Raw genomic sequence first — 72,089 nt, forward strand, 5'->3', positions numbered from 1 at the left:
CAAAAGGTCCCAGATGCCACGGGCATTTGTGTTTGTCCAATAGTTAGAAATGTACATTTTTTTGGGGTACAGATGTACTTCTTTGCAAAGCAGAAATAGAGACACACATGTAGAGAACAAACTTATGGACACTAAGGGGGGAAGGGAGGGCAGGATGAAGTGGGATATAGGGATTGACGTATATACAATACTATGTATAAAATAGGTAACCAATGAGAACCTACTGTATAGCACAGGGAACTCTACTCAGTGCTCTGTGGTGACCTAAATGAGAAGGAAATCTAAAAAAGTGGGAATATATGTATACATATAGCTGATTCACTTTGCTGTAGAGCAGAAACTAACACAACATTGTAAAGCAACTATACTCCAATAAAAATTTTAAAAATAAATTAAAAAAATAAAAGCAAAAAACAAACAAAAAATATACATTTTCCCCCTTCTCTTTTCTTTCCTTTCCACTTCTTTTATCCCTCCCTTCGTCCCTTCCTTCCTTTTTGCTTTCTTTTTTCTTCTTAATTTTTGTTTGCTTCTTTGATCTAGATTTAGAACACAAGTGGATTTCAGAAGAAAGCAAAGAATTGAGATGGGAGAAATGATGCCTAGGATTAGGCCACATGTTTGAGTTTGTAATATGTTTTCATTCTCTCTTCTCAATTTTGAATATAATCACAATTTGGAAAAAAAATGCTTCACAGCTTGCATACCTGACTCCTCATTCTCTCTTGTTTTTATTATTTCCGAAATGAGCTCATATTTGATATGATTTTAAGGGACTAGTTTTACAGAGCTTATGTTTCCTTATTTAAAGAAGAATTAATCAAGAGTGTTTAACATCATAATTGCCCAGAAGGCCAACTTTAAGCACTTTGGGTTTTTTTTAAATTAATTTTTATTGGATTATAGCTGCTTTCCAGTGATGTGTTAGTTTCTACTGTACAGCAAAATAAATCAGCTGTATGTATACATATATCCCCTCTTTTTTGTATTTCCTTTCCATTTAGGTCACCACAGAGCATTGAGTAGAGCTCCCTGAGCTATACAGTAGGTTCTCATTAGTTATCTATTTTATATGTAGTATCAATAGTGTATATCTGTCAATCCCAATCTCCCACTTCATCCCCCCGCCCTTACCCACCTTGGTCTCCATACGTTTGTTCTCTACATCTGTGTCTCTATTTCTGCTTTGCAAATAAGATCATCTATACCATTTCTCTAGATTCTAAACATATGTGTTAATGTACAATATTTGTTTTTCTCTTTCTGACTTACTTCGCTCTGTAGGACACTCTCTAGGTCCATCCACGTCTCTGTAAATGACCCAATTTCATTCCTTTTTATGGCTGAGTAATATTCCATTGTATATATGTACCACATCTTTTCTACCCATTTCCTCGGTTGATGGACATTTAGGTTGCTTCCATGCCCTGGCTATTGTATATAGTGCTGCAGTGAACATTGGGGTGCATGTGTCTTTTTGAATTATGATTTTTCTCTGGGTATATGCCCAGTAGTGGGATGGCTGGGTCATATGGTAGTTCTATTTTTAGTTTTTTAAGGAACCTCCATACTGTTCTCCATAGTGGCTGTATCAGTTTACATTCTCACCAACAGTGCAAGAGGGTTTCCTTTTCTCCACACCCTCTCTAGCATTTATTGTTTGTAGATTTCTACAAACAAGTATGAAGTGATACCTCATTGTAGTATTGATTTGTATTTCTCTAATAATTAGTGACGTTGAGCATCTTTTCATGTGTTTGTTGGCCATCTGTATGTCTTCTTTGGATAAATGTCTATTGAGATCTTCCACCCATTTTCTGATTGGGTTGTTTGTTTTTTTCATATTGAGCTGCATGAGCTGCTTGTGTATTTTGGAGGTTAATCCTCTGTCAGTTGCTTCATTTGCAAATATTTTCTCCCATTCTGAGGGTTGTCTTTTCATCTTGTTTCTGGTTTCCTTTGCTGTACAAAAGATTTTAAGTTTTCTTAGGTCCCATTTGTTTATTTTTGTTTTTATTTCCATTTCTCTGGGAGGTGGGGCAAAAAAGATCTTGCTGTGATTTATGTCAAAGAGTGTTCTGCCTGTTTTCCTCTAAGAGTTTTATAGTATCTGGCCTTACATTCAGGTCTTTAATGCATTTTGAGTTTATTTTTGTGTATGGTGTTAAGGAGTGTTCTAATTTCATTCTTTTACATGTAGCTGCCACTTTTATTACATTGTTATGGCAATGTGGAATTTCTTTTTCAAATACACATTATTATCTTACACATTATTTTATAAAATAAAAATAATTACTACTGCATTTCAATTAGATTTATTGCCAAATAAGTGAAATACCTTAATTTTTAAGTCATGTGCTCTGTTTTGTGAACTATTTGTGGAAGAGAAGCAATTCTGTATACCACAGAACAATCAAAATATCTAGAACACAGCCTCACTTCATCTGGTTTTCTCTAAGAAGTTGTGTGTAGTAATATTGTTTAAACTAATGAAAGTATTATTTTGCTGGGAAAAAAATAACTTAGCCTCATATGTTCATTTATACAGTGGACACAAAACTTTGAAATGCATCTCTTTCTTATTAAATATTTTTAGTTTCCACATACTTCAAATACTCCAATATTTAAAAAAAACAACTAAATTGACATTTCAGATTTAGTTCAATATATAAAGCTGCCTTCATTCAGCCTGAAAAATATTTTGATTTTTTAAATGACTCACTTATTCTCATAGAAATTTACATTGGGTATATGACCCTCATAAGCTAAGAAAATATGAAATTGCCACAAAATGGCAAATGAATTACAGCATAAAGGTCATTTTTTAAATTTCTGACAGTTCAGAACATTAGAAGGTCAAAAACCAGTGGCACATTGTCCTGTGCTGAAAAACATCTTGATTTAATCAAGGCACTCTGTAGCCTTGTATAATTCAAAATAATTGTAATGTCTGTGAAATCAGACATTCAGACATGTAAGTTACTGTTTTAATAAGAAATGGATCAAGACTTAGAGAAATGTTGCATTTACTTCCTTGTTTTCTTATAAGTAAATGTAACTTTCCAACACAAAGACATTTCTTCCTTCTGTTTATTCTTTAAAGTCAAATTTGCACACTTGATGTATGTTCTCAACACTAATGAAATGTCTGTCCAAATGTATAACAACTCAGAAGTATAACAATTGTAAATTCAAGGATAATTTATCCTTGAAATTTAGGTTTTTACTGTCTTTCATTGAATGGAAATTTGAGATGGTCTTTGTGGGGAATTATTTTGATTAGTATAACCACTAATTCCTCTGAAATACTCTTTTATATGCTTAGGGATTACCTTATTTCAAGTTAGAAAAACACATATTTTTTCTTTGCTCTTTTTTTCATCTACAGAGCAAAAGAATTTCATGGTTCAAAAACATCATTGGCTAGCCAACTTAACAATATTAACTATATCCTAGTAAGTGAAACTCATGAGTAAATTTTTCAAGAAATAGTGTGTTGAAAGACCATGGAAATTGGAGCCAATAAACATAAGTTTGAATTCTAATTTTGCCACATTCTAGCATTGTGAAAACAGAAGATCATTCTCTGAATCTCCCTTTTTTTTAATGTATAAGAGGAAGACAAAAACCTCACTAAAAACTCAAGTATTTTTGTAAGGAATAAGTAAATGTATGTACACGTACACATTAATGAAACCTAAAATGCTATAACATCTATGTTAATATATAGAACAAAAGATAAAGCAGTCCTTGGGAATGTAAATTGGTGCAGCCACTGTGGAAAACAGGATGGAGGTCCTTCAAAATATTAATAATAGAGCTACCATATGATCCAGCTATTCCACTCTTAGGTATATATCTGAAGGAAATGAAATCACTATCTTGAAGAGATATCTGAACTCCCATGTTCATTGCAGCATTATTTACAATAGACAAGACATGGAAATAACCTAAGTGCCTACCAATGGATGCCTAGATAAAGAAAATGTGGTGTGTGCGTGTGCGTGTGTGTGTGTGTGTACACACACAATGGAATATTATTCAACCATAAAAAGAAGGGAATCCTGCCATCTGCAACACCATAGATGGACTTCAAAGGCATTATGCTACATGAAATAAGTCAGAAAAAGAAAAATACTGTATGATCTCACTTATATGTTGAATCTGAAAAACAAACAAACAAAACAAACTCATAGAAACATAAAATAGATTGGTTGTTGCCAGAGTGGGGCAAATGGATGGAAAAAAGAAACGTAAGATAAAGTAGACTTGATTATTTAGAAATTGGGCAAATTAGATGATATTTTACTCTGAGAGCTAAATATAAAATCAACATAGCATAGCTAAGCAAAATTATCAAAATACAGAATGACCCCCATTAGACATGATAGAAACCAAATAGTATAATAAAATTGAAAAAATAAAACTAGGTTAAAACCAATTTATTCAGGAAGGGCGTTGACAGCAAAAGACACTTAAGAAATTCAATTATCAACTCTACGGACTCCCATTTGACTCCACATTGATGGTTTACCATGACCTTTAAGTCCAATTACTATTTAATTAAATTTCATTCTACCATCATTTAATATGCTATGGGAGCCCAGTTTTCTTCCTCAGACCTCCAGGGATTTTTTTTTTTTAGGGAAAAGTGCTATTTCATATATTCGTCTGTAACTCAGTTCTTACTTTTAATCTCCATTTTGTCTCCTGCTGAACAGATTCTTTACCATTATTCTTTATCCCTACCAGACCCTTGTTAACTTCCTCCATCTTCCCATAGAACCGCCCAGTTGAGAATGAGTGCATAACAATATGCAATTTGTGACCAAAACCCCAAGGGTCATGAGTGTGGGTAGCAATTATAGCACAGCACAGAACAGCATAGAACTTCCAAGTTACTCAGCAGCCATATCTAATCACTGGATAACTTCACAATTCATATCTCTTTGAAGAGTCTCAGCTTTGTAAGCTCCTTGTTTCCATTCTTTTTGGTTGTCTCTCCCTAAAACAAAAATCTCCCCACTCTCCATAATGAAGAGCAATTCAGTACCCTACAGATTAACTGCACATCTTCTCTGTTTAGGCAAAATTTACTAGTGTGGTCTATTTTAAAAAGGGGCCAGTGAACACTTCCAGAACTCTACACTGGCTAATTGTTCCTTTCCTAGGGCTGTCTTAACTAGGTAGCAAAAGCCATGTGGCTTAAAACAACAGAGATTTATTCTCTCACAGTTCTGGATGCTAAAAGTGCAAAATTTAGATGTCAGCATGTTGATTCCTCCCAGAATTTCTGAGAGATAATCTATTCCATGCCTCTCTCCTAGCTTCTGGTGGTTGCCAGGGATCCTTGGTGTTTCTTGGCTTATAGACTCATCACTCCAATCTTTGCTTTTGTCTTCACCATGGCCTTTTCCCAATGAATCTGTGTCCAAATTTCCCTCTTATGAAAACATCAGTCATTGGATTTGAGCCCACCCTAATCCAATATTACCCTCTATTTTAACTTGATTATATCTGTAGAGACCCTGTTTCAAAAGAAGGTCACATTCACAGATTTAGGGGTCTGGATTTCAATATATCTTATTGATAGACACAACTCAATCCATAAAATGAGACAAATGGCTTAAGAAGAAACCTTGAAACTAGACTCTTCTCTATGGTTGGCCAGCCCCAATTTTTGGCAGAGCTGCTACCCTCTGATATGAAACATCTGACTTACTCAGTGCTGAATATTTTTATGTTGTGTAGGGGGACAGAGTATGCCGCTCCGAAATATTTCATTTTGGCATAAGGATAATTTTAAGCTGAAGGCAGTTGAGAAGAAACAGATACAAGAAATCTCTCTGTCCTCCCCTATTTGCCTAATAGCAGAACATACATTTACAAAGGTGCCCTCTTCCCCTCTCTACCAGGAAGGACAAAAGTTAATCACTGGAGACAACTTCAGACCTTTATCAGCTTAGTGACAGCACCAGAGGAATTTATATAACAAACTTTACTAACTGGATTTATCTATCATTAGTTTCCTAGCTATTCGCCTTCCCACAATTTGCCAACCTTAGAGACCCAAGGTCTTTTTCCTTTGTTTTTCCTTTGTTGTCACTTCTCTAAAATATGTGTTGTTCTTCTGCTAAGATATATAAGCCCAAGTTTTAACCAAATCTTTGAGTTGCTCATCTTGTGTATTCCCATGTGTTAACATGCATCCCATGCATGTTAATAAATACCTGTTTGTTTTTCTTTTGCTAATCTGTCTTTGGCCAGTCTAATTTACAGGGTCCCAGCTGGAGAACCTAAGATGAGTAGAGGAAGAGATTTGTCTTCTCCTACAACTCCTATAAGTACTGTTGAGCTCTATTCTGGGATGCAGATAAATTACCTGGGAATAGACGAATCCTTTTAGATCTTCCTTTTAAGATTTGTTAGGTGGAAACAGAGCAGTGCTCAGTTTATCACTAATTATTCACCACAATTGAGGCAAGACTTCTAAGTACTCCATGAATCATGAGGTTTTCCAGTTAGGTCAGTGGGAACAGGCACTATTTTCGGCCCCATGTTAGTGCTAACATGCTTACTTCTAGTCTTCTGGGTGATTCTTTCCCTGGCTTTTGGGGAGTTTCCTCACACACACATGTTGATGAGTATTATGGGGGCTTATCTGTGGACCTCTAGATTTCTCTCTCTGGGCAGCCCTTATTCACTAGCATTCTGTGCTATCAACCCTACCTACTTTGGTCTCCCAAGACTCTCACCTTTATCTCCTCAAATCAGGGAGTCTGCTGATCGCTGGTTGGGTCTTCCCCCATGTGCTGCAGCCTTGTGAAGCTTTACCATAGGTTAGGTTTCCAATATTTTGCAGTTATGAACAGTGCTGCAGTGAATAACTTTGTGCTTATGTATTTTTATATTGTTAGAGGTGAATCTTCACAGTAGATATCTAGAAGTGTAATTACTGGATCAAAAAGAAAGCACACATGAAGTTTTGTTGTGTGTTGCCAAAATTTTTCTCTGAAGTTTGTATTGATTTCCATTTTCAGTAGCAATGAATGAATGTGCCTGTTTCTCCTCAGCCTCATGAAGAGAAAATATTGTCATGTTTTAAAATTATTGTCAGTCTGTTGGTTGAGAAGTGGTATTTCGATGTTTTAATTTGCATTCTCTAATTAAGAGTGAGCTTGAACTTATTCTTATAAATTCTCTATTTTTTTGGTAGTTTTATCAATATATTTTGTTTGATTTGAATGTCAGCTTGATATACTGAGAATAAGATATCTATCAGTTATTAAAGTGGAGATATTATTTAGGCAGAGATATACAAGAATGAAATTCAAAGGGAAATGCTAAACTAAAATATGAAATTAAACATAATTAGTTATAAACAGCAAGATTCAATGAGATCATATATAGCTCACAGAAGGTCTTTAGTCAACATCTGTAAATCAATTTATTAATTTGTAGGGAAGCGTTTCAGATGAAAAACAGAAAAAGACTTAAAACTAAGCACTGAAACTGTGCAAAATTCAGAGGTCAGGTAGAGAAGGAGGAGGTCAAATAGAAAATTAAGGAATGATGGACCAGAAATAGCAATACCACAAGAGGGGAGAATTGCCAGTGAGCTAAGTTGTTTCTAGAAGAACTGAGTATAAATTATAGATTTTTTTCTAAGATGGCAAGTAAAACAAAGATACATTGGAATACTTCTTATTAAGGTACACTTTCTTAATGCAAGTCAGTCCTTCATCTGCCTGCTCTAGACAACAAAACGCTATGTACAATAGTGAGTTGGCTATAAAGGAAGAGCTTTTTCTAACCATTATATGACCTGAAATAACTGCTGTAATGTGAAGAGGTCACTAATCAAACTTCAGAGCAGAAGCTTCAGTAGAAGGATTTAATCTTTCATGAAATATAATGCTAAATAAAGAAACCTCATAGTGACCATTTGCAAATAAGGACATCTATGAAGTGTACATGAGATGAATGTCAGGAAGTTGGGCACCTGTTTGGTACATATGCACTGTATAAGTAAAAAGAAAATTAACTACTGCTGGAAATGTCATATTTGAGAATTGTTTTTAAAATGCTACAGACAAAGGCAAATTTAGAGCAAAAAACAAAATGTCATTGGAAATATTTCTAAAATGTATTAAATGCTAAGCTCTTTGAGAACTATGTGTATATATGTGAGTATATTCATAGTCATATTTTTATGCCTGAGTATTTAATTTATTCAGACTTAAAGTATTAGAGAATTGATATAAACCTAATGTTTCCAATAGCAATAGAGATTTGAAGAGGATGCTAAAACAGTACAGAAATTACTTTATTTGGACAAGTTCTTGGTCATTCAGGAAGAATTATGGACTCAGCATTTCAGGAGTACCGATTTTTCCATGATTTTCATATGTTTATTTATTTATTTATTTAAAAAATTTTTTTGGCGGTACATGGGCCTCTCACTGTTGCGGCCTCTCCCGTTGCAGAGCACAGGCTCCGGATGTGCAGGCCCAGCGGCCATGGCTCAGGGGCCCAGCCGCTCCGCGGCATGTGGGATCTTCCCGGACCGGGGCACGAACCCGCGTCCCCTGCATCGGCAGGCGGACTCTCAACCACTGCGCCACCAGGGAAGCCCTCATATGTTTATTTTTTTGTTCAATGTTCAAAAGAAATTATGTTTGGGAGTAAGTTTAAGAACCTTCATAACCTTTTGTTAATGAACCTGCTGTCTCTCTGCATAGATTTGCAAATATTTTTATCAGATTTAATTATTGATGAAAAAGTACTTTCTTTGTAAGAACTGAGCTTCAATGGACCTTCAATTTCTAAAGTAGATTTAACACTCTTTTTTCACTATAGAAAGGGTATATACAAATAATTCAATTTCTTGTTTAATTATTATCTTAATAATTTAGTCTTTGAACAAATGAGGCCAAGTCTGTTAATAATTTGATAAACTATGATTCAAATAGTTGGTACTATAGTTCAGTTTTTTTGGATGGTAAAACTCAAATGTTATGTTTGAACTCTTAATCATATCATGCATATGATTTTGTTTCTTTTTTGTTAGTATCATTTTCATTAGTGACCTTTGCTCTTTGCTTATGATTTATGTTTAATGTACTTACATTATAGAACTTAACTGTGGATATGAGAACAAAATGCTTAATCAGGACATTTCCAATGTATTTACAATTATTTTTATAAGTAAGAAATCCTTTTCAGTCTGTTTGCCTGTTATTATGTACCATGTTGTTTTTCAATGTCTTGCGTGTATGTGTGTGTGTCTATGTAAAGATATCATATTATCAACAGTTAGTGAGAGTGATCTTTATTTACATCCTTACCAAAAATTGGCATTGTTAAACTTTTTTCATGTATTGTTCCTTTAATTTTCCCTTCTAGGAAACACCTATTAATATATATATATATTTTTTTCTATTGGGTTGCATATTTTAAATTTATTGATAAAAGTTATGTAATTTAGGTAAAATTGTTTTTTCATTATGTATATTTTCTTTTTTACTCTTACTTTATGGTGTTTTTGATAAACAGAAGTTGTTCATATAATCAGATTTTTCAACATTTTAAAATTATTTACACATTTTGGGACTATTTCAAGAAATATTTACCTATTTCTAAATAAATGTGTCTGATATTTTTTAAGAATATAAGTTATTTTACATGGGAAGAAACCTTTTTGTAGCCCCATCTTTTACTAATGTTGAGTCTCCTTAGCTGTGCTGTCCAATAACTTATGTGCTAGCTATGTGTGGTGTTGTAAATTTAAATTTAAATTAGTTAAACTTAAATAAAATTAAACATTATATCCTTGGTTTCACGAGGCATATTTCAAGTTCACCCTCACATGGGTAGTGGCTACTATATTGGCGAGCACAACTAGAACACTTCCACATAGAAAGTCCTATTGGACAGTACTGCTAGAGGACATGGGCTTTCTCTCAATTCTCCTTGTCCAAGATTAGTTTCCTTTTTTCCATACATGTATAGCCCTTTAACTAGAGCTTTGAGAATTAGCATCTTAATTTCTAATGCTCTAGTTTCCTGATTTGGATATTTGTCCTTTCTTTAGTATTTGCTTATTTCTTCAATTTAATATCTCTGTTCATCTAAGTAGGTTCTTTGGGATTTTCCTTAACTTACTATGAACTTAGAAATGCATCTTAAAATATGCTTACTGTAATTTATTCAGTATCTATGAGTTTTCAAAGGGCAGTAGACCATTATGATATTGGAATAAAATACAAGATTAACATTTTTATTATTCATATATATTTTCTTTTTTTGTGTGAACTGCCACAATATTGCCCTTTACAAATTACCAATTTCTGGTATTTTTTTTTTTAATGAACTTGAAGGAAATCTGAAGGGAACCATACCTTTGTTATCAGATGTTGTTAGGTGATGTTGCTTTTTTGCTGTTTTTGCTTTGCTTCTCTTTGATGTTTGCTTTTGGTTCTGTAATGACATATATTGTCAAGGAGATTGCTTTATTGTAATTTACATACCTTTTCTTTTCATGCCTTCCATTTTTTGTATAAAATTTAGGAAGGTCTTCTTCATGCCGAAATTGTACCTTCTTCTTATACTGCTGCAGTTTATTTTTGATATTTAAATCTTGAACCCATCAAGAATTAATTCTAGTGTAAGCTATAGATAGTAGCTTTGTATGTTCTCAAGATGCATGGATTTTTCCCAATGCCATTCATCGAACAATTCATTATTTTCACCCGTAATAAAAAAACACTGATGTTTTATGCTAAAGTCCTACATACATGTATGGGAGTCTAATTTAAGACTCTTTATTTTCTCCTCTTTTGTGGTTTCTCTGTCTAATCCTGCACCAGACTAATAGGATTTCCAGAAGTTTACTGATCTTTTTCTTCTTTTTCTTTCTTGTGTTATTTTTAAAGTTTATGTGTAGGAACTTTAGAATTCACTTGTTCAAAAAAAATTACACTGCTGTTTTTATTGGTAACAGATTATGTTTTAAATATTAATTTAGGAAATTTAACATTTTATCTTCTTGAGCCTTTCTAGCCAGAAACAGCATATTGCTTTTTAATCGATTCAAATTTTATTTTTATGTCCCACAAGAGGGTTTTAAAATTTATTCTATGTGAATCTTGAACATTACTTTAAAAATATATCTCTCTATGCTTCATCCCTCCACAGAAAATGAATATATTTTAAAAACAGTTTTTCAGTCGATTTACTTCAGTTTTCCAGGCACACAATATTGTTTTGGGTATATAATGATAGTTTCACCTGTTTCTTACCTCATTTCTCTCTTTTGTCTAATCGCATAAGCTGTTATGTCCAAAACAATGTTAAACAAGAGTGGATATCCTTGCACCGTTTCTAAATTTAACAGGAACACTGGTTTGCACATTAAAATCTATATCCACATTAATACTATAAGTTTTAAATTTATATCTAAATATGTGTTTAAACTTATATCTATATTTTCTAATGTCAAATAAATATCCGTGATTTTAAACTTATTATGTACTGTTTAAGGCAAATGTGGATGTTAAATTTTTCTTTTAAAAATGTTAAAATATCTTTCAACATTTAAGAAGTGATTATAAGTATTTTATATTTGAATCTATATTACTATGCAGATTACATTATTATAGTCCTTCAGTATTGAATTATACCAGAATCTAGTAAGACTCTAATTAATAATGGATTATTATTATTTTGTTATGTTCCTGTATTCTGTTTGCTAATATTTAATTTAGTATTTAGGGAAATTGCCTTTTTTTTGCTTATCTTTTACCTATGTTTGCATTTGTTAAAGATTATCTTGAGCAATGCAAATAGAATAGTTTTACATTACTTAAATAATTGATAGAATTCCGTGACTTTCCTGAAGAATCTATTTATGATTAATGCTTTAACTTGAATGTGTTTGTGTGTCTGGAGACAGGAGGTAAGAAGTTATTCTTTGACAGGTTTCTCTATTTCTTCTATGGTAATCTGTAGGTTTCAATTTTTTATGCTATCTTGATTATCTTAGATTATTTACCTCATTTGCAAATTAATTTTTACAGAGATGAGCAAAGTAATTTATAATTCTTTAACGTCATCTTCTGTGAAAATTTGTGTCTTTATGTTTGGTGTATTTGTCTTTTTCCTTTTTTAAAATTAGATAATGATTTATCTGTTTTGTTCTTTATTTTCCCTGTATACTCGTCTCTTATATAACTAATTTCTATTTTTCAGTTCAATATTTGCCATTTATTACTCCTTTCAATATACTTTTTCTCCTTTTCTTATTGCTCTTTAACTTATTAGGTTGGATATTCATTATATTTTTTTCTGTTTAGTAATGTAAATGGTTAGGCTATTAAGTATTTCTCCAAGTACTGCTTTAGTTGTGTCATATAAGCTATTAAATGTAATATTTTCATTATTGCTAATTTCTAGGCAGTTTATGTTGGTTTTAAGTGAAAAGCCATTTGAGATATTTTTCATATTTTAAAGTTTTGCTAAGTATAGGAGAAGCCCTCTCCCTTTTTTAGATTTTTAAGGTTTATAATATATTCTGTTGTCTCATTTAATTCTTATACTAAACCTGAGACATCTTTATTCGCATTCTGTGCAGGGCAAAGGGATCCTACAGTATTTAAGTAGCAAGACATATTATGGAGATATAAGAGTGAAAACTAAAATTGAGCCTACCTCTTTTAGATGTCAAATGTTTCTTTTTTTCAAGTACGTATAAAAATAATTAATATGTTTATTGAGTAATTGAAGGGCTGCGGTTAAACGAAACAAAAGGGCCTTTGGTACCCACAAAAATAGCATGAACCGCACTTCTGGTAAAATGTACAACTTGAAAGGAACAAGAGATGGCAGTGGAAATGGTGGAATTAGGAGACAAGGTTCCCAGTACCCCCACTGCATTGGATGCATCAATGCTTTTTCAAATTTTCTTGCCCTGAGTCACAAACAATGCCATCTTGCAGTAAAACTGAGACTCTTCCTGACTAATTACCATTTTGTTTTTATTTCCCCAGTTAAATGGCTTTAGATCATGATGGGATAGAGTCTGATAGGTGGATATAAAATAATACTGTCACAATGTGTAGTCCTAATGATCTATTAAAGACAGGGTATCACTTAGGGCTTCTCTGATTTACAGAATAATTATTAAAAAATTCAAAATTAGAAACATAATTTAATTTGTAACAGAGGAATCCCCTCTCCCATTTAAGCTTGGATTATTTACTGGAATGCACAAAACTTGCAGATACTCTGCAAGGATACTTATCTTAAAATTCAGAGCCTGAATCTGTAGCAAGCATTCTGCCGTACTGTAGCTTAAATGTGATTTTTAGAAGTTTCTGTGGGATCGAATTCACACCTTCCTTTCCTAAAAAGAATGTGGAAACCTGAAATTCAAGCTATCCTTTTCGGTCTATCATTTAATGAGAAAATCTAGACCTAGGCTTTCCCGAAGGCAATCATGTTCACACAAAACTATTGTAATGCCCTTGAAAAGGTGCAAAAGAACCCAGGTTGGGTGATAGGCGTAGTTAAATTTGTTCTTTCAGAGACACCTCTAACTTTGGTCATAAACCACAATACAAAATAAATCTGCTTCAGCAGAACAACCTGAGGATAACAATACAGCTTGTGCCAGTAAAAGACCTGCTTTAATTATTTTATTCCATTTAAGTCCCTGAATGACTTGTCTCTTAAATTACTATCAGCCAAGAACTAATGTAGCCTCTTTACAAAAATTTAGTAAACAATGCCTATCAATGTCTACAACTCCTTTTATTTTTATGTATGTAAGAGAAAATAAGTAAAAACTCCTCACATTCAGAAACCAAAACTATTCTCCTTTGAAAGCAGAGAACATCCGGCTTTTGTAGCGGGTTTGTCTTTTTTAAGGCAGCAGAATTACTTAATTTGTTTTTACCACAACCTATAAATGTCAAATATCCTCAGTGAAAATACTAAACATGTAATTTAAGTGTCATATATATGCTTGTAAAGCAAGAACGTATGCTTGGTAAAACTTGGAGGTGGGGTTTGACATGGGTTACACTTTTGTAAAGTTATGATTTTGTATGGAATACATATTTACTGATCTTCAAAACAGACTTACTCGCTCTTTAATTAATAACATATTTCGGAAAGAATCACGCTCACCATTTTCTAGTAAAAAACATCTTTATTACTTTGAAGTGAGACATATGTTTATATGGGTTTATGATATTGGACGTGGGGCCATAATGAAACTTTATTCTGGACATGCTATGACGTTGAATGTAAGCAATGACTTTAAATTCGGTTCGCTCCTTTACAGGGTGTGAGATTGAATTGGAATAAAATACTGATAGAAATCCAGTCCATAAAAATACCACTAAAGGGGCTTCCCTGGTGGCGCAGTGGTTGACAGTCCGCCTGCCAATGCAGGGGACATGGGTTCGTGCCCCGGTCCGGGAAGATCCCACATGCCGCGGAGCGGCTAGGCCCGTGAGCCATGGCAGCTGAGCCTGCGCGTCCGGAGCCTGTGCTCCGCAATGGGAGAGGCCACAGCAGTGAGAGGCCCGCGTACCGCAAAACAAACAAACAAACAAAAAAAACCATTAAAGGCTTGGGGATAATGATGAATTTCTACTGTTGCCACATGTTTCAGTAATCCATGTGTTCCAAAGTACTGATAGATGAGATATTTTGCTTTCAATGTGAGCCAAAGAAAAAAAAGCTGGTATAGATTTTACTAACATTTGTGTAATTATTTCACTTTTTTCCTCTTTCAAAATGGCATGAGAAGTCTCATAAGATCCTTTAAGTTGCTAACATTATATGATTTTGTTAAATGGATTAGATTACTCCTGTAGAATAAAATAATCATATGGGGCATAGAGAGGAAGCAAAATCAAACTAAGCTTTGTACTTTTTCTAGTTGAGGAATAATTATAAAAATAGAGAGAATTATGGGCCACCTGCCATCAGAGTAGTAGCTATTTTACACACATGAGTAAAACAAGTTATGAATGGAAAGGCACTGCCTACATCATTCTCTTGTTTAAAAACACTTCTTCCCAACCTATTCCCTGAAACTCAGATCCCAGACTAGAAATCTGTTCATCATCCTTAACACCTCCGCCTCATGAACTCTCTCATATGAAATCTATTAGCACTGCTCTTGACTTCATTTCCTAAATATTTCTAGACTCCACCATTTTTCCTTGCTACCATTCTGTTCTCTTGCAAGCTGACATCTCAGCTCTTTGTATCTCTTCAGTGCAAGTGAAAAGTGCCATTTTCCAGGTAAACCCACTTTCATTTGTTCGATCCCCATTTTGTTTTCAATCTTCAATTGTACTGTGAATCTCAAGCTAAAGTCCATGTTAAATCCCAAGAGCCTGGATGCTGTCACCCATATCTAACTCCCCAGCCTTATCTTGCACTGTGCTCCTCTCTTGTCTTTGTTCTACCTTACAATCCACAGTTCTGGGCATGTTCTTTTCCACCCCAGGGCCTTTGTATATATCATTCTCACTGCCTAGAGAAGTATTTCCTCCCTTTTTATCTAGTTGATATCTGAAGAAGGAGACTGAGACATTTGTGTGTGGGGGTCTTAGGTCAAACAGCTCAGCCTTCCCTGACTTACTTAAAAATATAGTCTCTTGTAATTTTCCTTCCTAACACATATTATAATAGCAGTTTCACACCTGGATAATTATTTGGTTAATACCTCTCTCTGTCAATGGACTGTAATCGTATGAGTGTAGGGTTGTGTTAATTATTATTAGCACAGTAACATTTTATTCTTTCTGTGTTTTGCAGAGTTTGCCACCTCACTGAATATTTCTTGAATGAATGACTGTATGAATAAATGTGTGAGGAAATTTAAAGTTCAGCTTAAGAGACTGGGAACAATGAGAAACAGGTAATATTGGTGCTCGGGTACCTTGGGAAGTAAGTGGAGTTTGAAGTTGAGTCACATTCCCCTGATGGCAGATCCTACTCAAAATAATTGTAAACCTAGACTTATAATAATAAAAAATAATCTGTAAATATTAATTACATATTCATTAATATTAATTCATATTAATTGAATATTTACTATGTCTTAGGAACTGCACTATGTACTTTCTATAGTGCTTTAAAAGATTTGAACCATGATTTTAAAAAGGATCTACTGTATAAGGAGATATCAAACGTTCCCAATTTCTTTGACATTTTTGTCTCCAGCAGGCGAAGATATCTGCTGAAAAGATATCAATTTGAATAAGTATGTTAGGATAATATTTTGAGATGTAAACAGATGGAAGCTTCTTTTCTTGATATTTTCAACTATTCCATATGGCAAAAGGATTAGATTTTTTTGAACAGTCAGCATCAGGTTTTTCTACCCCTAAGGTTAAAATTACTGCCGTGTCTGGGATGAAAGAGAAAGGAGAATGAAAGGGAAGTCTAAAGATAAAAAGCTAGTATGTCTTAGACAGTGGTTTAAGATGGTGGTTTAGGGAGATCCTGAATTCACCTCCTACCATGGACTAACAAATCTACAACCACATATGGGGTAGTTTCCTCTGAAAAGACCTGAAAACTTGATGAACAAAGTGTCCACAACAAAGGATAAAAGGGGAGCATTGAGATGGTAGTAGGGGCAGAGACACAGTCTTGCCAAAAAATCCCACCCCAGGTGAGCAATCCACAGTTGGGAGGGGGCTCAAAAATACAGAACTTTCTCCTAAGAGTGATGAATTTATGCCCCACATCAGGCACCCCAGCCCTGAGATCCCATGCAGCAGAGATAAGCCCTTTAACCCCTGGCTTGGAAAAATAGCAATGATACATGCAGGAAAACCATAGTACTGTAGGAGATGAAGAACCCAATCTTAAAGGGCTCATTTGCAGACTCACTTTGTAGCAAAAAATAAAGACAAAAGCAAAAAACAAACAAACAAAAAACCAGATTGAAAAGCACCTAGACCATAAGTGAAGGAGACACACTTACTAATTTTAATGTATCTTTCAGAGAGACAGGAACCTATTGGTATTCTCCCTAGAAACGGAGACACTGGTAGACACCATTTGTGAGACCTCATTCTACCTTGCTAATACTGACACTGGCAGGCACTATTTTGGAATTCTCCCTCTCACCTGCGAGCACCAGTAGGCGCACCCTACTGGGAGCCCCATCTACCTCCAAAGAGCCAACAGCTATGCACCACAGCAACCAGGCCAGGCAACAGCCCTGCCCACCCCCATGCCTCAGCAGGAAGGCACATGTAGCCCACACAGGGGCCATCTTGTTCTGGTGGCCAGGGAGACTGTGCTTCTGGACCCGATGGGACATACCATATATCTTACACAAAGCCACTCTTTCAAAACTGGGAGAGGTAGCTGATTTTCCTAATACATAGAAACAAACACAGAGAGTCTGACAAAATGAGGAGACAGAGGAATATGTTCCAAATAAAACAAGACAAAAACCTTGGAAAAAGACCTTAATTAAATGGAGATAATCAATCTACCTGATAAAGAGTTCAAGGTAACTCATAAAGATACTCCCCAAACTTGGGAGAAGAATGAATGAACACACTGAGAACTCCAACAGAGATAAAAAATATAAGAAAGTACCAAATGGAAGTTACAGAGCTGAATAATACAACAAGTGAACTGAAAAATACACTAAGGGGTTCAACAGCAGACTGAATGGGGCTTCCCTGGTGGTGCTGTGGTTAAGAATCCTCCTGCCAATGCAGGGGACACGGGTTCGAGCCCTGGTCTGGGAGGATCCCACATGCCACAGAGCAACTAGGCCTGTGCGCCACAACTACTGAGCCTGCGCTCTAGAGCCTGCAAGCCACAACTACTGGGCCCACATGCCGCAACTACTGAAGCCCGTGCTCCACAACAAGAGAAGTCACTGAAATGAGAAGCCCACGCACCACAACCAAGAGTAGCCCCCGCTCGCTGCAACTGGAGAAAGCCCATGCAGCAATGAAGACCCAACACAGCCCAAAATAAATAAATTAATTAATTAATTAATTTAAAAAAAAACAGACTGAATGAAGCAGAAGGATGATGGATCAGTGAATTAGGAGACAAAGCAATGTGACTCACCCAAACAGAGCGGTGAAAAAAAAAGAAATTAAAAACGTGAAGATACCTTAAAGGACCTTTAGGATAACATCAAGTGGTAAAGCATTAGTATTTTAGGGGTTCTAGAAGGAGAAGAGAGAGAAAGAGTCAGAAAAGATATTTGAAGAAATAATGGCTAAATACTTTCCTAATTTGAGGAAGGAGACAGACATCCACGTTCAGGAAGCCCAGAGAGTTCCAAATAAGATGGACCCAAAGAGATTTGCACCAAGACATGTTATAATTAAAACGGTAAAAGTTAAAGAGAGAATCTTAAAAGTAGCAAGAGAAAAACCCTTGTTAATGTACAAGGAAACACTCATAAGGCTATCAACAGATTTTTCAGCAGAAACTTTGCAGTCCAGAAGGGAGGGGCATGACATATTCAAAGTCCTGAATGGAAAAACTCCAAGAATTCTCTACCCAGCAAAGTTATCATTCAGAATTGAAGGAGAGATCAAAAGTTTTCCAGATAAGCATAAGCTAAAGGAGTTCATCATCACTAAACTGGCCTTACAAGAAATGTTGGAGGGACTTCTTTAAGCTGAAAAGAAATGACACTAATTAATAACAAGAAAACGTCCTGGGGAATTCCCTGGTGGTCCAGTGGTTAGGACTCCACGCTTCTGCTGCCAGTGGCCCAGGTTCATTACATTGTAGGAGAACCAAGACCCCACAAGCTGTGTAGCATGGCCAAAAAAAAAAAAAAGAAAGAAAGAAAAATAGAAAAAAAAAACCATATCAAAGTAAAAAAATCATACTGGAAAAAGTAACGGTAATGCATCAATCACTTATAAAGCAAGTAGGAAGGTTAAAAAGACAAAAGTAATAAATGATCTTATTTGTAAAGCAGAAATAGAGACACAGATGCAGAGAATAAACGTTTGGATACCAAGGGGGAAGGGGGGGTTGGGATGAATTGGGAGATTAGGATCGACATATATACACTACTATGTATAAAATAGATAACTAATGAGAACCTACTGTATAGCATAGGAAACTCTACTCGGTGCTCTGTGGTGACCTAAGTGGAAAGGAAATCCAAAAAAAAGGTATATATGTATACGTTTTTTACTTTGCTGTTCAGCAGAAACTGATACAGCAGTGTAAAGTAACTATACTCCAATAAAAAAGATAAATAAAAAAGACAAAAGTAGTAAAATTAGCTAAAACTAAAATAATTAGTTAAAGGATGTGTGTGCATGCACACACACACACACACAGTAGAATACTACTCAGACATAAAAAAATGGTAAAATCTTACCATTTTTGACAACATGAATGGACCTTGAGGGTATTATGCTAAATGAAATAAGTTGGACAGAGAAAGACATATACCTTGTGATTTCACTCATATGTAGAATATTAAAAAATCCAAAATGACCAAACCAAACCAAACCAAACTCTTAGCTACAGAGAACAATTCATGTTTACCAGATGAGAAGGAAGTGTGGGGTTGGCAAAAAGAGTGAAGGGGGTCAAGCATATGAGGATTCATGGTAGCTTTAGACCTTTAATGGTGATCACTTTATAAGGTGTACTGATGTTGAATTATAATGTACACCTGAAACTTATACAATGTTATATACTATTTTACCTCAATTTTTAAAAGAAGCTAGTGTGCCTTAGAGCTCTCAAGAGAGAGATGACAGAAACCCTGTGGCAACTAGATCACAAGAGGACTTATGCCACTGTTGTCTGTTGGGACCAAGAATACATCATGATCTCAAAGTTTCCCTTTTTCTGCGTGATATGGAAGCAGAAGAAATACCTGTGATGGCCATCTAGTCATGTAATGTTATTGAATAAGTAGACTATCCTCTGTAATGTTTAATGGTTGAGGTTTTGCTAGAATATCTTATTCACTTGACCCCTTAGCTTTTGCAAAAGAGATCGTATTTGCATTTAAGTTCCCTTTTGGAAATGAATAAATTATTCTTAGCATTTTATGGTTTTTTAAAATAGCAATTATATTTTCTAGGGGAGGAAGGGAGGAAAAGAGATTCAGAGTATGGAATATGTTCATTGGTATTAGCCAGAGGGATCTTACAGACGTGATAGCTTGGAAGTCTAGAGTGACTAACACCGCTTTTTAGTATCATAGAAGTAAAGTGCCTTATATAGATGTAAGCAGTAGCTGAAATTACATTACTCATAAGGCAAAACACTTTTTTTTTTTTTTTTTTGCGGTACGCAGGCCTCTCACTGTTGTGGCCTCTCCCGTTGCGGAGCACAGGCTCCGGACGCTCAGGCTCGGCAGCCATGGCTCACGGGCCCAGCGCATGTGGGATCTTCCCGGACCGGGGCACGAACCCGTTTCCCCTGCATCGGCAGGCGGACCCTCAACCACTGCGCCACCAGGGAAGCCTGGCAAAACACATTTTAAACAGAATTCCATAGGCTGAGAAGGCAAGATTTCTTAAAAGGACTAGATTTGCTGCAACTTTTTTTTTTTTTTTTTTTTGCAGTACGCGGGCTTCTCACTGTTATGGCCTCTCCCGTTGCGGAGCACAGGCTCCGGACGCGCAACCTCAGCGGCCATGGCTCACGGGCCCAGCCAATTCGCGGCATGTGGGATACTCCCGGATTGGGGCAGGAACCCGCGTCCTCTGCATCAGCAGGCGGACTCTCAACCACTGCGCCACCAGGGAAGCCCTACAACCTCTTTTTATAAGGGAAAAATAGGAATCCGTATTGCCTGTTTAAGAGCAAGCACTTTCTGCAGTCTTTTGAATTTTATGGTTAGTCTCTCAGGTTTCAGAGAAAATATTAAAAGTATATTTTTATGTATAACTGAATCATCTTTGCTGAACAGCAGAAGTTAACACAACATTGTAAATCAACTATACTACAATTAAAAAATAAAATAAATTTTAAAAATACTTTAAAAAATAGAAGTAAAAGATAATTCATTTAGAAGTGCTTCCTCCTTTTTAGATAACAGGTATACCAGGCAAGGCATCTTTTGGGGATGGGGGTTTGTTTGGAAGCCTTAATGCTCATAAATCACATTATTGCTGTTATATATTTTTGTGGGTTTTTTTTTCCCAGAGAGCTCAATTTATAAGTTCAGAGACACTTTTCAAAATATGTTTCACTAAAAGAAGAACAGATGTACTGCGGAAATACAATTTATTATTTTTTATTTTATTTTATTTTATTTTATTTTATTTCTACCATCTCCACTTCTTGCCATGAAATAAAAATTTGAGTGCAATGTAGAAAATTTGTAGGTTTTTCCTTAATAAGTAAAGTCATAGTTTTCTCTTTTACATTATTATTTTAGTACTGTTTTGCTGAATTCCAATGAGAAGGCTCTTTTAATATTTAACGTATTCTGACCTAGGATCAAAGGTCTAAATTCTTCTTGGAGTCAATGGGTGCTATTTGTGGTTTCCTAAGAGATATTTATTAACACCGAATTTGTTCCATAGAGCACAAAATGCTATGTGCAGCATAATAAACTATATTTTATTTATCCATAATTTGAACTATTAATATTTTTCCTCCTAGCTATAAAATGAATGCTGCTTGTTCAGCAGGAAGGCCAGCAGGCAGAGAGGCAGCATGGCACCATTCAAGATGCACCAGGCTGGGGCTTCCCTGGTGGCGCAGTGATTGCGAGTCCACCTGCCGATGCAGGGGACGCAGGTTTGTGCCCCGGTCCGGGAAGATCCCACATGCCACGGAGCGGCTGGGCCCGTGAGCCATGGCCGCTGAGCCTGCGCGTCCGGAGCCTGTGCTCCGCAACGGGAGAGGCCACAACAGTGAGAGGCCTGCGTACCGCATAAAAAATAAAATAAAGAAGCACCAGCCTGGGAGACAGAGGACAAAGGACAAGGTACTCCCTGACTCTATTTTTAATGACCTTGTCTTTGCTGAGTGCACCTGACTTTTGCCTCCCATTAGTTCTGAGCCAAAGAAAAATAATTATTTCTTTCATATCCATGAATGTGTAAAATTTGTTCCACCCTCTCCCAAATAGGAGAAGAATATATCCCACTTTAATATGCTCCAAGTTAATAAGAACGAGAGATTGTTGCATATGAGTAATCAGCATGAGGTTCAACTCATAACCATTAATTGATTTTATAATAACTCCTGTGAAAGTCAGTGTGGTACCATTGAGGAAAGAATTAGATTTAATATCAGCCAAACCTCAGTTGATATTCTAGATCTAATACTAGTTGTGTGAACTTGATCAAGTTCGTTAAATTTTGGGGTCTTATCTGTAATGTGAGGTTAGCAATATCTACCTTCGAAGCGTTGTTATGATGATTAAATAAAATAATTGATATATGTAATGCACATCTTACATAGTGAGTGTTCCATAAATTATGATTTTTGTACTGGAAAAACTCTGAAGTTTCATCTTCACTGATAGTTGTATTGCCTTTCTTCTGATAAACCTCAGATGCCTGCTACTTATTTTGTCCCCTTTGGACATTTGCTAAAGATTTGATGGTTATTCAGCTCTCTGGTGAGAAAATCTTTATACAAAGATTGCCATACTTTGTACCATGCTACCCTGCCTTTCTGGCCAACATTTGATTGGTCTATAACCAGCTGACTGATCAAAGAGCTAGTAGCCTATGGCTTAGTGTAGGGATATGACAAGAGTACAAAAAAAGCCACTTGTATCTTTCTTTGGGGGAATTTTTAATGTGATGCTCACAAAAATGTTTCTTCTTCTTTCCTATTTTCCAGTATACCCTCATAATAAATCCCCATTATTTGCATTTTGCCTGACTGTGTCTCTGTTCATCCAGTGCAACTGAAAAGATAACATATAACGCAGTTCTTCCTTTCATTTCATTAATAATATGGTACCCATGTGATATTGTTAACAGTGAACATTTTTTCCTGTTAAAGAATGGTATTAAAGACCATTGTCTACTTTATTTTCAAGGAATAGAACGGCATCACTGGGAATTCCCCCAGAAGCACAAGAACTAGATATGAAGGATAAAACTGTCCACTGGTCCAGGTTCCTGATAAAATTACTATGTAAGTATCTAATTCTTATCTCATTTAGTATCAGAGTACATGGTAACTGGGGGAAAAAATGATGGATTAGTTTAGCTGTGAAGTGTAATGGTTGCACAATTATATGCAGTGCCACTAAGTGGAAATTTTAACCATAATCGCTTTCAAGGGAGATAAAATTTTCAAATAGCCTCTTTGGAAGATTACTTAATTCATGTTTATAAATTATGTTAAAGATGAAAAGCATTGTTTAAATGTTAGAGTATCATCTAATGTGCCTCAGAGAATTTAATTTATGTGCAAAATGACAATTACCAGTTTCTAATTAAATAGTAAGAGAGAATAATAGTCTAATGCTTTGATGATAGGCTCAGTCCTTGATTCCTAGAATCCAGATCTAAGCTTATTGGTCTTAGGCAACCTCTACTTTTTCTGATTAGACTAAATGAAATTTTCTTCTCTTGGGATTTGAAAAACTTAAGATCAGAGTGTTTGAATTTACTCTGACATTCTAAATATCATTGTTAATTGATTTTAACAGAGCTAATCAATTGTCTCCTTTAAATCTTAAATTAAAGAAGTTAATCCTGTCTCCTTAACTCTTAAGACATAAGGTGATGTAGACAAGTAGACATGAATGATTATTTTATTCTCATAGTAATATTACTATAATCATTCATTTGCTTTCATATGTATATGCATATGTTTAATATATATGAATATGAAAAATGATTAGGATGTAAAAATTTGTATATATTATAATATTCTCTTTTTTAATGGCAGACCGATAAAAAAACTCTACATGAATTTCATGTTTTAATTTAACGATGGTATTAATACTTTATACCGTAAATCTACCAGCTAACAATTATCTGCATTATAGCCTTATTTAAGAATCAACTTAGAATGAAATAGAGCTGTATTTAAACTGAAGGCTTGACATTTTCTTATCCTCTGCTCATGGTTATTTATTCTCAGCTTCAGTAGTAAGCCAGAGTATGCGATTAATTAATTCATTCATCTATTCCATAAACTATTATTGAAATCCTCCTATGTGTCCTGGATATTCTGCTAAATTTAGAGAATGCAAAGAAAGTTGGATCTCATCTTCTCAAAAATTTTCCTCTCCAGGGAAAGGGATGCATACATAGGTAAAGTATGCCAATGCATCAGGTTTTGAAGATAGTATATGCACTATACATTATGGGAGAATAGATGAAATGCCTAACCAAGTCTGGGAAAGAACAGAGAAGACTTCCTGAAGTGTGTTTCCTGAATGGAGTATTAAAGGATAAGTAGCTGTTAGCCAGGGGATGTGAGACAGGGATGTAGTGAGCACATTCCAGTGAGATGGAGCAGTTTTAGCAAAGGGAAGATATAATGTTAATTTTGGGTATGCTGTAATGGTGTGTGTTTAAAAAGGGACCACTAGAGTGAGGGCAGGAAAAGGCAGGAGCCAGGTCAAGATGGATCTTGCAGGCTAAGCTAAAAAACGTGGATATAATCAAATAAATCATGGGTTGCAGAGGGTTTTTTTGTTTGTTTGTTTGTTTTTTTCTCCTCAAGGAACCACTCATCACATACTTTTTCTCTGTAAGAACATTCAGTATCCTGCAATGACAAACATACCTGTGGTCTCATGGCTATGAAGAGAGGAGGATCTATACATTCTGGCTCCCCAGAAAGTATATATCCTAATTAGACCTCTGGACTGAAAGTTACTTTTCATATTTCCTAAAGAAAGATGCATCCTGATGGGTTAGGTAGTTCTATTAGGCAATATCTCAAGGATATCAATCTAATTATCTTACCACTGACTATTCCATGTACCATTATACACTACATGCATATTTACATGCATGCACTAACAGATTCAACAAGCTAATTGATAGCCAAGTTCAGTGGTAGGATAGAAACTGTAAATTATCTATGTAAAAGAGTGATGTTTTTATGTTGAATAATTAGGCATTACATATTATAGGAGAAGGCCTTCTTCTGAACCTGGAAGCAAATTTTCATTATCTTACTTCTTGACTCACCCCCAAGGAGTCAGAAAACTGTAGTTAACTTTTAGAATAAATTTAACTGTACAATTCCTTAGGGTCAGAGGAAACTCCAATAATAATTAGCAACCTAATTACCTAGGAGGCCTATACATTAAGTTCAGGATATGGAATTACCAGAAGAACCTGAAAAGAAATGGAAGGTTATTCCAAGTTATGTCTCATACTCTGAGTTTTTTCACTCTTAATTGGAGCCATTGCCTTCTGTACCACATGAAGCTCCAATTAATCTTCAGGTAATGTTTAAGTAACATGCATCTTAGTCCTACTTACAGGATGATAATATATCATAAATGGCTAAATTTGTCTGAAAATAAAGCAAGAAGCTTCATTTCATGACCTTTTAATTTCTGTTAAGTTAAAATAATCTTTAGGGAATAAATTCACTTGCAATGTCTACAAAATGGAGAGTATATGTCCCAGTTAATTTTGATGGCATGGTAATTCATTGAGACGTAAAATTGTGGATGTTTGGGAGGGTATACTATTTTTTCCAGTGTTCTGGAAGAACCCCATTACCATCCAATTCCAAAAAAGTGTTTCTTCTTAGTCTCAGGAGCGCTTTCAAGCCCTAAGCATAGACCACTGGCTATTGTCAGGACGACCACACATCTCAGTTTTCCTGGGATAATATGATGCTGTCAGTGCTCTACCCATACCCCCTCAGGTCTCTTTTTTCCCATCTTTGCACATGGAAGCTCCCAGTGTGGCTTCTATGCCAACAGCTAGCACTTGTGTCTCTTTGTGGAAATTCTGCCCTCAGACTCCTATGATCTCCTTTGCCTGAGTACCCAGAAAGATGGAATTGCCTGGGAATTTATATTCATCCAGAGCTGTGCTCCACCAGTGACTGATGGATGTGGAGGTTTAAATATACTAACTTTCTTGTCCCCTGGCCCTCCCAGGTGTGATCCACATTCTTTCACTCTCCAAAGACCTCTTGGGTAGGTTTGCCAAATTTAGCAAATAAAAAACAGGACAGCCAGCAAGGAATTGTTTTTTGGTATAAGTATGTCCCACGCAATGTTTGGAACATACTGATACCATAAAAAATTAATTATTGTTTAATTTAAAATCCATTGTAACTGGATGTCTTGTACTTTATCTGGTAAGTGCACTCCCATGGGACTTCACTGATGCAGCATTCTCGCTAGGCCTCTTTCCCATCACAGTTCTACTTCCCCACTCCTCTACCAGGTTTTCCTGGGAATACATCCTAAGAAATCACTTTAATATAAACCAGAGTCTGCTTCTGGGGAGCCTAATCTGAGACAGCGAGCTGTATCTGTTGCCTTCTCATGATTATTAATACCTCTTACCCCCAAAATGCTCTGGTTTGGATGACGAATTATGTGGTCACTCGAACTATTATAAGACAAAATTGATGGAGGACATTATGCTGTGTTCTCAAGAAATATATGGAACATGATGAACTAGTGACTAAGGGGTGGGAATTGGAAACATTATTATAGGGAAGAGTGGGCTTGGTCTAAGGTCCATGGTTTCCAGAACAAGTGGGGATAATAAGTCAGGCCCTTGCAATATCCCGGAGAAGTTGGAGGATATTGCCTATTTACTGTGACTGAGAGGCTTGATGCTAGACATCAGGGTTTTTGTCCTTATCAAATATATGCCCTGTGCCCAAATATATCATAGAAATAGTGGAACAATCAGACTACAGAAGCTGTGCAGTTATGGACGGTGTTCCATATCGGCAAACAGAGAGTACTGAGGTGAAGGACGTTCAGTGCCTTCACATGGCCCTGAGCTGCGTATGGATTAGCCCTATAATAATCTAAATTAAATTTCCCATTAATCACAAAAGATGCAAATAAGTCATATTTAGTTTGCTTCAAATAAAATAAACTTTTTTTGTACATCCCTGTTTGTATCAGGTTGGCCAAAAGGTTTGTTCAGGTTTTTCCATAAGATGTTGAAGCTAGTAATTTTTACCTTTTTAAGTTTTAGTTGTAACTTCTTCCAAGCATTTAAAGTGGCAACCCAAGAAGTTTTGTATTTATTTGAAATTTGTGGTATGAATCTAATTTCTAGATTTATAATCTAGATAACATACAGGATCATTTTGATATTAACTTCCAGTGATCTCAAATAGTAGCCATGAAAGTAAGACAAATATTTCAGGAGGAGAAATGTACAGACTTAGCATGTGACTACCCTTGTAGGATTTAAAATTAAATGTGACAATTAAATTTCAGTCACTATGCTATCATGCATTCATAAATTGAAAAATCACATATAAAGCTGAAGTCAAATATTAGATTCACCTTTACTTAATGGAAATATAAATTAAGTGAGATGAACAGGATGGTATTAAACATATAACACCAAAGAGTATATTTTCCAATGCTTTAAAAAAATGAGCTGTGTTCATCAGTTTCCTTGGCTGAATTAGTAAACATAACCCCAACTTTTAAATTCACTTAATTTTCTATTGTCAGTACTTTCTCAATGAAGAAATAAAATTTAGAAATTAGGTCAGACATAATGATACTCAAAGCTAATGGAAAACATCATTCTAAGCCATAGCAAATGAGCCCTACCTACATAACAAACTGCTTATATCTGCCTGGAAACCATCTTGAATGTCAAGGGATATGCTCTTCATTTACAGTGTTTGATTGTTCATATAAATATTTAATGAAAATATTATTAGACTATTCAGCTGAGTGAAATAAACTGATGGCACAAGTAGCTAAAGAAGCTTACTTAATATTCACTAAGTGAAGTGGCATAATAATTTATTTTGCATATTATTTAAGTCTTGAGAGGTTTTATACTTTTAAACTTCTTAGCACTATTTAAAAGTCATCATTACTGCCATAATTATGAGTTTTTAATGTATTTTTATGGTTAATGAAAATGTAACACACATTTTACAAGGAGAAAGAAGACCATCATCCACATAATGCTTGATGAAAATGAGGTACCTCTGATTCTGAAGTTTGACTTGCCGTTAATATAGCTTCACTGAATCTCACCAAAAATGTTAACTTTATACTACATAAAATTACACAGTGGGTTTCTCAAGAGTAGAACTTAAATGATTAAATGGATAAGGTAGAAAGCTTTTTAACTATCATGTGGGCTTTGAGTTTTCAGGAAAATTGCGAGTCACCTGTTTTGAATCATACTTTTAAACACTGTTTTAATGAGGTGATATAAAGAAAAAATTGGAAAGACAGGTTTTAAGGAATTGTTACAAGTTCATATATCTATGTGTAAAATTTTTCAAATTGTCTTTCTAAAGGCTGCATATGTTAGTTGTTTCGGAAAAATATTATTTAAGTTCATACAGATGTACGCAGGATAATAAAATACTAGAAAGAGAAAGTATATGTTCTAAAACTATGTTCTTTGGACGTCAGGAACACAGAAGTGGTATCAACTTTTTTTTTTAAGTTAGTAGAAAAAACAGATGACACTAGAGAATAAAGCATACGTGTCCATGCACGTGTTCACATGCTTGTAATGTTAGCTCTTCAGCTTACCCCCAAATTATAAAAGGAATAAATCAATCATATTACTACTTAAAGGTGAGGCATAACAAGAATTTGCTCAAGATTGCTTCCATTCTCCGTATTTGTAAGGAAACAAAGACAGTGAACCCAGATACAGAAAAATGCTTAGGAACACTTCTGATTAAACAATAAAAAGTAACCTTTATGTTCCTCAAACTTCAGCAGTTTATGATATAAACAAGCCTTTCAACCTGACAAATGTGGGCAGAAATACAGAAGCACATTTAGAAGACCCTACTAACCACGAGTAATCAGCATACTGTGTGTATCAGAATATCTTCCAGAAGGAACAGTGAAGAGTCAGTGAATCTGACAAATCCATTAAATAGAAGTGGATTCAGAGAACTCCTCTATGAACTTCTCTCCCACAAAGAATTTACTGAAAAATGAGTCTGTTGTTGTCTCACTGTAGAAAGAATTGAATCCAAAATACCAGGGAAAATCAATAACTGAAATCCAGGTGAAGAACTCATAATTTGTTCCTCAGAATGTTGAAGCTAAAACAGGATACTGAAACTCTTCCCTTAAGCTTCAGAACAACAATCTTGTAATGCAAGATGGGATCTATGTGGCTAAGTAACCAGATTTATTCCTTAAAAGAGAAAGCTGAGACTAGCATATAATTAAAATCATATAATTAATATTTGAACATTAATTTTGACATGAAAGAGATTTTTAGCAAGGGTTCTTGTGATTAGATGTCATTCTGGGGAACTCACTGATAATATCCTAAATATACAATGTCATGTCATTCTCTATTTCCACGGAGGAAATAAATTTAACCTACAGCAGCACATATATTAAGGACTGTTTTGATAGAAAAGGTCTTTGAATTTAAGAATGAACTTATTTGGAAGAGAATTTGTGGTTTCTGCTACTGTGTAGTTGTTGAATAATAAGACTCACCCATCTAGTATGACTTTCATGCATTTCCAGCTGAAGCCAACAGGAGGAATCAGATACACTTTCAAGGATCTTTGCTATCATATAATTCTTCAAGACTTATGCAATATATTTTAAGAAGCATAATTCAAAGATCAGAAGACAGAGACATATGTAGCATTGTTGTGAATACAAATCACTTCTGTAATATTTACAGTTATGGATAGATGGTAGATATTGAGCAATTTGCTTTCTTAACATTTGTCATTTTCCATGAAGAAGAATGCAACAGTTCCAATATATTAAGTTTTCTGATGATGGTACTTTATTATATAAAACAAAGTCTAATACTGGAGTAAATTTTGATACATTTTATGTGGAATCAGCATATTTTTATAATAACAAGAAATCATACTTCTTTTGTAGAAAATTGTATATCATACATTATCGGTACCAAAAAATATTTAATTTGATTTGCTTAAGTAGTTTCCAGATCCTCAAGATCTTATTTAAAAAATTTAATGAAAATTGAACCCTGTAAAAAGTCACTGTGTGGTTAAGATTAAATTAAATCATATTCTTTCCCAGGCTTGTATTCTCATCCTAAATGTTACCATCACATAGGTGTGATTTTAATCACCATGTCTTTCTGAGCCCAATTTATTAAAATACAACAAAATGAATTTTAAAGTCTACATTTTTATGCATAATATTACATTTTACATGTTTTTCAAATATTTATGCTATTTACCTTAAATTATGCTTTTTGAATTTACTTTTAAATTATACTGTTTTTTATCTTAAATTGTACAAAGGAAAGGCATTTCCTTTCTATTTCCTTTGAGTATAAACATTATGTAAAGAGTAATGAGAAGACACAACATCAGAATACCAGTGTTTAGAATAAAACATGAATTTAAGAAGTATTCATAATTTTCCTTATGGAATAAATTCAAACTTGTCTTTTACTTTTTAAAAAAAATTTATTTATTATTATTTTTGGCCGCGTTGGGTCTTCGTTGCTGCGCACAGGCTTTCTCTAGTTTCGGCGAGCGGGGGCTACTCTTCGTTGTGGTGCGTGAGCTTCTCAGTGCAGTGGCTTCTCTTGTTGTGGAGTACGGGCTCTAGGTGCACGGGCTTCAGTAGTTGTAGCACGCGGGCTCAGTAGTTGTGGCTCACGGGCTCTAGAGCGCAGGCTCAGTAGTTGTGGCACATGGGCTTAGCTGCTGCACGGCATGTGGGATCTTCTGGACCAGGGATCGAACCTGCTGGCGGATTGGCAGGCGGATTCTTAACCACTGCGCCACCAGGGAAGTCCAGTCTTTTACTTTATTAATAAAACTTTGAAGCATCCCTGTGTGTCAAAAACAGAACATTTAGAACCATCAGGTGATGAGGTGTTGATTGTACAAAATCACGTCAGGCACACTGAGTGAAGAAATTCACACAACCTGTTTGTATTCATTAAGAACTGAAAGCAGAGTTATCACATAGTGCTTATTTTTACCATGTTGTCTACCAGAAATTTCACCATTATGTCACTGTATAAAGAACTGAACTCTTTTATAGCAGCATTTTCTGTGGTCTGGTGTTTCCGTATGTAATTTGAAATAGTTTCCAGTAGATGGCAATATAGATACCATATCCAAGTGGTCAGTCACATCATAGCAGATATGACTGCTATGATAATGGATATTATGGAAGATCATGGAAAGTGGCTTTAGTGTAGGGCATATTAAATAATTCTATTTATTTTTAAGTTAAAAACTTAACTCTTAACAAAATGAGGTCAATATATAATGAAGAGAGTTTGACAAGCAAGGATTTTAACAATGACAAAATGCTCTGGAATCTAGTCCTATACCAGACACTACAATAAACGTGAATTTTTCTCATTAGGATATATATATCACAGTTGAAGCCTTTACTCCATTATCTAATTTCATAGATTTCCAACTTGCCTATTAGCTCTATATCCTGACTTCATACCTTTGAGGCAGCCTGACCATTTGAAACTTGCTGCATGTCTCAACAGCAAAGAACAGTAAGCAGGCCACTCCAGTCACACTTGGCAGTAGCTTTTCTGGGTCAGCCTTGCTTCACAACCATCTCACTGCCCTTCTATTTCAGACATCTGGGGTCCGGGTATATCTGCATTTTTCCTGCCCTCTCCTTGCCTTTGGATTTGTCCATTGATTTTGCTTTTCTAGGCTAGTAGTATTAACTAATATTCTCTAATAAGGATGCTGACTGAGCACCATCTCTGTTTTCTCCTTTCCCAGATTCTTAGGTGGGATACCCAGTTCCAGTTCATTCTCTTGACTTGTCATTGGTCCCCTGACAGAGTCTACTCCAAATCATCAGGTGAAGACCAAGTTCTCAGTTGTTAGCTGCCTAAAACATAATACAGATTACAAATGGTGACATTTTTGATTTCTGGCAGAATTCTTAGAAAGACGCTCCGGCTACTCAGAAGGTGGATTGAGCACTAAAAATACTAGAGCATATCAAATGTTAATGACTCTGGTATTTCAGAAGGATGGAGAAGTCTGCCAATGTGTTGCTGTTACCACTTAAACATTTCTGATTTTAAATTCAGGAAAGTACCTCCAGACTAGAAAGCTGAGAAAAGAGATAGTTTTGTTTTTCAAGCACTCCGTTTTCCAACTTTAATTAAAATAGATGTCTTATGTGAAGATTCTTTTATTTATGTAGAATACACTGCTAAAATGTAGGTTTTTACTGTCTGAAAAGCCTTTACTGACCAGGAAAATGAGGCCAGGCTATCTCAACTTCATTTAAGTCCTTTGACATTTCAAACGTTTCCATTTCAAGCACTCTTCACAGTGTTTCATGCTAAGCTCTCTGGATAGGTCTGCACAATGCCAAATTAATTGCCAGGGAAGGAGTGGGAATGACAATTGACCAATCCTTGATTTTTATTCTTGAATCTGTCAAGACTACTCATTGGGAAGTGGATTAATGTTCACAGAAGCCTTTCAATGTAAGTCTCAGGCTACAGGGCTAACACTATGAATCCTCTTAGAAGGTTTGCAACATTCTGCTCTGAAAACTCCTGAAGTTATATTTTCAAGGTTGTAGGTGTGTGAAGATTTACTTAATTTGTGAAACTTATTTTACAGCTTTTTTTCTCTCATCATTTAATAGATTGATGTCTTTTTACCTCTGTGAAGCATCCCTCTACCTATATCCTAAGACTATAAGGAAAGGCACCCCCTTTTCCTTTTCAGGCATTCTTTCTTTTACTCAAAGTCTCATTAGTTTCACTGTCTGACAGTACCACAGGTATCCGGGGAAGCATTTCTTTTTGTTCTTTTTTGGCTCCTATCATGCTAGGATGCCACCAATTATAATGCAAAAACTTTGAGAAGTAGGTTTCCATATTATATTTCCCTTTAAACATGTAGTGAAGTATTTCACATAAAATGAGTACCAGTAATTTTTTCAAAGATTGATTGATTGACCTACCTTTCAATATGAAGTGATGTAGCAGCCTCATGAAATGTTAGCATTCATTCCCCATATTTCTTTTCTGACAGAACATGCATTATACAGGGTATTTCCTTCAATTTAGTTGAAAACAGGTGTTATAGATCATCCTCAGAAGATCATAAGTGTGCATAAATTCATACATCTTTGGTAAGAATTCTTTGCTGGCTAAAGTTGAATTAAATGACTTCCATTTCTTTGGGGAAAGGGAAAAAATACAGCAAAGGCATTGCATGCAACCTGGTGAATGCTCAATAAATAGTAAACATCAGCTAGAATAAACATATTTTGAATAAATATTTTCAATAATTGTGGTGTTAAGTATGAAAATTTGACTTTGGGATTTTTCAAAATATTCTTTAACAAATTATATTTAAAAAGAAGACTTTCACTCATAAGCATTCTAAATACATGAGAAAAAAGTAAGCAGATGATGGCAAATATTGCCAACAATGATGCTAATCATAATGGCAAACCCAACAGGAAGGAATTTATATACCGCTTGTAGAAAGACAAACAATGACTTTAGGAATTCTCTGGAGATCATGTCTTTTTTTTTTTTTTTTTTTAACAAAGGGAATACATGTTTTCATATAAAAAAAACATTGATTAGTCTGTTATCCTTGTAAAAATCTGAATTCCTAATTTTAAGGAATCAATGTTAGTTTTTTTCTGATTTTCACCTCAGAATTGGATATTATTAAAAGCAAAACATTTTCAGTTTAAGTAGAAATATAAAATTTTCTCTAATATTTAATAAACTGACATTAAATATTATTTTAGACATTCAAATAAAGTATTGGGGGTTTTTTAAAAATATAAATTTATTTATTTATTTATTTATGGCTGCATTGGGTCTTCATTGTGGTGTGTGGGCTTTTCATTGTGGTGGCTTCTCTTGTTGCAGAGCATGGGCTCTAGGCGCACGGGCTTCAGTAGTTGTGGCATGCAGGCTCAGTAGCTGTGGCTTGCGGGCTCTAGAGCGCAGGCTCAGTAGCTGTGGCGCACAGGCTTAGTTGCTCTGCAGCATGTGGGATCTTCCAGGACCAGGGCTCGGACCCGTGTCCCCTGCATTGGCAGGCAGATTCTTAACTACTGTGCCACCAGGGAAGCCCTGAAAAGGTTTCTTTTGAAAAGTAGCTAACGCTAAGTCCTAATGCTGTTTTTATGTAGAATCTATTTATACTCACTGTATCCCCCAAATTATTTATTTGGTTTACAAGAATTTAGTGGATGCATTTTTTCTTTTCTTCTTTTTTTTCCTTCCCTTCCCTTTTTCTTTCCTCTTCTCGTTCCTCTTCTCTTCTTTCTTTTTTTCTTTGTCTGCTCACATTCTCTTCACCAGCAGGACTAATGTTCACTGCTAAAGGCCCGAAGTTACCCCCTTTATCAGAGGATTTCCCTCAGCTAAATAGGAGTAAACCTGTCTGGGAAGTTACACATTCCCACCCCAAAAGCACCCACCAGCACTGCCCAGGACAGCCATTAGTCAACAACGATTGAAATGAGGGTACATAAAACTGGCCCGCTTGCCTCACGGTGGAGAAGACTCTGCTTTAGTTCGTGTTCCAGAGCTTCCTGTGGGGTCAGGCGAAAGGCAGTGCTCTGGGCAAAACCACACCTTTCCTGACTTGCTCTCCTTCTGCATCCTGCTTCCCTCGTGCCTCTTCTCCTGAGAGCCCTCCCTCCATACATCACTTTCACCAAGTTTCTAGCTCAGGCTCTTCTTCTTAGGGAGTCTAGCCTACAAAAAAATTCCAAAACATTTACAATTAGCAAATTAGAAAGTTATGGATTGCTAAATATAGTCAAAATGAAAGACAGACATGAAAGATGACAGCTTGAAAAAAAATAAAACTAAAACAAGACTCAGAACTTCTCTTTCAGCCTTGATGGGTTAACTGGCACTTGACTATGTTCCCATACTGGGCATTTGACAACAGACAGCAAAGGATGATGAATCCTCAAGAGAAGTGAGACATACAGTTTAAGCCTCATGTTGGTGTTGCCTTTCTCCCTGGGGGAACTCTGACAGGACAGTGTGGAGGTAGAGACTAAGAAGAGAACAACGTTGCTAAGCTGAGGTGGTACAGATCAAAGTTTGAAGCTTCCGAGGTGACTGGAACAGAGTACATGAGGAAAGGCTGCTGAGCAGAGGAAGGCATCAGAGGTCTGGTGTGGGGGCGGGGCAGGGGTTTACCTTAAGGCATTTGGCCAAAGGCTGGCCTGTGCATGCACAGAGCAAAACTCAGCAAGATCTAACAAAGATTGGCTACTGTAGGGCTAGAAATAGCTCAGAGATGCAGCAGGTTATTCAGTGCCAGAAGATGTTGGTGTTCCAATCCAGACAGGGTGGAGAGAATTGCTGATGACCTCAGGCATTCAGTGAGACACCATAAAAATTGTTACCAGGTGGTTTAAGGCTATAGAAGTGGGAAACTAGGAAAATGATACATAGAGAACTGGAGCAGTTGGTCAGTCTCACCTGGGAGTGAGGTGAGCCCTGCCTGTGGAAAGCACAGAAAAAGTTTCAGGTAGATTTGAATCCAGGTCAGGTATGTAGGCATCCAGCAATGAGTTAAAGTGAACTGTGTGATGGAGGAAGAAGAAAGTGGAGTAGGACAAACAGGCTCAAGAGGGCTATTAAAGAGTGAAGCAGGGGATGAGGCAAGTTCAGGGCAGCATGACCAGAACTCGACTTTGAATGTACCGGTGCCTCCCCACCTCTCCACCTCCGTTCCCAACCCTATGCTGCCATTCTTAATATGACCCAGTCACATAGAAGTGTATTTTGAGTCCATACATGTTACAATTTTTCTGTGTGGCTGCAGATTATTTTCATTGCTTGTTAACTTTTTCAGGCATCAGAATCAATGGGGAAACTCCTAGAATTTCTGATTCAGTAGGTTTGGATTAGGGCCCAAGAATCTGAATTTTTATCATGGTCACGGGTGATGCTGACACTAGGCCAGGAACCACATTTTGAGCATTACTGGGCTCTATTATAGTGGCGGAAGAGGACAGAAATCCTAATTCACTGAACTCCCTTTCGGGGGAGTATGTTACATTTTAGGAAGAAATACTTGTGTTTCGGGAGAGGAATCAAAATTCTTGCTTAATAAAATGCCATAAAATTCAGAACAGTCCTGTTCATTAGAAACCCTTTTGCTTTGCTGAGCTTTGGCATGAGTTGGGACATGCATGTCTGTGGAGGAAAACGGGGGCTAAACTTAACCTCTCAACATTAAAGATCTCGGGAATAAATGGAGGGGAGAGGGGCCAGGAAGGCTTTGTGCAGAGAGGGGAAGAGAAACAAAAATAATTCTCTGGTAATGCAAACTTTAAGGTGGAACTTAGCAAATGGAAAATGTATGAAGGATTTTTAAGTAATTAGTTCTGGGTGATGAATTATCAGAAATGCCATGGGGCAAGAGAACTCTTGGCAAAAATGGAAAATTCTGCTGTCTGAATGCAGGAATTAGAGGATAATGGGGGAGTTGATGACTGGTTAAAATGGCCTCATAAAAAAATGATTAAAATAACCATTTTAAAATTTAAATTGTACCTCAAACTGGAATCATAATGATGTTTATTCCTGTCGTATTTAAACATTTGAAATGTATGCAGTACTTTTCAAATGAAAGACACTTCAAAGCTGTCATTTGCTAGGAAAGTAGAACAAAAAATCTCAAGAGCTTTGGGGGTAAGTATATCAGGTAAGAATAAATATTTCTTCAAATGATGAAAAATAAACAAGTTCCAGCTCATTTAATATCCAGCATTTCTAGAGACACATTAAAATCAAGGTCATATCTAAGAATATTCCCTGTGCATAGACATTAATTCCTAGATTTATTCATCTTTGCCAAAATAACAAAGTACTGACTTGACTAGTTAATTAAGCAAGACAGATGAGAAATATTCTGCTCAAACAAAATAATAAGCCAGAGATATTTGTTTGTTTGCTTTTTCATAAAAATTTCAACTCCTAAACTAATCTTAAAGTATATACTTTTTAAGAAAAAAATGGAAATATAGAAATTACAAATTATAAAATCACCTGTAGTACCAACAAGTATAGCTATTTAGGGATATTATTTACCTATACCCATTCTCATAGGCATCATATACAAAAACTCTTAAAATTCTCCATATTCAAAATTATTTCACATATCATTTCATTTTTACATTTTTATTTAATTTTGTACTTTATTTCTCAAATAAATAATATATTCTTACAATTTATTGCTTTCTCTGCAAATAAAATACATGTTTTCTCTTAATGGGTAATTTTTTTAATGTATGTTAATATCTAGTATGTCTTTTATGTATTATTTTTCATATTTAAAAGTATTTTAATTATAGTATTTATTACATAGGTATATCTTTGCTTTTACACTTGTCTTAAATGACTGAGTTTATACTATAGCTTTAAAATAATACACATGATTAAATTTATGATTTTCAAAATTTCCATATTCAAGAACAATTTCATTACTTATGACTCCCTCTTAATCTAAGATGAATTTAGCTTAATATTCTCTTGCTCCGCAATTTCTTTCTTTGCAATAAGATCTGTGTTTCTAGACTTGTATCATTAACTTTATGTAATCATCCTGTAAGATTCAATATTGGTCTTTTCCTTTTGCACTTTTGTTACCATATTGCTCATTATTTTTGTCATTATTCTGCTGCCTAGCATAGTCCTTGGCCTATTGGTGCTCAAAAAATATATATTGAATGAATGAGTGATCTAAACTTAATTTTAAATATAACGAATAGCCATCATAGAGATGATGATATGAGATAGAATCAGGCTTATGCCATTCTATAAATCCAGACTTCTCTGTTTTAGAGTTCATGTTTTCAGTTAGTACATTTTTGGGGCCAGGTAACAAAGATCATTTTAAAATTTTGTGTTATTTTGCATATTAAAAAATCTCTTTACACTGTCTTTACACATTGATGGTAGGTTATGAAAATGTAATAACAAACCAGAATTACTTTACATTCCCTAAAAATGGTTGCTTATGTTTTTATGCATGAGAATTTATGACCTTATTTTCTTTATTATCAAAATGTAAAACTTTTCCAGAATATGTCAAACTCATGTTATTTTTGCATTATTTGAGCGTGGAATATAGTGAATTCTTACAGTCAGTAGGTTAGTTAAACACAGACACACACACACAGTGGGAATATTTTTGAATATTTTTTTGTTTTTTCTTTATTTTTCTATTTTATTTATTCTAGCTTATTTTTCAGAAATGTAGTTTACCCATGATGTGAAACTATATTCTCTGTATATTTTCTATATGTTAGCAGCTTTTGATATCCATTATGTCTTTCATAGTTATCATATTTTAAAGATATTTTCAGTCTGTTTCCCAAATTGCTGATTTGACTTTGTGTTGGTTCATTCTGTTCTTTCTTAACTCATGAGAATATTTTTTGTTTTCATCTTTAATTTCTTAGCATTGTTGCATATATATCATAATAATCTTTTAAATTTCATTTTTAATGTTATTTCATGAATTTTTAAAATATTTCTGAAAACTCAAAATTAATATAGTTTTACATGTCATATTGTTTCCTTTCGTAAATATTTTTTATAGGTTTACTTAACTTCTGCTTATTTTAAGAAAATGGCTCTATGCTTTGTTGTGGAATATTTTATAGGCCGCCCAGCCCTACACACACCCTCACCTCCCAAGTTTATATAGCCTTGAAGCAGTAAAGATCTGTTCTGACCAAGAGGCTGCTGACAGGATGTCTGTGTTCTGTACTTCCATGTATCTTTACTTTACTTCTAAAATTTTAAGTTAAATTATTTAGATAACTCTTACATAGGCCCTACTTTATATTAGGCATTTATAGAATGCAGCTCTGTTTGCCTGAGGTGAGAATTATATATTTTTCATTCCTGGTTTCTGTCATAATTTAAAGCAATCTTTATGTCTTCTTTTGCATGTAAACACAGTTCTCTCTGGAGTGTACAGCTTTGTATGCTCATCTTATTTTTACTTTACATGACTTAACTTAGAATAAAATGTACCGTCACAGATCCCCTTCTGTTTCAGACTGTGTTGCCTTACAGAGAAATGTCGGATCTACAAATACATAATAAATATTGAGACTGAGAGATGGAAAGTGGTTCTACAGCCACATACAGGAGGAAGGCTGACCTAGAAACTTTGGTGGAACAGGCACTGACTTTAATGTTGAAGTAAGAAGTGAGGTTGGGAGGAAGTCTCCTATTTTCCCCCTTTCCAGTTGTTTTATTATTTCAGAAGTCTGGGTATGAGTTGGTTTCTTACAATGTCTAAAAATAATCCACTCATTTATTTATAACTTCAGTTATCTCAGGTGAAAGAAGCAGCATGGTTAAATGCCTTGTGGTCTGAGGAATCATGGAAATTGAATGGACTGAAATATAGCCAGCTATGCTGTAGAACCCAAAGCAAGGAAGAGTATAATGCAAAAGGAGATGGAAGGATGGAATAATACAATGCATTCTAACAGGTATAAAATATCAAATATTTTTAAGGAATTTTGCCTTTCTCATAAGAACAGTGGTGATGCATTAATTTCCAATGGGTTTCCAATGGGTTACTTAGAGTAAAATATGAATTATTTTTCTTGATAGATCAAGTTTTATGTGATAGTAACCTTTGTCTTCCTCCCTGGTGCCATGCATGCCATTTCTTCTCTTACCTGCTTTAGCAACATAGCTGCTATTTCTGTCTCTCAAAGATGCACAGTTAGATCTCACCTTAGGGTTTTTGCGCCAACTGTTCATCTATTAGGAATTTTTTATGTTGATTTTCATATGGTTAATTATTCTTGTGATTCATTTAGAGAGATATTCCCTGACTCGCTACCTCCCCTTTAAATTATCCTTTCGCATTAACTAGCTGAAATTTTCTGCAGAGTCCTTATCAATTGCCATTTGATATTTGTTCTTTCCATGTTTATTGTCTATCATCCCTATTAACATAAGTTCTATCAGAAGAGACATCTTGTTAACTTTACATCTCAAGGAACTAGAAAAAGAAGAACACACTAAGCCCAAAGTTAGCAGAAGGAAGGAAATAACAAAAATCAGAGCAGTAATAAATGAACTAAAGACTAAAAGGACACTAGAAAAGATCAATGAAACTAAGAGGTGTTTTTTTAACAAGATAAACAAAATAGACAAACCTTTAGCTAGACTCAACATGAAAAAAAGAGAGGAATCAAATATACAAAACTGGAAATGAAAGAGACAGCATTACAACTTGATCATGAGAGACTACTATAAATAATTATACTCTAAAACTGGACAACCTAGAAGAAATGGATGAATTCCTGGAAATAGACAACCTATTAAGACTGAATCATGAGAAAATAGAAAATCTGAACACATCAGTTACTACTGAGGAGATTGAACCAGTAATCAAAAATCTAACAAAAGTCCAGGACCATAAGCATTCACTATTGAAATCTACTCAACATTTAAAAACTGATACCAATCCTTCTCAAACTCTTTCAAAAATAGAAGAGGAGGAAATGCTTCCAAACTCATTTACAAAGCCAAAACAAGATAAGGATACTAAAAGAAAAGAAAATTAGAGGACAATATCCCTAATGAACATAGATGCAAAAATCCTCAACAAAATATTAGCAAACTAAATTCAACAACACATTAAGAGCATCATACACCATGATCAAATGGAACTTATTCCAGAGATGTAAAGATAGTTCAATATCTGTAAATCAATAAATGTGATGCACCACATTAACAAAATGAAGGATAAAATCACATGATCTTTTCAAGAGAAACAGAAAAATCATTTGACAAAATTCAACATCCATTTATGATAAAGACTCTCACAAAAGAGGGTATTACCACAGAGAGGGTACATACCTCAACATGATAAAGGCTATATATGATAAGTTCACAGCTAAAATTATATCAATAGTGAAAAGTGAAAATTTTAACCTCTAGGATCAGGAAGGAGACAAGGGTGTCTACTCTCACCACTGCTATTCAAGATAGTATTGGAAGACTTAGTCATAGCAATCAGACAAAAAAAAAAGGAAATAAAAGAGATCCAAATTGGAAAGGAGGAAGTAAAACTGCCTCTATTTGCAGATCACCATAATACTTTATCTAGAGAACCCTAAACACTCCAACAGACTATTAAAACTAGTAAACGAATTCAGTAAAGTTGCAGGATACAAAGTCAATATACAGAAATCTATTGCATTTGTATACATTAACAATGAACTAACAGAAAGAGAAATTTTTTAAAAAATCCCATTTACAAATGAATCCGAAAAAAAGGTTAGCGATAAATTTAACCAAGAGATGAAAGTCCTGTACTCTGAAGACTATAAGACATTGATGAAAGAAACTGAAGACCACACAATAAATGGAATGATAGCTCATCTTCATAAATAGGAGCAATTAATATTGTTAAAATTTCCATACTATCTGAAACTGTCTATAGATTCAATGCATCCCCTATGAAAATATCTGTGGCATTTTTCACAGAACTAGAACAAATAATCCTAAAATTTTTATGGCACCACAAAAGACCTGGAATAGCCAAGACAACCTTGAGAAAGAAGAACAAAGCCGGAGGTGTGACACTGCCTGATTTCAAACTATACTACACTACTAGCTACAGTAGTCAAAACAGTATGGTACTGGCACAAAAACATACACACAGATCAATGGAACAGAAGAGAGATCCCAGAAATAAACCGACACTCATATTGTCAAAGGTGCCAAAAACATCCAATGGGAAAAAGACAGTCTCTTCAGTAAATGGTGTTGAGAAAACTGGACAGCTACACGTAAAAGAATGAAACTAGACCATTTTCATACACCATATGCAAAAATCAAGTCAAAATGAATTAAAGATTTTATATAAGGCCTGAAACCATAAAAATCCTAGAAGAAAACATAGGCAATAACCTCCTTGACATTGGTCTTAGTGATGTTTTTATGAATTTGACTCCAAAGACAAGGGAAACAAAAGCAAAAACAAACAAGTGGGACAATACCAACTAAAATGATTCTGCACAGTGAAGGAAACTAAAATGCTTCATCAAAACTAAAAGACAACCTACCAAATGGTATAAAATATCTGCAAATGATATATCTGATAAGTGATTAATTTCCAGAATATGTAAAGAACTCATACAACTCAATATCAAATAAACAAACAATCCAATTAAAAAATAGCCAAAGGACCTGAATAGACATTTTTCCAAAGAAAAATGTTGGCCATACAGATGGCCAACGGAAGCATGAAAGATGCTCAACATCATGAATCATCAGGGAAATGCAAATCAAAACCACAATGAGATATCATCTCATACCTATCAGCAGGTCTGTTATCAAAAAACAACAAATAACAAGCATTAGTGAGGATATGGAGAAAAGGGAACCCTTGTGCACTGTTGGTGAGAATGTGAATTGATGCAGCCACTATGGAAAACAGTATGGAGATTTTTCAAAAAAATTAAAAATAGAACCACCATTCTATTCAATAATTCTACTTCTGTGTTTAGCTGAAAAAAATGAAAACACGAATTGAAAGGTGCATATGCACACTGATGTTCACTGCAGCATTATTTACAGTAGTCAAATTATGAAAGAAACATAACTGTCCATTGATAGATGAATGGATAAAGAAGATATGGTATATCAATCAATGGAATACTACTCAGTCATAAAAAAAGAATGAAATATTGCCATTTGTAACAACATGGATGAACCTTAATACCATTATATTAAGTGACGCAAGTCAGATAAAGACAAATACCATATGATTTCACACATATGTGGAATCTGAAGAACAAAACAAACTAACAAACATAATAAAACAGAAATAGTCATAGACACAGAGAACAAAGTGGTGGCTGCCAGAGGGGAGAGGAGGTAAGGATATGGGCAAAATAGGTGAAGGGGATTAAGAGGTATAAACTTACAGATATAAAATAAAGAAATCACAGAGACGTAATGTAAAGCACTGGGAATACACTCAATAATATTGTTGTAACTTTGTATATGGTAGATAGATGGTAACTAGACTCATCATGGTGATCATTTTATAGTGTATAAAATTATTAAGACAAGACTTCTGCCTTCATGAAGCTTATGGGTGAACAGAGTTAAAGTGGTAGATAGAACTGAATGAAAATAATATATTCTCAAATATACATTACCTGACAGAAAGATAGGATGTATAAAGAACATAGTATTCAATTCATTGACATAAAAAGAAAAGTGATTAAATATTTAGCATCATCTTTACACATTCATATTCATTTATTTTAATTGAAAACAAAATACTCTAATATGATTAGCTTAATTTAATTTTATTAATCATGTCTAACCATCATTAGGTAAATATTTCATGAAGATTATAATGTCTTAGTATATCTATTTTTATGTCATTAATATTTAACCTTCATTAATTTCCAATTTTCAAGTTTCAAATGCTTTTATGAAACTGCTCTGACATCTTAGGATTTTACATCGCTTTCCTATACCAAAATACTGCATGAAACAAAACATTTTAATATGTTTTTTCCTCCAAAAAGACCACATTATATTAGGCTTTGTAAAATGTGTTAATATGTACAACATAAAATATGTGTTTACGTTGATAATCTCTGCTATAACTTTAATTTGTTTAAAAGCAATTTATATATTTTTTATTTTATCTTGGGCCATGCCACATGGCTTGTGGGATCTTAGTTCCCTGATCAGGGATTGAACCCGGGGCCATCCATGGCAGTGAAAGCATGGAGTCCTAAGCACTGCACCACCAAGGAATTCCCTAAAAGCAATTTTAAATGTAGTAATATCTTACTAGATGTTAATAAAAACTCATAAGGTGATCATATACATGTTTACAAGGGGGATAAAAATGGTAAAGATTATTTTTCATGAGGCAGCTTAAAATTTTAACTTAAACATGTAACAATATTCAGTTTATAATAGGAAGTGTTTTATATTTCTGGTCCACTAGTCCTATAAAATAAGTCCCTAGTACATATCTATAGAGTGCAATTTGATAATTCACATATTGGTCACGCTTTATCAGAGAACTGAGTGTTTAAAATATAGAAGTGTCTATATTTTTTTTAAAAAGTATTTTAAATGAGCACAAATAGAGCTAGTCGTTAGTCCTTTAGAGTTTAAAAAAAAAATTAGATTTTATTGCTGAGCCTTTATAAACATAAGACACAACTAGCCAACAATCTTTTTAATTGGACTTTCCAAACATATACAAAGTCATAAACCCTTTTTCTTCAGAAAAAATAATTTAACTAAATGTTAAATTCCGTAGACTAGAGAAATGATAAATTAACCAATATTTATTCTGTGTATTAGATGAGCTTGAAATGGAATTTGAGGTCCTTCTTATAAAAATCATTGTGCAACAGAATGAATTAAGCATCTGAATACATACAGGAGCCATATAGTACATTATAAACTTCACCCCTTAATAGCCAAACCATAGTCTATGGACGAAAAAAAAAGTGGTATGGCAAAACAAAACAAAAACTTGCTGCGGTAGTAGAGTCCATCTTGTGTACTTCCTGCTAATTGTTTATGATTTGTTTTCTTCCTTTATTAAAAAATCTATATAAATTACACATTACTTGATTATATATACTTATAAAGTCCAAAGACAACAGATTAAAGAAAATAATAGAAGTCTTCTTAATGTCAACTTCTAATCTGACACTTCTTTTAAGAGATAACCACTTATGGGCTTCCCTGGTGGCGCAGTGGTTGACAGTCCGCCTGCCGATGCAGGGGACACGGGTTCATGCCCCGGTCCGGGAAGATCCCACATGCCGCGGAGCGGCTGGGCCTATGAGCCATGGCCGCTGAGCCTGCGCGTCCGGAGCCTGTGCTCCACAACGGGAGAGGCCACAACAGTGAGAGGCCCGTGTACCGCAAAAAAAAAAAAAAAGAGAGATAACCACTTATAACGGTTTAATACAGTTTGTTAATGAGTTTCAAGACTGATTTTTTTTTCTTTTTATCTAGCAGGACTTTTCTTTTGTTCCGTGAATTTTGTCCACTGTTCACAGCTCAGAACTAAAGTCCTTCAGTGCTCATTTTACATTCTAAAATGAACAATAAAGGAAGTGCCAACATTTAGGGCTCACTATTTTCCCTTAGGGCATACAGATTAAAACTTTAGGCACGGAAAGTTAAAGTGACTCACCCAGGACCACACTTAAACTAAATAGGATATGTCGATTTAAACCTAGACAATCTGGCTCCAGAGCTGGTTCTGTTAACCACCATGACTGTTGTTTCCATGGAAGGTCCATGCACGTCTTCAGTGTTTATTCCTAATGGACTCATTTGAGAATATAACTTTATGGTATGTCCATATCTGTGTATACATTTTACTTCTAATTACCATGTAGTAGCATGTGATACTGAAGTACCATGGTTTATTTAGAAATTCCTTCATTAATGGAGTTTGGGATAGTTTCTAGTATTTTGCTATTGCAAACCATACACCAATGAACATCACTGCACACATAGCTTTGCTTTGGAATCCTGAGAAGGCTAATTTAGAAGTTATAAGTATATTAAATCTTGATAGTTTCCGTCAAATGGACTTTCAAATATATGCATCAAATTGTACTCTTTCAATAGTGTCTGAAAATACCAGATTTTGTACTCCTATCAGCATTGTTCATGATCATTTACTTTTTTCTTTAATATGATCAGTTAAAAATTGAATCTCATTAAAAAATTATTACCTGTGCTCTTTAATATTAAGAATGGATTTTAAGGATTTTTTTTAATATTTGCAATTTGTGTTTTTTCTTTTGTATATATTTTTTCTAATTGAAACATTTTCCATTGGTAGCTTATATTTTCCTGATTAGTTTATGGAAATTTCTTACATATTAAAGATGTTGATCCTCTGTTATATATTGTAAATATTTATTCTAGTTGTGTCATTTACGACCTTTATTTATGGTGCTTTTGGTTATATAGAACCTTTAAGTTTTATGCAGTTACAGCCATCATTGATTATAGAAGCTGTGGGTAAAATTAAGACATACTAAACTGGAGAACTATATTCTTTTTTTTTTTTAATTTTTATTGGAGTATAGCTGATTTACAATGTTGTGTTAATTTCAGGTGTACAAGTGAATTAGTTATACATATACATATATCTACTCTTTTTTTTTTTTTAAGAGTCTTTTCCATTACAGAGTATTGAGTAGAGTTCCCCGTTATATAGTAGGAGAACTGTATTCTTAACAGCATTTTGTTTAAAGGGAGGCCATTGCTAGCCAGCTCTAGCAGAATTTTGATAGGGATGCAAAACTACTTGAAATTGATAAGATTAGAGCTTTATAAAATGAGTCTACTTTTTTCAGGATTTTACTGCACTTTTGTCCTCTCACATGTGCAGGTGAAGAATCTCTCTTAGGATTCTAATAGCAAGCAACTAGAGAACTCTGCAAAATTAAGATAACTGGTTCTTAATGGAGAACTTTGGGATGGAAAAGAATGAATGAATGAGGGAGCGGAGCAGATAAGCAGTATAAGAAAATAATGCCTGTGCTTTGGATGATATTAGACAAGGGCTTTTAAATTTAGACGCTGGTCAAAGTATCTACTTGGATTTGTTGGTAAGGCAACTGAGTCTTTAAGGCATAAGTGTGAAAACTAATGCTTTAAAACAGGGGTCCCCAACCCCCCCAAAAAAAGCGAAGCTTCATCTGCCACTCCCCATTGCTCCCCATCGCTCGCATTACCGCCTGAACCATCGGCACCCCACCCCCGTCCGTGGAAAATTTGTCTTCCACCAAACCGGTCCCTGGTGCCAAAAAGGTTGGCAAACGTTGCTTTAAAACATTATGCATGTGCAGGGTACACAAAGGTAAAGTTCACATATGCCTTTGATAATATCAACTTGTGTTAAATACTATATGTATGTTTTGGTATCTGACAGGAGAAGTTACTGCTTACTGTCCTCCTCTTCAAAATGTACTAGGCTATTATAGCACATTTTCACTTCCAGATACATTTTAGATGGTTTGACAAGTTTCATAAGAGTCCTGTAGGGATTTATAGAGTAATTGAAGGAGAAATGACATTTTTACAATAGTGAGTTCTCCCTTACAGGAATGTGTTCTCTTTCAGTTCATTGAGGTCTTCTTTTACAACTTTCAGGAAAGCTTTATAGTTTTTCTTTTTCATTTAGACATGACCACCTTTTGGTTATTTGTGAGTTCTAAAGTGGTTCTTATGTGTGTGCTACACTTTTTAAATACTTCTTTCATTTTCTATTTGATAAAAATGTCACATAGGTAGAAAATTGTGTTAATTTTTAATTTGGCCACTTGTTTATTTTAGATGTCTAAAAATGGGAAATTAATTTTCTTCTTTTTTCATTATAATGTTTGAAAATAATTGCAATTTTGAATTCTGCATCCCAATATTCATATCTTATCTAGTAAAGTTCCATTTTATTTCTAGCTTGCCAATTTTTTTTTTTTTTTTTTTGCGGTACGCGGGCCTCTCACTGTTGTGGCCTCTCACATTGTGGAGCACAGGCTCCGGATGCGCAGGCTCAGCGGCCATGGCTCACGAGCCCAGCCGCTCCGCAACATGTGGGATCTTCCCAGAACGGGGCACAAACCCGTGTTCCCTGCATTGGCAGGCGGACTCTCAACCACTGCGCCACCAGGGAAGCCCTGAAACAGTTTTAAATCTACAGAAAAATTGTGAAGATACTACAGAGAATGCCCACATACCCTACACACAGTCTCCTCCATTGTTATTACTCTATATTATAGAATGGTAAGTGTGAAATAATCAATGAAACAATATCAATATATTATTACTGACTAAATCCATACTTAATTTTAATTCCCTTAATTTTTACCTATTTTCTTTCTGTAACAGGATATTGTATTACATTTAGATTCCTCTTGGTTGTGACAATTTCTCCGAATTTTCTTGTTTCTGATGACCTTTGCATTTTGGGGAGTACTGGTCAGTTATTCTGCAGAGTGTGTCCCTCAAGATTTGTTAGTTACTTTTTACATGATTAGACTCTGGTTGTGCATTCTGGGGAGAAAGTCCAGAAAGGAAAAGTGCCATTCTCATTACATCATATCAAGGATACATTATCAACATGGCTTAAAACTGATGTTAACCTTGAGGTCGTTTGGCAGGTGTTTCTATTGTAAAGTTACTTCCCTCCACTTTTTCATAGTGTTGTCTTTGGAAGGGAGTCACTATGTACAGCCCATACATAACGAGTGGGAAGTGACACTTCACCTCCTTGAGAGCAGAGTATTGACAAAAATTATTTAGAGTTTTTTTGCATAGAAAATTTGCCTATTTGTCCTCATTTAACTCAATCATTTGTTTGTATCAACATAAGACATAGATATTTATTTATACTGTGGCATATAATTCGACTCTGCTTTATTTGTTGTTCAAAGTGTTCCAGCTTTGGCAATTGGGAAATCTTTCAGTTAGCTCCTGTGTTCCTTTGACATACCCCCATCAGTGTGTATGTACTATTTTGGGGGAGAGAAGGCATATCTATATTTTCTGGCACTATACGATACATCAGGCTCATCTTGTATATTTCCTGCCCCAGTCCTAGAATCAGCCTTTTTTTCCAGGAGGTGCTGGTTCCTTTTATTGGAGAGTGGCATTAGAAACCACGAGCTGGGCAGTAGATGTGCCCGTTGCTTCTGGGCCCACTCAGCTGAAAGAACAAGTAAATATATTCATGGATACTAACCCATGTATTTATACATGCTTATAACTATTTCTATATGTAACCATCTGTATCTATGTTAAGCCATGAGTTCATACTGATGTCACCAAACCTTATCCATTACCACATAGAACATTCCCTTGTTTATCTGTAACTGCTTACTTCAACATTGAGAAACCTGGCTCTCACTATCCACCATCCATTTACTTAATTGTTCAATTCCAGTATAAATATTACTGGTTTTAACCTTGTTAACCCATATCCCCTGGACACAAATTTATCAAGGAGAGTATAGTGCTATGCAAAGTTTCTTTGCCTTTAGTCTTACAGACTAAACTAATTTACAAAGTTACTTAGGTTAGCACCGTTTCCCCCAATTGGCAGTGATATTGTTTGATGCATTTATAATGCATTTATGTGATTTTTATGTATATATTTCCATTTCTGTACCAAAATTCTCCATCTGTGTTTTCATATTCTGACTATATTAAACATAATCTTGTGTTTTGTAAGATAATCTCCTTTATGCTTCTCCTGTGGTCCTTCTTTTATTTTCTCTTTGTTGTTGTTTTTACTCAAATTTTGTCCTGTTATATACTTGGCGACTTTTGTTTATAAGTTAAACATTACATGTGAAATGTTTTAGAGATCATTTGAGCTTCTGGATAATGTTATCTTTCTCCAGAGAGGATTTACTTTTTCTCTGGCAGGCAGATGACAAACCTAATTAATATAATCAGCACTTGAAATTATAACAGCTGGTCTTTATTCTCTGGTTTATTTTCAGTTCAACTTTAATCGTTATTTTGTAGACCTTTAGGTTCCCAAACCTCAGTTATTTACAAGAACTTTTCCTCACTGGCAAGTCCTGATTTCCACACCCCCCTGCCACCGGCCCTTAACCGCATGAGACTATGGAAAGTTCTGCTCAAGTTTTCAACTACTTCTCAGTTACAGCTTTTAGTATCACCAATCAACATGCTGGCAAAGCAGCACCCAATGTCATTTTTACCTCTTTTGACTTCCAGTTTCTCCTAAATAGTGGCTAAAAAAATTCATATTGCTTAAGCAGCTTTTGGATGGTCTCAAGGAGATGGTTTTTAAATATTTTTGAAGATTATTGCATATGACTGTCCCATCCATCTTTCCTGGAATAACAAGCACTCACTCCCACTCCTTCCTGTATCTCTACCCTAACATCTGGGATGAATTTTCTTCTTCCAGAATCTTTTAAAAACAATAAAACAGGGCTTCCCTGGTGGCGCAGTGGTTAAGAATATGCCTGCCAATGTAGGGGACATGGGTTCGAGCCCTGGTCCAGGAAGATCCCACATGCCACGGAGCAACTAAGCCCGTGAGCCACAACTACTGAGCCCACATGCCACAACTACTGGAAGCCCACGCGCCTAGAGCCCGTGCTCCACAACAAGAGAAGCCACCACAATGAGAAGCCCGCACACCGCAATGAAGAGTAGCCCCCGCTCGCCACAACTAGAGAAAGCCCGAGCACAGCAACAAAGACCCAAAGCAGCCAAAATAAATAAATAAATAAATTTATTAAAAAAACAATAAAACAGACCCAAAATGGAGTTGCTTAGGCTAAGCCCTATGTCACCAAACTGAGACTTAATTACAGTTTGGACTCTCCCAGAAATGGAATCTTAAACCAGCCAATCAGGAATCGTGTGATCAGCACTAGTGAGGTAATCTGCTTGATAGATCCCTGCCATCCCCTATAGAAAAGTAACCTTGCAATAACCAACCCACTTTTCTGTCCAGTATTAACTACCTTGTTGTTCCTGCTTCCTCCTGCGTATAAAGTCTTTCATTTTGTAGAGCTACTCAGAATCACTTTCCATCTGCTAGATTAGGTGCTGCTTAATTCATGAATCATTGAATAAAGCCAATAAGATCTTTAAAATTTACTCAGTTGAATTTTTTTGTAAACATACTTCTATACTGAATGTTTAGATCTTTGGGCTTCTAGATTCATGGATGGCTACATCTACTATTGGATTCTCTGCCTTAGGTCTCTACCTAGGTTTATTTTCAAACTTCTTGCTCCATAAAGATGAGAAAATCTGAGATCCAGTTCACCAGGTTTAGCAAATGCCACCAGGAAAAAAATTGATTCATTTTTCTCCATACCTCTCTAACTCCAGTCTTTACTAGATTAAGTAGCTTGTCATTTCTTTAATGCTTTGAAGAAGATATTTTTCTTACTCCTTTACCAGTAGCCATATTACATTAATGAAAACAAAATGCTTCTCAAATCTTATCTCATTATTTTACATTGTTTTTCCTTTTCATTATGGAAAAAGTCTTAATTTTGACTGCTATTTCACTGAATCATGTTTTAAAATTTTAAATCTGTATTCTCTGTTTCTCATTTTGGTTTTAACTTTTTAAAATTCCACTCAATTTTTCCTTATTTAAATGGTTCCTAATCGGGACTTTTGATAAATTATATAGATGCAGTTTCTTCTTGACTATCATTGAGAATAGATTTACACATTTTCTAAAATTCCTTTTGTCCTTCTAGTTCTATTTCATAAGATAATCTTAGTTTACAAAGGTTTATTTCTATTTAAGTATGTTTTCTTATGTTTAGTGAAGCTTTAAAAATTGTTTTAAAGAGAGTTTTCTTCTTTTTCAGTAGAAAACTTAGATAATTTATATCTGGTTGCTTCTATTCCTGTTTTGATATGTTCAAATAGTTCAGTCCTGACAAAACAAAGTAGAAGTGCTTAGCTTGGCCATAACATTACATTGCTAATTTAGAAACACAGAAGCTTGTTGGGAATAGAGTGGAAGCCAATATTAAGCTTGGCTTCTGTGTCAAATTAATTTTGAATTTTGTGTGGTAGCACGGAATTAGGGTTTCCATTCACGTCAAAATAAGCTTGTACAAGCACCGCCACAGAATCCAAATTCAGTGCAACTGCCTTTGTCCGGTGTGCTTCCCAAAAGTGACTGAGGGAAGTGTTTGTATTGCACATGCCCCATAACTTGTCTCTGATTCTAGCATTTATTAATTGATAAGGTTTCTAAGTAAAGCTCTTCCAGGTTTTCTCCCATTTACTTTCATGTGGTATATTCATTCCTTTGTATTACCAAGGAGCCAAGTAGTGTGTCTCCTTTCTCCCATTTGGTTATTTCCACCGTTCATGGGAGAAATTAATCAGAATCCCTAATCTGTGGATATTACTTTGATATTCTTCTGAATTTATTAAAATCTAATTTTAATGAAATTTTTTTTTCGAAGTAGGGGCAGTGAAATTAGATAAGTGTGTTCAGGTGTTATCTGTGAGTATACAAAATATTTTATTTTAAACATTGTTTTTGTCTAAACTGATGACAACATATCAAAGTAGCATAGGATATTGCTTTTTGAAGGAAATTAGATGTCATTAATTCCATCTTTATGAACATAGTTATTTTTAAAATTCTTATTGAAAGAACTCTTTTAAACATATATGTATATGTACATATATACAATCATATAGTATTATTTACATACATTAAAATAAATACAGGGCTTCCCTGGTGGCACAGTGGTTGAGAGTTCGCCTGCCGATGCAGGGGACGCAGGTTCGTGCCCCAGTCCGGGAGGATCCCGCATGCCACGGAGCGGCTGGGCCCGTGAGCCATGGCCGCTGAGCCTGTGCGTCCGGAGCCTGTGCTCTGTAACAGGAGAGGCCACAACAGTGAGAGGCCCGTGTACCGCCAAAAAATAAATAAGTAAATAAATAAATATAAGCAAAACAAATTGATAAGTTACTTATAACATTTTTAAACATTCTGAGATTTTTTTTTTTGCGGTACGCGGGCCTCTCACTGCTGTGGCCTCTCCCGTTGTGGAGCACAGGCTCCCGACGCACAGGCTCAGCGGCCATGGCTCACGGGCCCAGCCGCTCCGCGGCATGCGGGATCCTCCCAGACTGGGGCACGAACCCGTGTCCCCTGCATCGGCAGGCGGACTCTCAACCACTGCGCCACCAGGGAAGCCCAAGATTTACTATTTTTAATATGTTTGCAATTCAGGTGCATGGTGACTTGTTTAAATACTTGATACTCTCTACCTAAATCTACTGGAACAGTTATTTGATTGGCTATCTGCCCCTGAATTTGTCTAATCTTCACAACTGATGCATTCAAGTTGTTCTTTTACTATTTTCCAGCAGACTCTGGAGTCTATCTTGTATAAATGCCAAGGGAACTTGGAGAACTAATTTCCAATTTGCCTTCCTGCTGTCTACTGTTGATTGTGTGCCCCAAATAGGCTAACTGTGTTCCTTTTTTATGTTTCACCATCATCTAATAGAGAAGAACTTTAGTGAGGTATGCAAACCTCCTGCTAAAAAATCAATTTAGATGTTTGTTAACAATGTGTATTCCAGAGTCTATACTATACTTATTGAAGCAGAATATCTTGGGAAATAGTGCAGAAAACTAAATATTTACCAAGTTCACTGGGTGATAATTGTGCACAGTGAAGTTGATGTCCACTGCCACCATGATTCAGAGCAAGTCTTGGAATTAGCCAGATGTGGGGTCCAAGGAAATTGCTATTTACTATATGTAGGATTGTGGAAATGGACTTAACATGTGTGGCTCATTTTACATATCTGAAGTACAGTATACTATAGACTGTAGTACAGACTAGATATGAAAATATAGTAAAGTGTTACTTATAAATCTTTTAGTACAATTCTTGGAACCAATTACATTTCATCAAATATAAGATGCCATCGATTTAAAGATGTAAGATTATTTTATGTATAGTAGGAAGAAGAGGAATTACACTATGACGATACTCAGTAATCACTTAGACATTTTATTTTGTATTGAAAGTTATTTTAAACATGTATATACATATATCTAATCATAGCATTATTTGAATACATTAAAATAAAACATAAGCAAAATGAATTGTTGGAGGCATTTCTAAAACTTCTAAACATTCTGAGATTGACTCAATACCTTTGAAATTCATAAGTCCATCTTCTGTTCTACCAGCATCATGATACAAACATTACTGAAAAGAATGGTCAACTGTTGGCTCAGGTGTTTATTTGTCCAGCCAGTGACTTATTTTTCCAGTTTGGATGCTAGAAATAAAACAATTTTATCAGAAGGTATCAACAAAAGATTTTCAAATTATACCATGACTAACATTCTTTCTCCAGATTGGTCCCAAGATGATTTTTGATTTAACAGTTAAGTGACTGCAATTGTCTAGTCAAACTTTCATGAGTAACAACCGTTTACTCAAGGACAACTGACAAACATGTCACAACTGACATGAGACTGAGAGTGATTGAAAGATTTAGTAGTCAACCCAAATACAGAGATATTACAATATGGGAAAATTGTGCATTATTATTTGAAAAAAGAATTAGGGAAGGACAGTAGTATGTGCTCAAGAAAAATGGTAAGCAGATAGTAGCTGCTTTTTTTTTTTTTTTTTTTTGCGGTACACGGGCCTCTCACTGCTGTGGCCTCCCCCATTGCGGAGCACAGGCTCCAGATGCGCAGGCTCAGGGGCCATGGCTCACGGGCCCAGCTGCTCCGCGGCATGTGGGATCTTCCCGGACCGGGGCACAAACCCGTGTCCCCTGCATCGGCAGGCGGACTCTCAACCACTGCGCCACCAGGGAAGCCCTGTCATTTTCTATTGAGTGCTTTATTGTGGTCCTCTCTTACACCATGTGCTTGACACCTACTTCTATCTTTCAGATCTTGACCTTGTAGAAGTGTCTGAGTCTCCATTACTTTACCAGATCCCCCTGTAACATTTTTCCTACTTGCCTAGAGCTCATCAAATACCCGTTAACTGAGGTTGTGTATCTAAAGTCCTTTGCACACAGCAGTCCTTCAGTAAATGTTAGGTTCTATCCTTTGCCCCTATGCTGCTGAGACTCTCCCTGAATGCCTTGTCTCCAGGTCACAGCCATCCGTAACCTGGTCTGCCCCAGCTTCCTTAACCCACTTTTTTTTTTTTGCGGTATGTGGGCCTCTCACTGTTGTGGCCTCTCCCGTTGCGGAGCACAGGCTCCGGACGCACAGGCCCAGCGGCCATGGCTCACGGGCCCAGCCGCTCCGCGGCATGTGGGATCTTCCCAGACCGGGGCACGAACCCATTTCCCCTGCATCGGCAGGCAGACTCTCAACCACTGCGCCACCAGGGAAGCCCCTTAACCCACTTTTAATGCCTATAGAGGTTTCTGAACTCCACCTAGAGATTCATTCTACTTCTATAATTATTTTGTAAACCATGGAATACTATATGAGAATATTAATGATGCATCTCTTTTTCTTTTTTTAACAGACATTTTGCCTTTACTGCTGCAAGATATTGGAAATCTGTTCAAGGTTTTGACCTTTTATGAATCTGCGTTTTTCACTCAGGCTAATATAAGGTAAAGATTATGTACAAAGGTTATTTTCCCCTTCTGCTTCATGAGCAGTAATATATAGTTATAATTTTACCAAAACTGGGAGATAAGTATCTGTTGGTCCCTATGTCACTTCTGCTCTTAATTCTACAGATCACAATCAGTTATTTAAATTGACTTTCAAAGTCCTTGGTAATCTGGCTCCATATTAATTCTTCAACCCTATCTCCTTATGCCTTCTTCTAAAAACCTCTGCTCAAGTCAGGTTGATCTCATCACGGTCTTCTGAACACACCATGAGCATTCCCACCTTTACTCTTCAAACATCCCTGCAGCTAAAACAAATTTCATTCTCTCCTTTTTTCTCAAGTGTTGCATCTTCTCCTGCTATTCTAGAACACACTCATATTTCCCTTCTTTCATTCAATACATATTCCTTGCATATATATTATTACCAGGCAAGTAAATAAGAAAAACAAAAGCCTCTGTCATCTTGGAACAATAAAGGGTGTAGGAAAATCAAATAATAAACCTAACTATAAAATATATTTTTAAATACTGTGATTATGCTAAGGGAAATTTGAATAATTGGAATAAATTAACAGACTTTATCCATAACTGTCAACTCCAATCTATAGCATGTTCAAATATTGTGCGTTGGATTGTTATTTTACTCATATGTATATAGCTTGCCTCCATAATTAGAGCATAGAATCAAAGAAACTGAATTAATTCATATCTGCAGTAGAATTATCAGTGCATTAAGAAATAAGAAAGCAATTCAAACTTTGCTCATTTCCCTCATAAGATGGCTTACAATCACCTGGTGTATAAACACATTAAAGCCTCACAATAACACAAGTATCTGTTACCTACGCTGACTCTTGTGTTTCCCCTACCCTGTGCAGGGGAAGTGGGCATTCTTATGTTCTCCTTGAGGATAAGTAAGAGTAGAAATGAATTGGAGGGGAAGATGATGCTTGTCTCTTGCCAGAGAATTGGCCAGCAACTCAGTCTCAGGGAATAAAGGGGCAGAGAGTAGATTCCTATGTCCCCAGTGTTTTCCAGGGCCACTAATTGGACAAAGCTTAATACTGCAACCACACAATAAGTAATAAGTATAAGATTGTATACCACAATCTTAATACTATAGCCACAGAACCTGCTCAGAATATTTAAGCTGGAGTGAACAAATTCTATCAGGTGGTGACAGTCTATATTGCCCAGACTTAATGAATGATGAATATAAGGACCCTCACATCTATGTTGATAAGCACTAATAAGTTATTACAGAATTGCACTGAATATTTAAATTAGAGTGTAGATTGTTTCACCTATTATTGTTAAAACCAAAGATGTTGATAACATTTTCCATGGATTTAGTAAGTATCTAGTGTCCTTGCTATTTGCTTAGTATTAACTGACAATTCTGTAGATACCAAACTTTTAGCGTAATATTTGTATAATTTTATAAAACATCAAAACTTCTCTCTCATGCTTATAGGAATAAAAATTTGGCAGTGAATTCAGCACATGAGATATTAAAATTTACCTTTCACTCTTGCATTTTAAATGACATCTGTAAATAACTTAAATATCTGTAGGAATATTTCTACTTCTTTTCCCTTTGTCTACTGGTGTCTGCAGAGTTCTCATCTGAATGTGGAAATCTATAGTAGATAGTATTATGGCTCCACAGGACATTACATTGGGCTCCTTGGAACTGGAGGTAAATCATCTCTACAAAAGTTTCCTTCTTATAGTTGAAGAGCCCATACTGGTTTGTCTATAAACATTTGGAAATCTCAATTCTTCTCCCACTCTTTGAGCCCTAATCAGCTGTTACTTTTGACATTATTTTTCCCCTCTTATTCATGAGGTCACCATTCTTTTTTATTTTTCAAGAGGCATTATATGTTCAATTTCAACAGATGTATTACTTTAAAAATGCCTTAATGAGTTACATTCATCTGTGAAAACAGATGTATGGACAAAATAACTCAAAGAAAAGTTTATACCAAAACTCATGTAATGGGTGTTGAATGGTTCCAATCACCTGGAAAAAAAGATGTTAGATTTAGTAATCATTGAGAGTTGCTAATCAAACATCTTCTGTTTCTTTTTTCCCCTGTTCTTTTATTTCCTGCTACTTGCATCAACTTGGGCTCAGGGATTTTGGCCCTGGATTCCAGCCCATTTTTCCCATTGGAGGTTTTTCAGAAATCCTGTGGGTAAGAGAGCATCTGGTTTAAGATATTTATAAGTGTCTGAGCTCCCTAATATGCCTAGCTACTGTGGAGACTAAAAGCAAATAGGAACCTGCACTGAAAACAAACTGACAAAGGCTGAACCGAAAAGACGGCTTAAGAATGGAAAGTGCATGGCATTATTCTGCAGTCCTTTCCAACTGAAGTTTAGAACAGGTCATGTTCAGTGTCCTTTCTTTGCAAAGAAGCCAACTTAAAAAATGACATTATTTATCAATACTGAAAACAGACATCAGATAACCCTTACAGCTTAGCGTAATGCACAATGAAAGCTTTCTGACGTTGGAATTGATTCATTCTGTATGAGAGATTATATATGCTTCTACTGCTGTTTGCTCATTGCTATTTTAAAATGTTACTTTTTTCTTCTGGATAAATATTGCATATATCTACCTCAGTTTACTCATTATTATAACAAAACAGGACCTCATACATTTAAACCACATTATTTGTAAGTTAAATCCACTTTTCATAGACAAGTTTTCCTTATCTGAAAAATGAAGGTGAAAAATGATGCTACTCTGTTTGCTACCCCACTTCCTTCTGCACCTTTGCCTTCCTGGCTTTACCACTTCCCTTTTAATTTTGATTATGTAAAAGAGATGCTGTTTTTTGCCCTAATACTTGATGTCTAAGGACACTCCTGGCTTTAACAATACACAGAAATTTATCTGTTCACCATCTCTTCCAAAGGGTGCTACTATTTGATGCAAATGAATAAAATAAGGAACACTGTATTTCACTTAAAAATAATTTTCCAACATTTAAACATTATCTTATACATAAAAATACATCTCTGATACAAACATATTACAATTCTTCACACATATGCTTTTTATCCTAATTACAAACTCATCTTTATTTAGAAATGTTGAAAAAGGATTTTGGTTGGAGAAGAGAGGATGGTGCCGGAGACAAGTACTAAAATAATAGAATTGGAAAGACCTGACATATGGGCTTTTTTAGGACTTCATTTCTCCATCTGTAAAATTTTTTCTTTGGGGATATTTTTTGGAGGAGCTGTGATACTGTGGAAAGAAGATGAAACAGAGATTCAGAAGACCTGGATGCTGCTCTTGGCTCCACCATTTATTAACTGGATATACTTTCAGTTAATAACCACCCTGACAAGGTCCTTGTAAGCATCAAATATATATGAAAGTACTTTATAAATTACAAAGTTCTATCTAAGTCTAATCTATTAATATCTATTGCTGTATCCCTAATTTGAAAAGTGGGCTTATTTTTAGGAGATTCACAATGCACTGTTTTTAATTAAATATTTTTAAATTGCAAAATGATGGATGCTCCTTGGAAGAAGAGAAACAATGCAAGAATATGTAAAGACAAAATTGATAACTTTACTGTAAACCCCTTTCTTAATTCTCAGACACAAGTGATATTAAAAGCACAGTATATAATGTTCCACAACTTTGTTCATGTTCATGTAAGTTGTATATTAATATAGTTAACTTTAGTTTTACATTTGATAATTTTTCTTGTTTTTCCTCATTATTTTTCACTTATATTCTTGTGGCTTTGTTTTTTCATTCACTTTTTTACTTGAAAGTATGTCATGTTTGTGTACTTTGTGATCTCTGCACATGAAAGGTAGAAGATCTAACATATTTTTAAAAATCACTTTATAATTTTATATGGTGAATGTACTGTAAGTTATTCAACTATTCCTTTATTGATGCCCATTCATGTTGTTTCCAAGTTTTTGCCACTAGAAATTATTCTAAATAAGCCTCCTTCTATAGCAAGACCTTAATTTCTATCGGATAGATTCATATACAGGTGGGTCAAAAATGTATATTTTTAACTACAAAAGATAATATCTGATCTCTTGCTGAATTTACATTCACACCAGTCATGAATGAAGAGGGCCAATTTTTAAAGTTTGGTTAATCTTACAGATTTTAAAAAAGTTATCAGGAATACATCCATTTTATTTGACTATTAATTATGTTGTGCTTATTTTCATATGCTAATCTACTATTTAGAATTATGCCTGTTTTTATTTTTAGCCAATTAGGGGGGAAATCTATTTTTTTATCTTTTATTTGTCCATTTGTAGAAAGTTAAAACTAGGGTAATATCAACAACCTTTTGTTCAATATTATATCTTTGAAGGCTCTTACAAGACTTAATAATTAGATAGTCTCTAATACAATACACAAAAGCTTAATTTCAGCCAATGAAATTCTCTAGATCAATGCTGTCCAATAGGACTTTCTGCTATGATGGAAATGTTCTGTATCTATGCTGTCCAGTATGGAATCCATGAGCCACATGGGACTGTTGAGCACTTGAAATGGAGTAATATGGCTGAGGAATTACAAACCTAATTTTATTTCATTTTAATTCATTTAAGTTTAAATTTAAATAGCCACATGTGGCTAGTGGCTCCTTTAATGGAGAGGGAAAGTCCAAAGTTCTTTCATGTGCTTAGAATTGATTCTCTGGGCAGGAGAGGGGGAGAGTGTGGTTTTTTAACTTGAGTTAAAATATACTGAAATATACTGAAATTTTGCATAAATAACCTTTCGTATGTGTTACTGAAGAACTGGTTAGAATGACTCACACTCAGTCAAGTTGATCCATTTTGACGCGTCAAGTCAATCAACTCTCTTGCAATCAGACTTAGCATTTAGATGCTCAACATTCAGAAATAGTAAATGATTCTGCTCAAGTGAAATTTAATTCGTCAACTATGAGGAAATGGCTCCATAATATTGAATGTCATGCTATTCTATTTTGCCAATATTCTGTTAACATATTAATACTTTTACAAGGTATGCATTCTTAATTCAATAGTATATATTTTTATGTAATGTCTTGTAACATCCTTTTCTATTTTTTAGGAGAAAACATTTTCTTTTACCTAGGTTCTGCCTCATGTGACTTCAGTCAACACTGGAATTTTTTTAAAAGGTAAATTTAATAAAAGTAAAGTATTCTACTATTCTCCCTGTATTTTGAATTTCCTATAATTAGCACCTGAAATGATTTTTCTCTCTCTCTCTGATTTGATATCAGATTGAGTCTCATCTAATCATGAGATTTCAAAGCAAATACTTTGAAGGAGGCTTTTTTTTTTCCCTGCTATTTTTTCTTTGCAGAAAGAAAAGTCAAGAAAAGTTCTAGCTTCTAGCTGTTACTGGCACAAATCTGGGCTTATTAGAGCTACCCCAATTTGTAAACCTTACCAGTTTCATATGCAAATATTGATGGCTTGAGTAGCAGAAAATGTAATCCTATTACAGTCTCAACTTTATCTGAGTTTTTAGAAATGCTGATTAGCCTTGGTAATCACCTGGCTTCTTTCTCAGATACTATTAGTATCTGTGGTGGTTTCACATCCTTTCATGTGAGAAATGATTTTGGCTACAGCTGCTTCCAAGGTTCTCTTCTGTCAGAGAAATATCTGCATATCTGCAAATATCAGCATGGTCTCTTTTACTTCTCAGTTTGAGTTTTAGTAATAAAATATCTAGAAAGATATTTTGTTACACATCCATTAAATTAAAAATTATCTATTTCACAGAATCACTTAAAAAATACTCTGTAATCTCAAGCAGTGGAAAAGGCTTTTCATTTCAAATCTACCTGAATTTGAGCCTCAGTGATATCAAAAACCTACAACATAACAATAGACAGTACCACCAAAAATGTGAGTCTTGTTAAGCAGGAAGTTTAAATAAAACTAAAGTGCATCTGATAGTTTACAAGCATAAAATAAAAAGGACTGCTTTTGTTATTTCAACATGAGTAACTTAGAATGTCTTAAGACTACTATAAATTCTGATTAAACATTGATTAAGAAAGCTTAGATATTCTGAATCAGAATTGAAAAGAATGTAACTGTTAAAGTTTCAAATCTAACCTTTTTGCTGATAATGTATTGTGCAAGATTAAGGATAAGTACAAATGCATTGACACTTCTATCAAGGATCTGGGGTTCCCTCGCTACTTCCTTAACAAATAGAGCATGGTAGTGGTGACACCATGACAGCTCTGGCTTAGCCTTTAGCAGGACAGACAGATTCCCCCTACATCTCTTGGAGCCCTAGGGTGCCATGTAAGAAGTCCGATGACCCTGTTGAAGAGCCCACGTGGAGAGGCTTTGAGGTTTTACATGGAGAAAGAAGGTGACCCAGTTGAGACCAACCTTCTCGCTATCTGTGCCAATAAAACAAAAATGTAGTTAAAGTTATCTTGGACCCTCTAGATTTACCCATCCACCAGTTGAATACTGTAGAATGGCCCCAGTGAATGTCATGCAGAGCAGAAAAATCACTAATCTGAGCCCTGCTCAAATTCCTGATCTGTAAAATCATGAAATATACTAACATGTTTTTGTTTAGACCACGAAATTATAGGGTAGCTAGTTACACTATAATAGATAACAACAATAACAACAACAAAAAAGTAGAAGTGAAGGAAAAGAATTTCTTGCCATTTGCAATTACATAGACAACTGATTAGTTTTACATGTATTAACGGTTAAAATAGTAATCGTACACTAATGTATCCAAACTTGTTTGAGCAGATTAACTGACCGAGAGTTTTATTAATATGTGTGAATAATCTTTGCAATAATTATTGGTCTTTACTATTTTACTTTACAGAAGTAACCTGTTGTAAAAGTCAAGAGAGGACACAGGAAAATCGGGTATTTATAGAGGCCGTTTATTGTATTTGCAGAGAAGAATTAGGTGCCTATCAAAAATATGAGATAAAAGATCTACTCTGTCACTCATTAGCTTGGAGACTTTGATCAAGTCACTATCTTCGTGGGTTTTAAATTCTTCATCTATAACATTAACTCATTAGATTGCCTATCCAGAGGTTACTTCCATCTCCTTGAAATACCTCTAAGCCCCTGCTGTGTCATTGCCCTGTATTCTTTCATGAGATGGTCAGTCAGGTATGGCCGCAAGAAAACAAGGTTTCTTATATCCTAGGTCCGAGAGAAACAGGGTCGTGAAGGGACCTCATGAGGGGAGCACCAGGGGAGCTGGCTCAGCCAAGTGAGTGGGGAGCTGAGAGAGAGAGTGAGGACCCGTGGGCAAGTGAAGGTCAGGGTGGAGTATTCAGCAAAAGGTGCCAGAGGATTTCATTGTTGTGTTTGAATGTCACTAGGTCATGGTCAGGGGAGGTCAAGAAGGGGAACCTGTAGCAGGGGTCAGCCTTATCGTACTAGTGTACCTGGTCACCTGGGAGGGGTGCTTATAGCCTGTTAGGGGGGACGTTGAGGCAGCAGGAAAATAAGGAGTTTTCAAATTTACAATCCAGTCATTAGGTTGTGCTATGGTCTGGATTGTCTGGGTGTCCCTGAAATCCATATGTTGAAATCCTAATGCCCAATGTGATGGTATTAAGAGGTAGGGGCTTTGGCAGGTACCTAGGTTATGAGGGTGGAGCCTCTTGTGCTCTTATAAAAGAGACCCCACAAAGCTCCCTTCTGCCATATGAGGATTCAAGGAGAAGTCAACCCAACCATGCTGGCACCTGATCTCAGCCTTCTAGCCTCCAGAACTGAGAGCAATACATTTCTATTGTTTATAAGCTACCCAGTCTTTGGTATTTTATTATAGCAGCCCAAACAGACTAAACTAGGTTGCAAATATTTTAACACTTCACAACTAAGTGTGTACCAAACCTAGGAGGTTTGAGAGCAGATAACTTCCTTCCCTACCATTACGTTATATAGTATTATAAACATTTGTGGTGGTCCTAAATATTTCATTCTCCTAAACTAACCGTTGATATTTTCCCAGTGAGAACTACCTTTAGAGGAAGGAGTTGATACATACTGCTTGATTCTCAGGTGTTGGATTGTCAGGTAACAGGTGTAGCTGGGAGAATGCTTACCTATACATTATTTATCACTAGAGGCTATATTTTCTTATGCCTCATGTGAGCAATCCGGTATATAAATAATATGTATTTTTCCATTAATTTGATTCCTTCTCTGCAGTTTCCATACTTTAATTGTGACAGATTCAAATTATAAAATAATATTAGAGCTAATTCACAATATAGTGTTGCTACAGAAATTTTCTAATTTATTTGAATTCCCTAAGCATGTGAGTTTTGGGGGAGCATTATTACTGCACATGAGTTTTACCTTCAGCTTCAAGTAAATTGGTTACATTGTGTATTTTACTGTAGCATTTTCTGTCTCCTTGCTTTCATTTAAGATGACACTTTGATCAAAGGTGACAAAACATGAAATTATGGCCAGCTGTAAAAATGTCACATGCTATTTCAAAGTCCTCCTGCAGTTGGAAAATTTCCTGATTATCTGGACCCACCAAGAGAATTAAAATTCAGTGTGCTTGACATTACAGCATGTTTTAACAAGAGCACAATTATATTCCTACCCTGTTCCAATATAGAGTTGCCTAGTCAGAACTGTCAGAGAAGCCCATGGGGGATAGGAACTGTCACCAAGCATCAGCTCACACAGGAAATAAAATGAAGTCAATGGTTTCTTCCTTTATAAAAATCAGTAATTATATTTTATTTGAAAATATGTGCTCCTACGCCCAGAGCAAGCCCTGAGAATGTAAGAAAATCAGTCTATTTTCAAGCTTTATGGCAAAATCCTTTACATAATAAGAACTGTTAGCTGTTTTCTCCTCTGTAAAAAGAAAAAAAAAATTCTAGGACATATGTAGCAACTGTCACAATCATGAAAAATAAGACATTTTGAAAATATGTCTACAAAATTACCAGCTTTATTTTTATGGAGAGAAAAAATGTACTTTGTGGGCTTTAATTTTATTGAAAAATATTGATTGAACACCTGCTTCATACCCGGCTATTTCCTAGGCTCTGGGGTACAAGAAATGCATAAATACATTTTCTGCCTTTGCCGAACTCACAGGCTAGCAGAGGAGACATAAATGCAAATAAAATTAATTCCCTAGTCAGAAGGAGAACAAAGATGAGAAATAAATAATTGTAACTCAAAGATGATAAGGCTGTCGCATAGCACAGGTTCAAAGTGCTTAGCCTAACACCAACTTCAGAAAACTTAAGTCTACAAAAAATAGACTTGTGAAATACACAATGTAACCAATTTACTTGAAGCTAAAGGTATAACCCATGTGCAGTAATAATGCTCTCCAAAACTCACATGCTTAGGGAATTCAAATAAATTAGAAAATTTCTATAGCAACACTATATTGTGAATTAGCTCTAATATTATTTTATAATTTGAATCTGTCACAATTAAAGTATGGAAACTGCAGAGAAGGAATCAAATTAATGGAAAAATACATATTATTTATATACCGGATTGCTCACATGAAACATAAGAAAGTATAGCCTCTAGTGATGAATAATGTATAGGTAAGCATTCTCCCAGCTACACCTGTTACCTGACAATCCAACACCTGAGAATCAAGCAGTATATCAACTCCTTCCTCTAAGTAATCATTCCTTAAAATGTAATTGTCCTAAGAAGGTGAAAAGTATACTAAATCACCGATTTATAATGGTTTTCTTATTAACATATGTCTTCTAAATTCAGGAACCACTTCATTAAACATGTTTGATACTGTCAACAACTTTTTAACTCTAGTTAAAAAGAAGGCTTTTGGGGGGAGCTTCCCTGGTGGCGCAGTGGTTGAGAGTCTGCCTGCCGATGCAGGGGACGTGGGTTCGTGCCCCGGTCCGGGAAGATCCCACATGCCACAGAGCGGCTGGTCCCCGGAGCCATGGCCGCTGTGCCTGCGCGTCCGGAGCCTGTGCTCCGCAACGGGAGAGGCCACAACAGTGGGAGGCCCGTGTACCGCAAAAAAAAAAAAAAAAAAAAGAAGGCTTTTTTTAAACTCTAGTTTTTACTGATGTTTAAATGGTAAAGCTAAGGAAGAGGAAAAGGGGAGTTTTGTGGAGGTATATAAGCGGCTCCACAGTAGGAAGGTGGAGGTATGCAGAAGGGGTGTCTGAGCTTCTATTCTACATTTGTGAGAGTAGCTTTGAATTCATCTACATCAAATATTGAGCATCAACAAAAGACTGACTTAAAAAGTCATACTGCTCAAAATATTTTGTGTATTTCATTTATTTTTCTCACTACATTAATACCATAAGGAGGCATTTCCATTTCTGTGGCAGGCAAGAGCAGTTTAATCCCATTGCAGATTTGACCCAAACCTTTAACTTGTTTTGATTCCTTTGAGACTCGAGGTTCCACTCATTTCTGTGGTTAGAAGAACACCAAGTATTCTAAAGTACTGCCTTTTACCTCTTCTTTGATTTTTCTCCTCCCACCAACTAGCTGACCTGAAAAATATCTCCTCAATATATGAACTTAACTCATTACTGCTGATTAAATTTGATACACCTCTCTTGTCTTATATGTACCCTCAGTTCATCTTTTGTGTATTCTTCTTACTCAGTGATACCACTGGGAGGTTGGGTGGGGTAGGGTAGGTTGAGATACCCCTTCCAAAGTGAAGAATAAGTTGTTATATCTGACCCCTCTTACAACTGAAAAAAATAAAAATTAAAAAAAAAAGTGCCAGAATGTCTAGTGTCCTCTTTGGATTCTGAAGGCAGTGTATTACTATTTGGGTGTGTTATTCTGGATCCTTTACTGAGTGACCAGAAAAGCTGCTAGTTTTGAGTGGGGCCCAGAACAGAAGGCTCTACAAAGGGTCCAGGCTGCTGTACAAGCTGTTCTGCCACTTAGGCTGTAAGATCTAGCAGATCCAATGGTGCCTGAAGCATCAGTGGCAGAGAGGGATGATGTATGGAGCCTTTGACAGGCTCAGAGGAGCTTGACTAAAGTTTGGACAAGGAGAGAGTTAAGGGGATGGGGTCAGTATAGCTACAGTTTTTCAATTTTGTTGATCATATCAAAGAATCAGTTTTTGGTTTTCTTGATTTTTCTCTGCTTTTTTCCTGATTCCATTTGATTGACTTCTGATTTTTATTATCGTCCGCCTAATTTTGGCTTAATTATTTTGCATAGTTTTTTAAGGTGGACGTTAGATGACTTGTTCAAGACCTTTTTACTTTTTTAAAACCATATACTTCCCTCCAAGAATCGATTTATCTGTCCCCATAAATTTTCATGTTTTTATTTTCATTCAGTTAAAAATACTTTTAAAGTTCCCTTATTATTTCTTCTTTAATGTATGTGTTATTTAGAGATATGATCTGAGATTATAAGTATTTGGGAGTTTCTCAGTATTTTTCTATTATTAATTTCTAATTCAATATTTTGAATAATGTCAATCCCTTAAAATTATTGACTTTTGGTTTAAGGTCTAGCCTAAAATTTATCCTGAAGAATGCATGTATATATGAAAAGAATGAGTATTATTTTCTTGTCTGGTAGAATAGTCTATAAACATCAATTGGATCAAATTGACCAATAGTGTTGGTCAAATCTTATATAATCTTACTAATTTTCTATCTAGTTTTCAAAAAAACCCTATTTTTGATAGAGGGTATTGACATTTCTACCTAAAATTTTTAAGTGGCCTATGTATGCTTTTAATTTTCTTAGATTTTGCTCCATGTTCTTTGTTAGGTTCATATATATTAGTGGCATTATATTTTCCTGATATATCGATCCATTTATTATTTTGAAATGTCCCTCTTTGTCTCTAATAATATCTTTTGTCTTAGAGTCTGTTCTGATATTAATCTGTCCATTTCAGCTCTTTAATGTATGGTTACTGATTGCATGATGCAACTTCTTCCATCCTTTTACTTTTTTTAAAAATAAATTTATTTGTTTTATTTATTTATTTTTGGCTGTGTTGGGTCTTCATTGCTGTGCACAGGCTTTCTCTAGTTGCAGTGAGTGGGGGCTACTCTTAATTGCAGTGTGCAGGCTTCTCATTGCAGTGGCTTCTCTTGTTGCGGAGCATGGGCTCTAAGCATGCGGGCTTCAGCAGTTGTGGCACGTGGGCTGAGTAGTCGTGGCACATGGGCTTAGTTGCTCTGCGGCATGTGGGATATTCCCAGACCAGGGATTGAACCCATGTCCCCTGCATTGGCAGGCAGATTCTCAACCACTGCACCACCAGGGAAGCCCCCATCCTTTTACTTTTAATCTATTTGTGTTTATGAATCTGTAGTGTATATTTGTAGACAGGCTATAATTGGATATTGTTCTTTAATACAATCTAACAATATCTTTGGATTAGTGTTTAATCTATACACAATGTTATTATTGATTTAACCTCTGTCATTTTGCTATTTTTTTAATGTGTCAAGTCTTTTTTTGTTCTGTTTTTACTTTTCTACCTTGTTTTGTGATTAAAATTTTTTTATTGTACCATTTTAATTTCTCTTGTTTTTTAGCACTTTTTAAAAGTTATTTTCTTAATGGTTGCTCTAGAGATTACAATATGAATTTTAATTTATCATGGTCAATTTCAGGTTAATACTTTGTTAATTCTGGACATAGATAGCAATACTTCTCCAGTATGATTCTATTTCTTTTCCTTTTTTGATACTAATATTTTCATGTATATTTCATTTATGTATGTAATAAGTTCAGTGATATAGTGTTATAGGTCATTGGCCTTTCCAACAATATTTTCTTTAACTATTTAAGAGGCAATGGAAAAAAATACATTTGCAGTCATTTATATTTATCTATGTTTTTGCCATCTACAGTGCTCTTTATGTTTTTCTGTAGATTTATCATCTGATGTCATGTACTTTAAGACTGAAAGACTTCCTTTAACACATTTTAAAGCATTTCTGCTAGGAATGAATTCACTTAATCTTTATATGTGAATGTCTTTATTTCCCTTTTTTTTTTTTTTTTTTTTGCGGTACGCGGGCCTCTCACTGTTGTGGCCTCTCCCATTGCGGAGCACAGGCTCTGGACACGCAGGCTCAGCGGCCATGGCTCAGGGGCCCAGCCGCTTCGCGGCATGTGGGATCTTCCCGGACCGGGGCACAAACCCGTGTCCCCCGCTTCAGCAGGCAGACTCTCAACCACTGCGCCACCAGGGAAGTTCCCTCCTTTATTTTTGATGGTAGTTTTATCACATATACATTCTGGGTTGACAGGTTTTCATTTTTTCTTTCAGGACTTTGAAAAAGGCATCTTGTTGCCTTCTGGATTCCATTGCTTCTGATGAGAAGCTAGCCATGAATCATATTGTTGTTTCCTTGTACATAATTAGTCATTTTTCTCTTGCTGCTTTCAATTTTTTTTTATATATATTTGTCTTTTAGGAGTTTGACTATGATGTGCCCAGAGGTAAATCTCTCTTTGTCTCATGGGAAGTTTTTTGAGCTTCTTGGCTCTGTAAACTGTTTATCATCAAATTTGGGACATTTTGAGCCACTATTATTAAAATAGTTTTCTCTCCTTCTGGGACTCCTATGACATATATGTTGATATGTTTCATGTTATTCCATAGGTTTTTGAAACTCTATTCCTCTTTTAAAAATATTTTCCTTTCTGTCTTCAGATTGGATAAATTAAATAGATTCATCTTCAAGTTTGAGCATTCTCTCTTCTGCTACCTAAAATGTGATGTGGGACCAATCTGTTTTCATATTGGTTATAGTGCTTTTCAATTTTAGAATATCGATTTGGTTCCTTTTAAACAGTTTCTGTTTCCTTATTGAGATTCCCTTAAGTGTTGATTCACTGACCACATATGTTTCTTTAACCTTTAAGCATGTCTTTTAATTCTTGAACATATTTATAATTTCTTCTTTGAAGTCTTTGTTATATTCAACATCTGTACTCTCTCAGGAACAGTTTCTATTGACTGCTTTATTTCTTGAGTAGGTCACATATTCTGTTTCTTTGTATGCCTCATAGTCATTGAAAACTAGACATATTAGGTCATGTATTGTACCTACTCTGGATGCTGCAGTAGTTGATGTCTTTGCTCAGTTATTTTTTTTTTCTCATTTTTGATTTTTTCAACTCCCCTGACTTCCTGGGGTTGCTCCTGTATCCACATATCTCACTGGTCAGCCAATGATTGGTTAGAGGTTGTGCTGAACACCATGAGCCCATAAGATTTCCACCCTCTGCAGATAGATAGATGTGTATTTAGTTAAGGAGCGTATGTAAAGTTCAGACAGCTTTCAAGTCTCTTGGCATTTGCTTTTAACCATGTCCCCTTGGGTCTCCCCTGCATGTGCACACAGTCTGCTAGTTAACCAGGTGTGAATTAAGAGTAAGTCTCACTTTTATAATGCTCTTTCATTCCTGCAGTCCCCCGGTAAAATAAGTGGCAGGTCCATTGATAGCCTCACATGGGACTACAATCCAAAGATAGCAGAATTGAAGGCTTTTCTCATTTGTTTCCTATTGAATGTGCTACTTTACTGACAACGCCCTTCACAGCTTGTGCTTTGAACCTGCAGGTCATGGCAGCACTCCCCATGCAGTGAAGCCTCTGCTTTACATGGTCAGCACCACACTAACCAAGCTGGGAGTGGGATGAGACCAGGTCCATGGAAAAAAGCCACTGTCTCACATGGATGTTATTCAATGTTTTGACAGCTTTTCGTAAATAAAGCCTTTTCCATTTATTGTTAGTAGTTTTCAGAAAGATTTTTGCTGATTTTACCCAATTTTATAGTTTTTTTAGCAGGTGAAAAGAATTTACCAATTTTTTTATTCTTTCATACTCATTTTTTAAAATGAGTATTGAGTGGGAACTTACACAATGTATTTACAACTTACTATAAGGTTACTAATTTATTAATTAGTATGAACCTAGAGTAGAAATAATTTACAAGTCTATAAATAAAAGTTCATAAAAGGATCTAAATGAAGTATGGAGAAACTATGTGACAATGTGTTGTTTTAAATGAATGGGGAGAAGGTAGTTTATTTAATAAATGGTGGTGGTATATAATTGGCTATCTATCTGGAAGTAACAAAATATTGTCTACCAAGTATGAATTACATCATAAAATAATAAATTTCAATAAATCAAAGATGTAAAATTCAATAATTAGTAAATAATAATATTAGCAGAAAATGATATAATTTGGGGGCAAGTAAGATTTTTCTTAAGCAAGACTAGAAACACAAAAGCTCCAAATGAAAACAAAATACCTTGGGGGGGCAGGGGGAGAAACCATCATAAATAGAGTGAGAAGTCAAATGGTATTCTGAGGGAAAAAAAAGTGTAATAAATAAAAAGACACAATTTGGCACTGTTCAAAACGTACTCAGAGTCACACATTTGATGAAAAAAAAACAATAGAGAACAATGGTGAGAGAGATTGAAATGGTGAAGCAGACATTGAAGCATTATCATTCAGATCTCTTTTCAAGAGGGAACTTCTGCACTGGTCACTTAGCTGAAAACCTGTAGCTAAAGATGCCTTCTAGACCCCCCTCTGCTACCACACACCCCCTCACAGTCCCAGGTTTGTTGATTGGTGTTTATTGATTACTTTGTAGCCAAGTTGTTTTCTGAGCAAGGTGATATTCCAAGGACTCACCATTTCTGCCCAGTATAGAAGCAATATTTGTATCATCCCTCCCACTGGGCTAGCAGAGGCTTTCCCAGAGCTGTCCTTACTACAAAATTCTCCTTCCTTTCATCTTTACTTTCACAGGTCTTACAAATGCATCTTGGATCTGAAGGCTCCCTACCCACTCCTACTTCCTCTTCCTTTTATCTTTCATATGAATTATCCCCATAAAAATCTTTTTTTCTTCCAACTCTTTCTCATGTTTCCTTTCCATTGTTCCTAAAATAAACTTCTAAGAACTTTGAATTTAAGAATTCAGAATTTGGGGGCTTCCCTGGTGGCGCAGTGGTTCAGAGTCCACCTGCTGATGCAGGGGACACGGGTTCGTGCCCCGGTCCGGGAGGATTCCACATGCCGCGGAGCGGCTGGGCCCGTGAGCCATGGCTGCTGGGCCTGCGTGTCCGGAGCCTGTGCTCCGCAACGGGAGAGGCCACAACAGTGAGAGGCCCGCATACCGCAAAAAAAAAAAAAAAAAAGAATTCAGAATTATAACCAAATAAAAGGATGCTTCAGAAAGACTCTTCCAATACAGTGAGTTATTACCACAACAAAGTGAATCTGCCGTTAAGATACCTGGGGAAGTAGGTTGCATGTTGTCCCCTTGTACACAGTCAATAAACTGATCATATGAATTAAGATTTGAGAACCACTCTACAATTTTGAAGTTAGAAGAACTTCACAGTTACTCTTCCATAAAAAAAGAAATAAAATCAATTATAAAATATCATCATAATGCGAAAGAAACACAGAAGGGCAGAATATTAAAAAAAAAAAAAAGTTCCGTGAACAAGCCATGTGGTTCCTATTGCAGAGTGTTTGCATGTTTAGTTCCTTCTGCCTGGATATTCTCTATTCTTCTCTTTTTTAAGTTAATTACTACTCCTGGGTCTAAAATCAGGTGAAATGTCACTCCTAGATTGATCTAAAACAACCATCAAGTGCTCTCATACACTTTTTCTTATTAGAAGGTATTTTGTAGTTAAATAATTCAATTTGTAATATCATAATATTTTGCTCTCTT

At 35.5% G+C, this 72,089-nt stretch overlaps 1 long non-coding RNA gene across 1 annotated transcript; it reads left to right on the forward strand.

Annotated features, from left to right (window-relative positions):
* The first annotated feature begins 23,072 nt into the window (after nucleotides 1-23,072).
* LOC308622873 lies at nucleotides 23,073-55,320 on the forward strand. Its single transcript, XR_014016697.1, has 4 exons — nucleotides 23,073-23,148; nucleotides 39,202-39,347; nucleotides 39,479-39,643; nucleotides 55,235-55,320. It is a non-coding gene; the product is annotated as an uncharacterized lncRNA (long non-coding RNA).
* Nucleotides 55,321-72,089: the final 16,769 nt, after the last annotated feature.

The sequence above is a fragment of the Mesoplodon bidens genome (genome assembly GCF_964165515.1).
Source record: "Mesoplodon bidens genome assembly, chromosome: 9".
NCBI lineage: Eukaryota > Metazoa > Chordata > Mammalia > Artiodactyla > Ziphiidae > Mesoplodon > Mesoplodon bidens.